Raw genomic sequence first — 70363 nt, forward strand, 5'->3', positions numbered from 1 at the left:
GTGGTGTGGGACTCGGTGGCTGTTGCTACCATGGAGATTTGGCCATGTTTGCCTCATAGAAAGGTGTGTTAGAAGTAATAGAGATTTTCAAATTTGGTGGAGGTAAAGCAAGATAGAAGAGAAAAAGGGGGGAGAGAGAGCTGAAGAGAAGAGAAAAGGGACAAAATGAAAAGAGAAATTTGTGGCATATTAAACATTTAAACCCTGTTTCTCAAAAAAAAAAAAAAAAAAAAAACATTTAAACCCAAATCTGACCCGCCATTCACATCCCCAAAATTTTGAATTTTTTTGAATTTGCTTTCACAATTTTATAGGTTAACAGATGTTAAGATTATCAATGGTTATTGTACTGATATATAGCAGTTAGGATGATGTAATCTATGTTTTCTACCGTGGCATCAATTTATTGGCTGGGACTACAAGATCAGCAAGCTGACCTTGTAATCCGGACTAGATAAGAATTTCCCATCCCTCTTTGGATATATAGACTTTAGCATCCGGGGATGCAAAAAAAAGTTCTCATTTTGTATCCTTAAAACATTGTTTATCTATTATACCATCTTATTCCAACGTCCTAATTTCTATTTTTAAGATATAACTGGTTAAAATTATTTAAATTTATTATTTCTCTCTCTCTCTTCCTTTTTATCTTCTTTTTTTTCTTTTTTCTTTTTTCAATCTGCTACTGCCCACCAACGTCTTCCTCTCCTCTCAGTGCTCCTAGCAAAGAATCCAGACCCAAAACGAACATACCACAATCCCAACAAACCCATTCCAAAATCACACAAAACCAACCAAAAGAAAATTACAACAAACCCAAATCAAATCATCCAAAACCACAGACCGTCGCCGCCGCACCACCACAACAAACCCAGCGCCGCTAATAACTACCTACAACTGAAACTCAACCACCACTGAAACACCAAAATCAACCAACAAAACCAATTGCCGATCCACACCATCAAAACACAAAACCAACCAAAAACCCAACCACACCATCAAAATCCAAGCCAAAATACCCAATCTCCACATCGATTCAACCCAAGCCACCACACCCACACCTGCAACAACCCACAACCACCGAGAAAGCCACTGATTTAAACCCACCGAAATCACTGCCAACCCACGCCGTCCGATTCCAACCCAAGCCACCACATCCATGCCACCCGCCACCGATGCAAGTCCCAGACCAGAAACCAAAGCCCAATGCCACTGATTCAAGCCCCCGCCCCGAAACCAAAGCCCAACGCCGCCAAAACCACCGAGAGGAAACCCAAGGCTTAGCCACTGATTCAAAACCCAGCCACCGATTCAAACCTCAGCCACCAAAATCTATGCCCAGTACCACCAAATCCACCGAGAGAGAGAAACAGAAACAGAGAAGAGAGATTGAGAAGAGACAAGAGAGAGAGAGGAATAAAATAACATTTTTTTTTACATCCTGTGCTACATAGAACCGACTGTTCACGGGATGCAAAAATTTATAAAAACCCATACCTCTATGGAGCATTATTTTTGAGGATTTGGTTGTAAAATGGCCCCACAATGCTTGTGCTCTACTTCTGATCTGTGAAAATAGTGATACTATAGACTTTATGAAGATCTCAAAAAACAAAAACAAAAAATGTTAAGAATATATTTGGGTTTATAATATTTATATATTGGTCCAAGAGGCCCAAATGTGGTGTGAAGCCTATTAACCCAAATTGCGTTAACTTCTGTATATTTATATATATATATTTGAGAAGAATTAATCTTCTGTGAATAGTATATACCCTATTAGGGTTTTTTTTTTTTTTTTTTTTTTATACACTTTATCATTTGTCAAAAATATAGTTGTGTAATGCTTTATACCATGGATGTAGACCAATAAACTTTTGGAAATTTCTTATTTTTTGTAACTTATTTGAATAATGTGAAACAAAATACTAAAAGCTGGCTTATTTTTAATTAAAAGTTGAAAGTTAGTTTATTTTTAATAAAGTTAAAACAAAAAGTAATATGACACCCACAAATAGTACATAAAATAAGCATAAAACCAACTTATAATCACTTCCCAATTGAAACAGACCTACATTTCTCTTGTATCTACTTTATTTTCTCTTTAGATTTTAACTTAGTATTAGAGTTTCTTTTCCTTATAAAAAAAATACCTTAAATTAGCAGAGAAAGAATACATTTTTTTTTTAAGATCAAGAATAATTTTCTTGATAAACAAGGGATACATTCCTCAGTTAACAGGAAATAGAGTTTTCTTTACCCCCATAAAAATCCAAACCAAAATAAATTAGGAATTTCAAATTTGGGGCAATATCTAACAAATCATACAAGCCTAATAAGAGAGAAAGAAAGAATTACAGAAGACTAGGCTTAGTGCTCTCTCATGCTGCAATGGCAAAGCTTATTTGATATGGGATAAAAATTCCAGGTTGCAGTCTTTGTTGTATTCAGGTTTGAAATGAAGAAAAAAAAAGGATAAAAAGCGAAAGAAACAATAATCTTAAAGCATTTCCAACCGTCTCTCCAAATTTTTGTATTGTTTGGAGAATGAATAGTTATTTTTATTTTTTACCTACTTACTTTTTCAAATATACTTTTCAATAGACTTTCTATCTTTTCTCTATCCCCTTAAAATATTGTTTTTTCATTATTTCTTTATTCTTTTTTAATCTTCCTTCATTCATTCATAATGGTTATATTTTTCAAATTCTCAACATCTATATTTTTTTAATCTTCTAACAGTAATATTTTTAAATCTTTCAACAGTAATATTTTTAAATTTTCCAATAATTTTTTTTTAACAAATATCATCTAATTTTAATGAAAAGTGTTACATTCATAACATTTTCACAATATTTTACAAAAAAATCATATGTGATAAATTGTTACTAGTTTTAATTTGAACTCACCACTGGAATTATTTTTTTATTCACCAATATTAGCTAATAACAATCTATCACTTAAAATTTATTTCGAAAGTATTATGAAAATAGTGGTAGTGTTTCTCAATTTTGATTTTTGATTTTATTTTTCCTTTTTCTCTTTATTTTTTTCGTCCATACTTTTCTTCTTCTTCTTTTTTCTCCTCCACATACGTATACCCACTCCTCTCTCTATCTTCACTTTTGTTTTTGTTTTTCTACTTCATTCCAGAAAATCCAGCTCTTTCTTTTTTTTTTTTCTTTCTCCTCTCTCTATCCTCACTTTTGTTCTTGTTTGTCTACTTCTTGTACTCCTAATAGTACATAGTTAATTTCTCATGACATACCTCTTGCATAATTTTACAACTCCACAGACCACCATTGACCAAAGTTCATAATATGAAAAATCTCATTTGAGAGAGAGAGAGAGAGTCGTCCTCCACCGCTGCTTGTCCTCTTCTCCACTACCAACATCATGTAGCCCAGATGAGTATCTCTCTTTTCAAATGGGTCTCTCTCTTTTCTCTTTTTTCTTTTTTGCTTTTATTGTTTTGATTTCATTTGGTTTATGATGAAAATAGTTTGTGTTTGGATTGTGTTCTGCGTTTTTGTAGCCGTTGGGATAAAGAAGAGAAAAAGAGAATGAGGAAGAAAGAGAAAGGAAGGAAAAAGGAAAAAATTATTTTTTTATTCACCCAGGTGATTTTTTTTTTATACAAAATAGAATTTCTACTCTAACTTAATCTAAGTGTATATGTATGTGAAGTTCCTTCCTAAAGACTTGAACTCCGGCCTTTGTCCCCTACACCCCACAAGTACTTATATTTGTGAAGTGACCATCGTACTAAGGGTGTGCGATGGTACCGGGGTGATTATTTGACCATCGTACTAAGGGTGTGCGATGGTACCGGGGTGATTATTTTAAGTGATAACAATGTTTAAAAAGTTGCTATAGTAATTGATACAGAGCTCTCTTCTTCAAGAGAGATACTATAGCAACTCTAAAATTAAAAAATGATAATGATAATAATGATATTGATAATAAATTGAGTTAGAAAAACTGTTGGCAGTGTTTTGTGGGTATGTGTGTGTTTCCTCTCTATTTGGAAAGCCTATTGAAGATGCCAAGAAAGCACATGTTGTGAGTGTCTATTAATAATTTTAAGATATATGCATTATTGGATTGGTCTCGTTATCTTATCTTTATAAATCTCGTACAATGCATTATTGACTATGTATTATTGGATTGGTTTCATTATCTTATCCTTATAAATCTCACACACGTGCTCTTTTGAAGTCCAAGCTCAGGGACTAAGGATGGCAATGGGCTGGAGTGGGGCGGGGTCGAAGGATGAGATCTTCGCCCCCGCCCCGCATGGAATTTTCTTGCCCCATTCCCGCCCCACATGACGGGGAAAATTTCTTGCCCCATCCCCGCCCCTTAAGGCCCCGCGAAGACCCTCAAAGCCCTGCCCTACACCATTAAACTTTATTTCTTATTAATTTTCCCAACAACTATTACCATTTTTTCAAATAAAATGACATGTTTCAATAATAAAAATATACTCGAAATTATAAATAAATTTATCCTATCAAATCAAACTAATTTTTAGCAAAAATTAAATAATATTATCTAAATGTTTATATTTCATTGGCCTAAAAAATACTAAAACAGATTTCCTTTATACTAAGTAGTGTGCATTATTTAATTCCTCCCATTTTGTGACTATTCATAGAGAATGGGACAAAGTCTCAAACCTGTACCTTATGTTTTTTAATAAAAATATAGAAAACTAAATTAAATTGCATATAACTTTTGTGTGGAGAACGAGAAAGATCAGCTAGAGCTAGTACATGATTGATGCCTTCATATCTACAATCAAACCAATAGGGAAACATATTCCTCATCATCTCGTTCTCCAAAAATTAAAAAACAAAAACCCAGCTTGTAAAATAGATATGGATTTTGACAAGCATAAAGAAGCAGTGTTATTAAGCAACCAAATGCCCACACAGAATTACAAAAACAATGACACAGACACAAAATATTTAGAGCCTCAGACCCGTACCTCATTAAAAAAAAAAAATTATATTACGTTCATGATAAAAAGTAAGTTGAGAAAGATGTATGAATCATGAATGAAACTAGTAATTCAATAGTAAATAAATTTGTTTCTAATAAAGACCAAAAAAAAGTTAAAATTTGTACCTTATTTCCAACTTTTCTAGAGAGAAAAAGGAGGTAGAGCCACATTAGATAGAATAAAATAAGCTAATGATATTTTTGTTTAAATAGTAAAGTTTTAGGATATGAAAAAATTACAATTTAACCCTTATTAATGTGAGGTGGGGTGAGGCGGGATGGGTCTAAAAAGTGTAAACCCATCCCTATCCCGCCCCGTGGTGCGGGTCTAAAATCTCGCCCCATCTCCACCCCACCATCTTTGTGGGGCAGGGAAAACTCGCACGAGGTGAAGCGGGGAGGGGCAAGGCAAAATTACCATCCCTAGGAGCCACTAAAACTCACAACCACTCCAATAACACAGCAACAACTACATCAACAGCATAGCCAAGGTATCTCCAAAATCCTTCTTCCACCTTCTATTTCTATTTCTTTCGTCACTCATACTCATACACACACTTAAGGCCACGTCCCAAAACTCCCACAAACGGACCATAATCACCGCAATACACCACCGTACACAGTGGCTCAATCACCATTCACCACCCAATTTTAGGCCTAAACCCTCGGACCATCATTCCAACACAAGCTCCTACTAAAAGATAATGCCGGAATTGAATCACCCCCAACAATCAACATTATTATGGCTCCCAAAACAGCACCCTCACTGAACCATGGTAAAACTAATTACTATACAGGCAAACAAATAAATAAAATAATAAAGCAAAAATAGAGAAGGAGAAAAAATGAAGAGGAAGATTAGATCTGGTTTGGGAGGACCTTAAGGCTTGAAACGTGTAGTTTCAAACCTGATTGATATAAAACTAAGCCTAAGAATTATATATAGATTCCTTTTAATTTCTACTTCAATTTCTTTGGGGAAAGGACTATTCCACATATGTTTGGAATTTTTAACAAACAATTTTAAGACGCTTTTTTATATATAATATTCTTCAATTGTTTAAAGAACAAAAGAATATCATCTATATAGACTACACATAAATCTTTAAGATCTTTAAAGATTTTGTCCATTCATATTTGAAAATCTTGAAGAATTATATATATTAAGTGCAAAGGCATTACATTACAAAATTCACCTTAAAATCATTATAGACCACTAAATATATGATCTGATCAAACCTAATCAAATTTGATGGACTCTTTATAGCCTGTTCAACTTGGATGAGTTCTTACAAAATAAACCATGATTTTCCATATAGTAATGATTTATATATTTATCTAATTTTAAAAACTTATTTTTAAATTGTTTTTATATTTGGTCTTTTGAAAAAAATTAGAATGCTATTAAAGAAAGAAATCAACAAATACAATATCATTCATGATTTATTAATGAAAAACTCCAAAGTGTATCTTCTTAAATTATATAAAGTTCAGAATAAAATTACAAATTTTCGAATAAATTAAATTATTTTCATTTCAAACTTTTAAACTAATTTCATAATATTTAAGAGAAAATTCTTACTTGTGTATGCGTTGCCATTTTTTTATTATATGTTTAATTTTTTTCATAATCGTAACTTTTAATTATATATTTCTCTAAATTGATAAACTCAATATTCTTTTATGACTTACTATTTTAAATTTTTTTTTTTGGTTGCAATATTGACTTTATTTAGTTATATATTGTAAATTAAGGATTTATCATTATAAACATTTGTTAAAAAATGTTGATCTCTTGGGAGTTCAGTACCTAAGAAAATACTTTTGAGCTCTTTATTGTTAAAAAAATTTTATCTTACGCAAAGAATTTTTAATAATTAATCAATATATATATATATATATATATATTTATATATATAATTGAAGCCTCTGACCCCTCCACAATTTTCCACATCAACATTATTTAAAAAAAAAATTTTTGATTTTTTTTTTCTTTCTAAAACCTGATAATACATAAAACCCAATAATACAAAAAACTAAACTCTGATTTTCTATTTCTCTCATTCCCCTAATCCTTCCCCATTCCACTTCTCCGTCATCCAAAACACACCCCAAGGTCAAACCTTCTCCGTCATCCAAAACACATCCCATGACCTAACCACATCTCCATCATCCAAAACCCAAACCCATATTAACTCCAACAAAACCTAATCCCGTTCCCCTTCTCAGTCGTCAAAAATGCCTCTAAAGTGATTCACTCCAATTACGGATACAGGTCAGCCAATCCCCTTCTTCGTATCAAACCATTCTCTCTCAGTATTTCTCAATTAATCTATGAATAATATCTTTTCCTATTGTATGTCTTTAATTAGGTTTTTTTTTTTTTTTTTTTGTCAATTTAGGGATTAGATTTTTCTGTCATTTTAGGGATTTCACTTCCTAACCCTCGGGTGTGTTGGGTTTTGGCCATCAATTGCAATTGAAGCCAGCCTCCTCTGTAGAGGAACTCCAAACCCGAAGTAAGAATTCTTATTTGCTCTTCAATTGAAAACCTGCTTGCACAATTATTACTTCCAATGTACTGTTCTTTCTCCACTTCAATTGTTCATGGAATTTTGTTTGTGGTTGTGGATGATCTACTTTGGTGTTTTGGGTTGCTATGGTTGAATGGTTGGCCTTTGGTTTGTCAGCATTAAAAAAGGTTTTTTTTTTTTTTTTTTTGTGCTTTAGGTTCTAGTGATTTAAGGTGGAAATATGTGTTATTTATTTTTCCATCTCGGCTTTGAAGCAAAATTGGGTTTTTTTTTTTTCTGTATTTTTTTTAGGTTCGGGTGATTTAAGGTGGAAATTTGTGACGAAGAAGATTGCGATGATCGTTAAGGAGGAGATTTTCTGGGCAGGGTAACAGACTAACAATGGTGTTCATGGGTTGCAATAAGGTTATCCTCATGTCCAATTCTTTTGTTTTATGTATTGAATATAAATTGGATTTTCTTGCTAAAGCTTGAAATTTGTGGTACATCAATTTTCTGTCAATAAGTTTTTAATTCCTAGATTACATTATTTTAATGTTTTTAAGTTCCTCTGTTTCAGCACCTATACATCAACTAAGTTCTATTTCTTGGCCATATCTATTAGGTGTTCAACAAAAGGCCTAAAAGAGTAACTATGTACATGGGTTGTCAATTGAAATAAGAAAATAGTTGAATGTATTTCTTTAAAATGTTGTACATTTTTAGATCCCTGTAAACTAGATTGCTTAACCTAATTAATTAACCAAGTGAATACTTAGGTTTATTATTCAGATCTAGGTTAAAACAATAACAATCATATCATGCAAAGCAACAGAAAAGTAAATAACACAATGATATGATGACTCAGGAAAACCAAACCAGTAAAAAACTTAGGGAGGATTTAACCTAACTATCCTTAAGGTAAAAAGTAAATCCACTATGAAAGAATTGAAATTTGTACAATAGAACTTAGACCACTAACATTCTATTGCTACCTCGAGTAGAAAACTTACTACCACAACCACATGACAGCTCTGAGTCCAAAGACTACTTCTTTCTTTGACTTGCAGCAACCACAAGTTCTCCTACTTGTGACTTTGAGACTCCACTCAAAGGTTTTGGATCTTCTTAGACGTTGATCTTGTAGGCAGCAACTTCTATAACACCGGATCTTGAGATTCTTCAAGGAATAACACCGGTAAAGACATGAGAGAGCTTTTGAGTACAAAACCCTAAATCTACAAAAGAGGCACAAGATGCACTCTAATCTCTCTAAAAAACTCTAAGAAACCCTCTCTAGGATTAGCTTATAATATCCTTTAAATGCTGGAAAAAACGGCTTGCGACTTGGGCCTCAAACGGTTAAGTTATGGCCTTTTTACGTTTGCTAATTTTTGCTGATATGGACTTTCGATTGATCAAGTACCAATCGAATGACTTTCGATCGATCAAGTACCAATCAATCGAGTACCAATCAAATGAAACAGCTTGTAACTCATTTTTTTCATCCCGAACTTGAGTTTTTTATCTTGGACTTCAATGCAAACCATTCTAAACCAATGAGACTTAGTTTTTGTCATGGTTTGCAACATTATAAACTCAAAACCTAAGAAATGGAAACTCAAAATTATATGTAGGTGGAAAGGTTAATTTTTACCAAATCATTTTTGCCAGTATGTATCTCACAAATTTCACTTTTGCATAACAGGTCAGTGTTTGGCAACATCTACGTGGCACCTCCTTCCATGTCTATTTGTGCAATTTTGTTTGCCTTATATAATGCTATACATAAGCACAACTGCAATACCCAATATACTTCCATTAGGGTGAGATATATTAAGATTCACTTCTTATTGTAGAAAAAGATGATAAAGTAAGATCTCAAAGGTAAATGCCTTTGGTAGGTTTTGAGTTACTAATGGTTGTATTTATTAAATAGTTGTAAGTCCTTTGTCTTTTAATTGTGTTACTGATTCTTGGGGAAAATGTTTTGAGGATCCATGTTTAGTTTATTAATTTATCCGTAAAAATGGTATTTGGTACTCCAAGAACCTAGTTTTGGTTTGTACAAAACACCCATACCTTGAATGTGTTTGGCTTTCAATTAGGAAGCTTCTATACCAAATAAAATTAGATCATTCTAATATGAAATGAGTCTGCCATCATGATATGTTAGATAGTTGATGCATAATCCGTTTTATAACTTAAATTAATGACAATGATTATTAATATCTTAGATATTGTTACCTGACCGAGATATGCAAAATGGGGTGCACTGACTTAACCTTTTTTGAAGGCTAGGTTATTTTTGTTAATATAGTAGATTATATTAGTTGGAAATGCATAATTATGCAGATATTTATGTGTGCTATTTCAAGTCCACCATTTAGAAACTACGTAGATGTTTATGTGTGTTGTTGTCTTTATTTGTTAGTGGAAGTGAAACTGTGGAGCACTTTGGTTTATTAATCTCTTCAAATTGTGTTATTTTAATTCAATACTTTTGAATAAGGTTTTAAATGTATTATAAATTTTTTGGTGTCAAAGTTAGTTACTATTTTGTTATATTAGATGTTACCCATAAGACAATTTTAGACAAGGTATGGGTTTTCAATGTTTGAAAAACTAAATCTTTATCCATATATATAGGCTTAAAAAGTAAAATTTCATTTTAAATTTGGGGGTTTAATAGGATTTAGTTTTTTTGGTATTTTGATCAGTTGGTTTTGAATTAGGTGATTGAGTTAGATTTTGTTTTAACTAAGGTTTTTATTTAGACTTCCTCATCTACTATAATTTCAAAAGGTTTTTTATTCATTTAAATGAAATTGATACCTCTTTTTGGTTGTTTAATTGTTCTAATAATGATTGATTTTGTTTATTTGTTTAGTGTTCTCAGTTTCCCAAAGCGGTTTATTTAGACTATTATTAGATCGGCCTCAACCTCGAACTCAAGGTTTGAGTTTTTCACAAAGATAGTGCTTGGTAAAGGTGTTACATGCTGAGCCAAAACGTAATGATTTGATGGCCCCTGGTGAGTGCAAAAGTTTGAGTTTGAATTTTTTTTACAAAGTTGTTATCTTTTTCAATCATTTGTTATTATTTTAATGATTTAATTTAAAATAGATTTCATTAAATAACTTCATTTTAAGAAGTATCATTCTTATTAGTTTATGTACTTTGATGACATGGTTCCTTATGCTCTGAAGAGTGAAGGAGGTTGTGTATGGGCTTGCAAAAAATATGGCGTAACATTTGTGTCTATATGAGAATAATTTGTGCTTGATATATTGTTCATTGTAAGTTTTGCTACTTTTGTTGTAAATGCATGGACCTAGGGTTGTATTTTAAAATTTTGTTATTTAAGATCCAAAAAAAGGTCTCCATATGTTTCTTTTTTTAAGGTTTTGATACCTTGGATTTGTATAAAAAATTTTGCCATCTCTGTAGGATTTGGTGTTGTTGGCACACAAAAAGCTCATTAGGGAGAAGTTTGCAGAAGAGGTTGAACAGAACGTCAAGTAGGGGAGGCCAAGAGGGAATATTACTCGGTAACAAGTATGTCATATTGAACTGCATTGTTCAAGAGCTACTGCTGCATTAAGGTTGCATCAATTAAGTGCTATTGCATATTGAGAGAAACAAATTTAATTCTATGCAACACTCCATCAAATTAAATCATTTTGAGTTCAAGCCTAAAGTAGACTTGGCAATGTATGAAAGTTGAGGAATAGATGTCTTGATTTGGTTGGATGAAAGTTTTTGAATTAGCAAAGTGAATGTATTTTTGTATTGCTGATTTTTTTTCCCATTTAAATAATAATATCACTACAATAATATGATAATTTGGTAATTTGGTAGATTGGAGTCTCATGCATTCCATTTTTTTTTATCAAAAAAGAAAAGAAAAAAAGAGATCTCAAATTTGACATGCCTTTCTTTCAACTCTTTTAGATAATAATATTATTACTTTGCTCTTTTTTCTTTGTTTAGTTGATGGGATGTTATTCAAAATTTAAGTCAATTATTTTTTAAAACTGCACTTAATTTGGTTAGACGGTCCATACTCCTAAATTTCAGATTTCTTTTTTTTCTTTGTTTCTTGGTTAATGTGGAAGTTCAAGAAGGTTAAGGAATTAAGAAATGGGATTTTGGCAATTTTCTTTTGCTTAGCTATTAGGATTTGCCAAATAGAAGCTAATGTTGAATTTGGCAAAATTAATTTTATTTTGGATTAGCACAAGACTCCATTATTTGATTGGAATGTATTTAGACTTAAAGTAACATCTTAAACTACAAATGAAAAATGCATTCAACAGAAGAAGAAAAATAAATCAAGTTGATTTTGCATATATTATATATGTTTCACATTTATGTAAAAACTTTCTGCACATAGCGCAAATTAGTGACTAGTATTGTATAAGTTCGTTGACTGTTGTTAATTATATCCTTATATCTTTTATTAAAAATATTATTTTAAAATTGATCAATCAATTTTCAACTTTTAGATATTTTTGTAAAATATTTTTAATTTTATTAAATTTTGATCGCACATTCGCACCGATTATTTGACTGGTAACCTGATTCAACTGACCTTTTTGTTTTACTTTCTTTTTTTTTCCTTTTTCTTTCTTTTTTTTGAGAAACAGTTTCAACTGACCTAAAAAACTATATCGGTTCAACTTTCCATTCAAGTATAATATCAATGGTAAAAATCCATATGTGAAATCCATAAGGACCCCCAACTTTTTCCAATCCAATGACCCAAGCCCAGCCCGACATCAAATGCCCAAAACCCATTATTGCCGAAAACCAATTAACCCAATCAGATTTTTGACCCAATTCGCCCAATAAAATTACACAAACACTTTTACATTTGATAAAATTACATTTTGACTCATTCAAAATGTGAGGGTTTTTGTTATGAGATAATTACTACAACCCAACATCTTTGAGGATGTGCATTATTGGGCTTTGCTCAGTTTTGGTAAGCTTGATTATAGCACTGTGTTGTGAGTCTGTGACTGTCTATAAGAATTTAAGATAGACTGATAGTGTTGACTATGTTTTAGTTGGATTGGTCTCGTTATCTTATCTAAGTTATCTTTAGAAGTTCATAAGCACGTGCATTCTTTGGAGTCGAAGCTCAGGGAACCACTCAAACTCACAAATCCAAGAATAATAGCAACGACTACATCAACAGCAGCACAGCCACGTGCATTCTTTCCACCTTACATATATTTCTATTTCTTTCATCACTCACACATATACACACACAAATCAACATTGAAGACCACCAGGTGCGAAAGCCCCCCCCCCCCCCCCCCCCCCCCCCCCCCCCAACACAGACCATAACCACCGCAATACACCATCATACACAGTGGCTTAATATGATTGGATGAGGGGATTTATTTTAGATAAGATCAAGTTAGTTCAAAGGCTCCTCCTGTCCACCAATAACCCAACTACCTAAGTCACCATCTTAAGACACCCATGTTCATTTTAACCCATTGACCTAAATCACCTTAAAACCATACTTATTAAACGTGGATTGACTCGGGCTAGATCGATAAATCAGTGACTAGTACTTTGACCAAGCCAAGTCTTTAATTAGATCGTTAAAGCATATGATTTGATCAAGCCATCCATACTCGGTGGGTTCTTTGTAACCTGTTCAAATGGGACGGTTCTTAAAAAACCATAGGGTCATATGCTTAAAACCCATGGGAAAAATAGGTAACTAACATTAATTTCCCAACTATCTAGTTAATAGGTTCAGTTTTGAAAGTAATTTAATTTCTAACATCTCGTGCCTCAAAGACTCGATTTAGGGCCTATAAATCGAGTTTTTGAGGCTCGATTTTCATGGATTGATCATGTCCGATGTGGATTTTTTTCCATGTGGAGCCTACCTGGAAATCGAGTCTTAGAGACTCGATTTCTAACTCAAAAAAATTTTAAAAAACTTGAAGTCTCGTAGATAACCCAAAATACCAAAAAATAAATTCAAGAATCAATCCCAAAGGCTCAGATCAGAGCTTAGAGGCAAATCAGAGGGAGAGAAAGAGCTGGGTCGCACGAGCCTAGGCAGCGCCATCCCAAAGGCTCAGATCAGAGCTTAGAGGTAGAGAAAGAGCTGGGTCTCGCGAGCCCAGGCTGCACGCTACCTGGGTCGAGCGAGACCTAGGCTGCGCGCTGCCTAGGTCGCACGAGCCCAGGTGAGACCCAAGCCGCGCGCGGCCTAGGTCGCGCGAGCCCAGGCGAGACCCAGGCAACGCGCGGCCTGAGTCTCGCGAGACCTAAGCACGCGAGACCCAAGCGCCACGCTGCCTGGGTCTCGCCTGGGCTCGCGAGACCCAGGCCGTGCGCTGCCTGGGTCTCCCCTGGGCTCACGCGACCCAAGCGCTGCTCTACTTGGGTTCACGCGACCTACTCCGATCTGAAGCCGATCTCTCTCTGTTTTTGGTTTTTTTTTTTTTTTTCTCTGCTTTCTTCCCTGATGTTCTGGTTCCTCACTGATTTGGTTATATATATAACCCTTAGAAATCGAGTCTTTAAGACTCGATTTCTGTCTACCCACGTGGAAAACTATGCCACGTCAGAAGAAATTAGAGCATAGAAATCGAGTATTTGATGCTCAAGTTATTGCCCAAAATCGAGTTTAAAAGACTCGAGATGCTATAAAAAAAAAATAGTTTTGAAACCTTAACTACTAACTACATAGTTAGGAAATTATGCCTAATTTCCCATTTCGTCCAAAACCCATCCGTCAAACTCACAAATGCCTACGTTAGGTTAACCCAAAATATGTCCAATCGAATGACAATAGCAAAATTAAAAAGCCCATTACCAATTAGAGAAATGGTATGCCTAAGACACTTTCTCAACAAATTTAAAATGGTAAATTGTTATTAGTTGTTATTGGTGAAAACAAAAAATTCAATAATAAGTTTAAATTAAAACAAATAACAACTTATTATCTATAATTTGTTGTAAAAAAATTATATATATAACACTTTTCAACCCATTAAGGTCAAAAACCAATTAATGCGATCCATAACAATTGGTTTTGACCGAATTGCCCAATAAATATATAACCCAAGCCGGCCCAATCCATGGGCCTACCAACCCCTAAGCTTGACCAAATGACACAAACAACTCCACATTTTATAAAATTTCATTTGGACCCACATAGATTTCTAAATTATGCTTAGCAAAAAAAATTGCTACTTTACCCCAAACTCTATTAAAATTGCACAAAGGCCTCAATACTTCAGCAAATTACAATTTTACCTCTAATCACCATGAATATTATATAATAAAAAAAACCTTGAAAGCTTTAAAAAATTATGAAAGCACCCCAAAACCCAGGAGAACTACCAAAATAATCTCTAAACCCCAAATATGACTATATTAACCCTAAAAATTCCAAAATTGACCAAAATACCCTTTGAATTTATGAAATTACCTAATTAACTCCAAATTACACTAAAATAACCAAAATATCCCTAAGACCACAAAAAATACTTAGTGAACCCTAAACTTTACCAAAATGGCATAAATACCTCTGGAATCAATAAAAACACATGACTAACCCTAAACCTCACTTAAATGGTCAAATTGATCTTCGATTTCCCCAAACTTACCAGAATACCCCTGGAAACAATAAAATGACCAAGTTGCCCATGAGTACCACATAAAATTTTATTACACTAAATTTAGGCCTCCTAGAGCATTCACATCAGTCTCAATAAACTAACCTGAGGTTAAAAATGTAGCAAAAAGCCCACAAAAAGTCCACACATCAATCTTAACAAACTATCAAAAAAATTTAACATCCAATTTGAACTCACTACATCCAACGAGGCACTGTTCTCACTGCTACTAAAATCTTTTTTTTTTCTTTTCTCTCTCCTATCCCTTGGCTCATTCTCTGTTCTCTCTCTCTCTCTCTCTCTCTCTCTCTCTCTCATGAATTGATCAACATCAATCTCAGTTCCTTTGTAAATTTTTTTAAAAAGAGAACGTTTTGATCTTTAAGGAAGGGAAGGCTAAGAAAGGGAAGAAGAAGAAAAAAAAGGTTTTTGTAAAAATCAAATCTAGTGACTAGTTTTTCACTAGTCACCAAAACATCACCAATTGCCACTATTGCAAATAGCTAAAGCTTTCCCTGTTGCTTCTTAGTACCCATTAGGGTACTGATGAATTTCCCAGCGTCCAGTGTTTTGTGTTTCCTTTTTTTTTTTTAGAAGTGTTTTGTGGTTGTGGTTTGTTTTCTAGTGGGTCCCATGCACTGTTTATGAGACTCACAAACCTTTTTTTTCAACAAAACTTTCATTAAAAATTGGTTCTACAGTACTATTCACACATTTAAAAATTATTTTGCTACAGTGTTTTCTGTTTTCAATTTTTAGTAAAATAAGCGGTATTCAAATGAACCCTTAGGGGGTATTTGGTACACCATTTCAAAAAAAAAACACATGTTTTTAAACAATATTACACATATTTCCACATATTTTTTCACACACGTATTTCTACATATATTTTCAAACAACAAAACACATATTTTTAAGTACATGTGCCAAACACTGTTTTTATTCTTTTATTTTTTTTTAGTTCACTTAGGTGCGGTTTGGATTCGCGTTTGCGTTTGTGCATTTTCATGTTTTGCGTTTTCTCTTCTTCTTTTTTTTTTTTTTTTTAACACTTATGAACAGTAACCAATACTGTTCATGCATGTAATTACACTATACGAGAGACAAAGTTACTGTTCACGCACTATTCATGAGACCCACAACCATTTTATTCAAAAAAAATATTAAAAATGGGTCCCACAACACTATTTATATATTTAAAATTTATTTTACTATAGTGTTTTCAATTTTCAGTTTTCAGTTTTTAATTTTTAATTTTTAATAAAATAAGTTGTATCTAAACAGGGGGATTCTAGCATTTTACCCTTAATTTTTAAAAAATTTGGCAATATGCCCTTGTTTCTAAATTATTTAGGTGCATGTCCCTGTTTCGAAACTTGATTACCTTAAAATCGAGTTATGCCCGATCAAACTTAAAAAAAAAAAAATGCATAGAACTCGATTTTACGGAGATTGAGTTCCAAAACGCCACTATAGAACTTTAAAACGCCACTATAAGGCTAAAAAACGCCACTATAGAGCTCCCTTAACCTACAATGGGACAATCACACTTAAAAAAAAAATTTGTAAAACAAGCCCTATATAGTTTGAAAACAAAGATATATTACCAAATTTTTTAAAAATTAAGAGTAAAATGCGAGAATGTCCATCTAAACGGACCCTTATTCTATTTCTTCCTATTCTTCTTCTCTTTGTTCCTTCTTTTCATTCTACTATTGCTTCTTACTGTTTGCTTTGCTTTATTTGGCCTTATGTGGTGCCTTAATTCAAAATGAGATGACAAGTGAAAAGACTTGTCTCTATCTTCACTTTTTTCCCTGTTTTATTTGGCCTCATGTGGTGCCTCAATTCAAATTGAGATGACAATTCACAAGTGAAAAGACTTGTCTTTATCTTCACTTTTCAAGCTTCAACAGATGATCACGTGAAGCAAAGTAATTATTATTTTTTATATTATTTAGCACTATAATAGTATACAAACAACACTTATATATCATCGCTCTAGAGCACCCACAGTAGATGTGGGATATGTGCCAAATACTAAATATTTGGCACATATCCCACACCAAACTCAATTTGAGCCCATTTAGGAGATGTGGGATATGGTATATTTTTTGCAACATTGAATAGTACCGTGACCAATTTGCCACGGTACGGAACGCGTGTGGCATATTATTTATTATTTGTTTATTCCTCTTTCTCTCTCATATCTCTTTGATCTTCTCCTTCAGCAATTCCTCACCGCCTCTGTCTCCACTCTCTCACATATCTCTTTGTTTGTCTCCTTCAGCTCAATCTACATATGTGCCTCCATCTCCACTCTCCCACACTCTTTCTTCTTCCCTTTCCCCTTTTCCTCTATTCTCTTCCCATTTGTGAATATGAGCCACCACCGATTTCCTCTCTACCATCACTGATCTAATTTGTCCCTTCATCGGCTTTTTTTCCCCTCTTTTGTTCGCTCTCTCCTCTCTGTTCTATCTCAGAGTCGCCTATCGGGTTGTGGGTTTGTGACTTCGGATTATGATTGGCGTGGGTCTCTAGGTTGTGGGTATCTCCTCTCTGTTCTATCTTAAGTCCCCGATTCACTGTTCATCGTTCTCAAAGCGTCGATTTGCTGTTCTATCTCTGAAGGTTTCATTGATTCACTGTGAGCCAAGTTGGTTTCATCAATTTGTTTTACATCTACTGCGTATAGGTAAGTTCTCCGTCAAGGTTTTATTTTTGTGCTTGCTTTTTTTCATTATTGAATTTGAAAGCTTGAACCTTTACCACTAATTGGCATAGTATTTTTAAATTAAATATTATATTTGATCTGGGTTTTTAATCTTATCAACTGGGTTTTAATTAATTTGTGGGTTTGGGTGCTGCAATTGCTTGCTAAAGCTTTATTTGCCTGTATCAGAAAATAACCAGAAAAGTTTTCGATGAAAAACATGGTTTAATCAAGCTGTTTAAGGAAGAATATAGTAATTGATGATTTAGAGAATCATTTTTGTTTGTAAGAAGTAATAAATAAAGGAAAGGAAAGTGCTTTTAGGATTTGCTCAATAAAAACCCAATCTTGAATTCTTTACTATTTTCCTTGTTATTTGGGAAATTAATCTTTATGTTTTTGGACAGGGAAGACAGAATTCAAAAGGGAGAGCTAAAATTTAGAGAAATTGGGTGTTTGCTACAAATTAAATGGAAGTTAGGCTTTTTGTTTAATTATTGATCTTTGCATATGGAACTACGGCTTTATGTACAGTGAAGAAAGTAGTATTGTTCACTCATTGTTTTAGTTGTAATTGTTCTTACTTTTTGCTTTGGTTAGGGAAAGTGAATAATTTCAAGTAAATTAAATGGAAGTTAGGCTTTTCTTTACTTGTTAATCCTTTTTGCTTTTGTATATATTGGAAGGAGCCTCAGCTTTACACTCAAATTCAAACTCTGTGTCTTTTGAAGTAAGGGTAGTGTACAATGAAGAGAGCATTGATTTTAATGGCCTTAACCATTTGTTTGTCTTTTTTGTAATCTCTATCTGTTCAACTATGTATTAAGGGTCATGCAAATGTGAGTCTTGTCAATTCAAGGTCTAAACTGGCCAAAATATGACAATTGAATTAAGAGGATTGTTTGAAAATGTTACTGTTAGAATTGATGAGATTTGAAAATATGACTGTTGTAGGAACAAATATTATCATTAGGAACAAATATAAAGAAAGAATAAAATAAGAATTAAAAAATAATATTTAAATGAAGTGGTAAAAATATAGAATATCTGATAAATGGGATATTGTAAAATAATGTAGTAAAATAATAAAGTAGGCTTTTGATGTGACAAAATAGCATAATTTTTGCAACGTCTGCTATAGATGCTCTTATATTTGGCTTTTAGTAGGAGAATATAATTTTTAAGAAAAAGAGTATTTGGTCCCTTAAAGTTGAAAATTACCAAAAAAGTTAAAAATTTCTAAAAAAGTTAAAATTTTCAAAAAGTTTTTAAGGATAGTTTGGTAGAATAATTTGAGTAATATTGTTTGTATTTTTTTTTAAATATGATGTGGGTAAAAAAGTGTATAAAAATATATATAATGTTATTTAAAAACTGAAAATATGTTGCTAAAAAACTCTACCAAACGGGCCCTAAAAATTTCAAAAAGTTAAAAGTATAGGGGTTGTTTGGCATTGTTGTTTAAACAACAGTTTTCAATGTTTAAATAATAATAACACTTCTAACACGAATTTTTATAATACTCACACACATATTTTCATAACACTAAAAACTAAACAACAATGCTTAAATACGGCCACCAAATAGGCCTTATATTACTAAAAAAATGTTAAAATGTTCAAAAAGGCTTGGGGCCATGCCCCCTAGCTTCCATGTGGCTCCGCTGCTAGATACAACTGAATACATATAACAAACATCAAGATGTTCATATATCAGTTTTTCCTACAAATGCATTTGTCGTTGAAATTTTTCTCTGATTTACTTACTACCAAGAAGGCAAGCACCCTTTAGGTGGTAGATCTTTGGTAATTTATTTATAGATGGATGAGCAATTTATTTCAAAAGAATTGAAAAATCATGTACAACAGATCACCTAAACGAAAGAGCTGAAACAATTTGCTCTAGCACAACCCACACCAAATCAAGAAGAAGACAAGAAACACAGAAACAAACATGGGTTCAACCTAAAAAAGTGTCCCTAAAAACAAAATGAGAAATAACCAAAAAAAAAAAAATACAAATATTTCTGTTAATAACAAAGTTAGTGAGTTATAAAATGAGATTCCAATTTGCACTTTACTTCCCATTTGATTTGATGATCTTCGGTATGGCTGTGTTGAAAACAACCATTGCAATTTGCAAATTTTCATTAGCCTATAGATTTAAATAATTTTTTGAAATGAAAATTTTATTTTGTTAAAAGAGTTGATACTTATTCTTGTACTCACTCTTCAACTATTCACCGAATTTTGTATTCAATATTTAGTATTTACATACATAATATGTTAGAGCATTCGCATTCGAAATGCTAAATGTCATATGTTGCTTTTATTTAGCATTTGTCCCTCAAAAACCTCACACATTGGAATGTTAAAAGTGAAGAATTGTAAATTTTTTTACAATCTTAAATTATATTTTATTCTCTCATATATATTACTTCTCTCTCTCTCTCTCTCTCATTTTTCTCTTCTCTTCTCTCTCTTGTTCTATTCTCTCCTCTCCTCAAACCTGAAACCCTCGTGTGGTGGTGGTAGCAGTAGAGGTAGGAGTGGTCTAGGTCGGTGATCGATGGTGGCAGCGCGGGTTTATCACGCTCCAAACCCGGTACCTGGATTTGTGACCATGACCGGCATGCTAATATCAAACCTAAACCTGATATTAACAAGAACCAACTTAACTTTTACAAAACTTTTACCAAAAGCTTTCTTCTTTCTTTTCAATCCTTTTTTCTTTACTTAAATTATATAATCTTTCACTTGACATTCAGAGCATCTAAATTGTACTCCAAAGAATAACATAATCCACCAATCATTTAATTTCCACACTTTTACATAATACATCACTTAATACTTTAAGGTACACAACTTTCATTGGATCCTAAAATACACAATACTATAAAGCTACACATCGAATTGCTAATTAAGATCTATACATATCAAACTAAAACCAGCTCCTTCCAAACTCTACTAAGGCTCCCTCTGCTCCAAAATAAAACCTGCTAACTGAAAAAGTAGAAGGGGTGAGCTACACAGCTCAGTAAAGGTAAGATATATGAGAATTCAATAAGGATGCATGTAGATCAAATCATTTTATGATTATTCAGATAGGAGAACATCTTTTCATGCATAGTATTTATACTATTTATGATAATAACTTGTATGCTCTTCGTAGGAAAATAATTGTTCTCCTTTTTCTTATCAGATTAATATTACCAAAACCTTTCTTCCTAAACTTCTTTCATTTCCTACAAAGTCGCCATATATATATATATATATATATATTCTCATTAAAAATAATTATTTTAACTTAAATCAGATAATCGGCAACTTTGTATTAAACTAGAAACATTCTGATTAATAAGAAAACTTCTCTTTATAAACTCCTTCTCATAAAATACTATATCTTTCATGATCATAAAACTTAACATTTCATAGAAACGGATATCTACTAACTTTTTAAACATAAACTTGTACTTTCATCAGAAGCTTTATCTTTATAGTACAACAGAACTTCATAAACTTTTATCTTTGATGAACAGCTTTTCTTTTCATCAGAAACTTCTTCTTGCCATGAGAGCTTTTACTTTTCACAATGCATTTTAACAAAATAATTCTCTCATGCTTAATAACATAACATTGCTGTTCATAAATAACTTATTGGTTAGCCCATATCTGATAAGTCTGTACTTATTTGGGAGGCTTCTAGCACCACAGTGCTAGGCATCCAACATTCCCCAAAATGCTAGGTATTCCCGGGATCACATCATAATATATATCTTCCAACCATGGGGGTAGGTTGGCTTCCCCCACAAGTTGGCCATAACCAACAATGGGCGGGTACAGCAGAGCCAGTCCCACTTAATGGCCAATCACATAACATTTTCCATAGAAAGTCAATAATTAACCCCTACTGACAGAGTTCAGATTACCAGAGGACATAACCCAAAAACACTTCGTACTTTACATTATATTGAAATTTCTTATTTTGCATAATATCTCATAATAATAACATTTCCATTCTTTTCATTAAACGTCATGTTCGTGGAAATTAGTAATGGCATCAATATGCTTAAATCATATAAATAGGGTTTCGAGAACTCACGAACATATCTTGTCAGAATAATAATTATGTGCCATATCTCTAATCAAAACATTTTAATGCATAGTATACTTTAAAATAACCTCATGACTTACCAAATACCTATATAACTTATCCCTTACCTGAAAGCAGAGGAACCGAGAGCCTAAAGTCGAAGGAGCTTAGACTTGGATACTGGTAACACCTAAACCATAAATCAAAGCTTATTACTATCCATAATTTCCTTGTCATAAACTTCACATTCATCTCAAAGCCTATCTCTTAGAATCAAGGAAGACCTAATCCCACCTCAACGAGGTTCCCACAAACAAAAATACATTCATCAACCCTCAACGAGGTTCCCACAAACAAAAATACATTCATCAACAACAAGTACAAAATCCTAGAGAAACCAACATTCTTATATTAATCCCATATCTCTAAAAGAGCTAACTTTATTTCAAAATGTGCTTTAAGGTTAGGGCAATAATGCATGCATAAACATAAAATCTTTTAAGCATGATCATGTAACTAAATACATTCATATGATAACCTACAACACGTTAGGCAAAACAGCTTCATACATACAACCGTCTCATGGTTTAGAACCCCTTCCTTTGAGTACTAAACCTCAAAAAAAGTTACACAAAATTAATCTATGATCAAGACATACCAAAAGATAAACATATTAAATTATAGCTCAAAACATTCACCCTAACTTTGGAATTAAATCCTCAAAGTTAGGCATGTCCCTTACTATTCACTGTTCTATTCCAGCAGCATAGGCTCCATTTGTAAAATACAAACGGGCTGCTCAAACACATCCAATTGTCATAAAATTTTACAGAATTACTCCCCTGTATGTCCAGTATATACCATAAAAATTTCGGAGTCAAAGAATAAACCCATGATTTACTAAAATCACGCACGACAGCATACTCAAATCTGTCCTGTCAGAAATTCATGCAACTTATAAATTAAACCATTATTTTTATGTTCATCCAAATGCTGTGAGACCAATTCAATAACAACCACAAGTGTCTTAGGTTTCATAGGAATTTTCCTAGCATCCAAATTCACTATATACAGTTTAATACATAATTTAACATACACAAACACAGAATCTGTCACAGTGAGCTTTGCAACGTTTTTCTCGTAAATTCACAAACAATTATCAAAGAATGGTATTTTCATATAGGGATTTTTATACACTCATAAGACATGTTATAAAACACTTACATACAGTCATTTAACCATTTAGGGCAAAATAAACACAACCAAAAATCCCAGCACCAGCATCAAAAATACTCATCCTAAATTTTTCTTACTTCCTTAATCATATAAAATCATTAATTAGTAAAAACCCTAATCTACCTTCCACAAACCATCAACACAGCTCCAGCTCAAAGCTTCTTAAAATAGCATATATATATATATATATATATATAGACTTACATGAAAGGGTTTCTCTTTCCTTGTGGCTGGACCAGAAAATATGAGAGGTAGAGAGCTTGGGAGAGTTGAAAGAAGCTTCCTTCTTGCTGCTGGACTTTCTGTCTGAGGCAGCCAGCAAAATAGGATAAGAGGAAGACTTTTGGGTGGGGTTTTGTCTTTCTTTTGGTGTGTGAACCGGTTGACTTGAGAGGAAGACTCAAGGGAGCTTCCTAGCACTTTCCTTGGGAGAAAAAGATAGCAAAGTGAGCTGAAATTTCTGATTTTATATGTGTACCCGTAGATAAAATGAGAGCAAGAGAGTTTATGAGATGTCCTAGAGCTTGAGAAAGTCAAAGAAGAGACTAGGTGGAGTTTGCTCATTGCATGTCCAAGTCTTGGTCTTTGGGTTTGTTCACATGCATGAAACTTTGGCTTTGTTGAATTTCAATTGATTGCATGTGAGTGAAATTTCCACTATAACATCTCATGCATCATACATAGTTAAAACACCAACAACTATATATGTGTGTATCTATATATATATATATATCTCAAAACTTAACCACTAAATATAGTTTTGCACATACTAAGTATATATTTATAATACAAATAGCCATTTCAATTATTTATAATCTTTACAATTCTTATTCAATGACATTATAAAATAATATGTTTATTAAATACTTTTATATTAATTTTTGTAAGTAAGTGGCTTAAAATATTAATAATATTTAACCATTTAAACACATAGTTTAATTATAAAAATTTGGTCGGGGTGTTACAGGGTTGGTCTCGATGGTGGCAGTATGGATTTGGGTTGGTCTCGATGTTGGCAGTGTGGATTTGGGTCGATGTTCAATGGCAACAGCGTGGGTTGGGTCGGTGGTCAATGGCAACATGGGTTTGGGTCGGTGGTTTTGGGGTGTCTGTGATGGTGGGTTAATTTGGGTTTGTGTAGGTTTGCTTGGTCTGGGTTGATATGGGTTGTGGGGTGATTTGTAATGGGGTTCGGTGGTGTGGGTGTGGGGTTTTAATTTGTGTGGGAGTGGGTTTTAGGTCGTGATGGTGCAGTGGCGGCGTGGGGTTCTAAATGGATTTTTTGTGGGGTTCCAATGGGTTTTGATGGGGTTCTGATGGATTTTGTGGGAGTGGGTTTTGATGGATTTTTTTGTGGGTTTTGATGGAGTTTTGATGGGGTTATTTTTCTTTGATTTTTTGTGGCTTTCTTTGCATGGTGGTGGTGGGTGTGTTGTTGCTGTGGTGGCAAAGGTGGGTTTCATGGTGGCAGATGTAGATTTCATTTGTGTGGATTTTTGATTTGATTTTTTTGTGGGTTTCTGTGCATGGTGGTGGTGGGGTGGGTTGTTGCGGTGGTGATGTATCTAATGGGTTTTTTCGTGGTGGTGGTGGTGGGATTCTTGCGGCGCAGAGGTGGTGGTGATGGGTGGTTGAGAGAGAAACAGTGAGGAAAACATAAACAAATAAGGGAGAAGGGTGAGAGTGAGATTTGATCATATTATTTTATTGGGTAGTATATATATTATTTTAATGAGTTGAATAGGAAAATAAAAATTGGGATGCTAGTTGTATTGTAAAATGATATTGTATAATTAATAAAGTAGATTTTTGAGATGGTAAAATAGAATAGGATAGAATTCGCGGATGCAAATGCTCTTACAATGAAAGGAGCAAGAAGTGCTTCTTTCAGATAGGATATAGATTGACAAGCATGTACAAATAAATGTTTGGTTTGATCAGTTTCTATACCACCATAGTCTCCAAGCTTCCCTTAGGGAGAAGCTCTTGAAAGGGCCAAAACTCATATTTCTAAAAATCATAAAAAAGTTATTGATAGAGATATTACTAATCATGCGGTTTTGGAAATTGCTAGTGTGAGAGTCAATATCGTACTAAAAGCTATTTTAGTTTGGTCAAAGAAACGAAATATTACAATATTGATGGTCAAAGAAACGAAATATTACAGTATCGATTAATATTTGTGTACCGTTTCAAGATTATTGCTATTTTTAATAATATATATAATATTTTTTAAGTATAATATTTTATTTGAGCAAAAAAAATTTTGGACTATAGAAAAATTAGATAATTTATTATTCTTTATTTATCAAAAGATGATAATCTAAATACAAAAAAGAATGTAATGGGCTAATAGGTACATTAGTAAAGGCGGGATGTATTAATGTTTTTTAAAAAAGTGAAAAACAAAAGGTCAGATTTGTCCGTTTGGGAACAGTTTATTTAATTGAAATTAATTTTTTTACTAAAAGTACTGTAGATAAAGCTAAAAGGTAACTGAAATAGTATAGTGGGATCTATGAATAGCACTAAAAGGTATAATAAGCATGTGTTTGGATTGGGCCAAAACACAGATTTCTAGATAAATTTAGGTTTCACAACACTATTCACACATTTAAAAATTATTTTACTACAGTATTTTCAATAATAAGTTTTCAGTTGTTAGCAAATAAGTGATGTTTAAACGCACCCTAATACTCATAATTAATAGCTAAAATAAATTGAGTAGAAAAATAACTAAATGGTAGAAAAATATAATTTTTTAAACCAGTATGAAATGCAAACTTTTTCGTCATGAATAATGATTGAGAAAACCTTCAGTCAGGTCCTGTATAAAGAAGGCATTTTATGCCACCAATGATGTATCACCACGTCATATTTTCATTCCTCTTACAATACACTCTTGCACACACAAGTATAAGTTAATTAAATACAAAATTCTCAAACACCTATCAGACCTGAGAAGCTCCAATGCCTCCCATCTCCTCGTACCACCGGACCTCCACCCAACTGCTGGAGTTGCTGCACGCATTGGTCGAGAGCTGGCACCGTTGCACCGATTCCTCCCTATCGGTTAAGGTTTGAGTTTTGAAACCCAATTCATTTTTCCACTCCTCATCAAATGTTTGAGCTCCTAAAAGAGTTCTTGCTGTAGATGGTTCTTTAGTGGCTGATAGTTCTGTAGGGATGTGTTTGATGAAGGACAGTGAAACATTGGGTGTTAAATTGAAAAGCAAGAACACTAAAACATTGGGTTTCGAATACGTATTAATGATAATGACTATCACATTTTAGGAAAAGAAGATTAAAAAAAAAAATGACATGGAGGTGGGTTTGCAGCAAAAGCTTCAAGAACTTTGTTTTTTTTTTTTTGCTTAAAATCACAAAATCCATGTCTTAAAAATTTGTGGAAACAATAAAGAAAGAGAAAAAAAAAAATTAAAGATTGAAACTTTGAGGTGGGAATCAGTTTAAGATTGATAAAAATCTAATGGGCTTGTTTCAAAAGCTTCGAAGACTTTTGCGGACACAACAAAGAATGACTTTCTCTTTCTTCCTTGTGCCAAAAATCAAATGGGTTTATCAGAAAAGCTTTAAAGACTCTCTTTTGAGCTTAAAATCAGGAACCCATGTCTCAATAAAAATGGGAGAGAATGAGAAGGAAGCCGGACCCAAAATTCCATTAAATTTGTGATACCTTGATGAGAATTCGATGTGGTGACGCTAGCTCTTGACCGATGTGTGCGGCGTCTCCAACAGCAGGGTGAAGGTCCGGTGGTACGAGGAGAGGAGGAGATGAGAGGCGTTGGAGCTTCTCAAGTCTGATAGGTGTTTGAGAATTTTGTATTTAATTGAGTTATACTTGTGTGTGTAAGAGCATCCACAGCAGATGTTGTAAAAAAAATGCTATTTTGCCACACCAAACACCTACTTTATTATTTTATCACATCATTTTACAATATCGCATTTATCAGATGTTTTATCATTCAATTCTATACATTAAAATAATATATACTACTCATTAAAATAATATATTATCTCAGCCACCAACAACAAACAAATACCAATCACCAAGCAACAACATCCACCAACCATCACTGTCTCAACAACACCGACCAGCCACCACCGGCACAACCACCACTTCACCACCACACATGCCCAGCAAGGTAGCAACCACCACCACCACCACCACCACCCCACCATCACACACCCAGCAAGGCAGAAACCACCAACAAAACAGGAAAAAAAAAAAAAAAATCACCAGCAAATACCAATCACCAAGCACAGCCACCACCCAAATGCCAAACCACCACCGATTCAACACCGATTCAGCACCGATTCAAACAAACAAATACCCATCGATTCAAACATCGATTCAAACAAACAAATACCCAAATTGCAGCCAAAAAAAAAAAAAACCCATAACCAGAGAGAGGCAGAGTGGCTGAGCGTGAGATCGATGGCGGCCTCGGGGTGTGATCGGTGAGATCGAGCGTAGCTGGAGCGTGGCTGAGCGTGAGATCGAGTGGCTGGAGCGTGAGATCGAGTGGCTGGAGCGAGATCGAGCTTGGCGGAGCGCGCAGTCATCGTCGGAGCTACGCCGTCGTCACTGACGGTAAACATTTCGGACTAGTCGAAGAGAGAGGGAATCGGAGAGTGAGAAAGGAGAAAAGAAAAAAATGAAGAAGAGAGAGGGAACCGGAGAATGAGAGAGGAGAAAAGAAAGAAAATGAAGAGAGAGAGGAGGGAGAAAACGTAATATAAAATAATAAAAATTTTACAACATTTGTCCGTACCGTTGCAAATTTGCAACGGTACTGTTCATATGTGGTATAATTTTTACCATTTGGAACATCTGATAAAGCTCTATTTTTGTGTTTGGTGTGCTAAATGTGCCAAAAATTTGGCATTTGGCACATTTAGCACATCTGCTATGGGTGCTCTAAGAGTATATTATAAGATCAATGAAAATATGACGTGGGCTGACGGAAGGTTTTCTCATAATGATTTACGAAGTTCAAAACTTGGAATTATTGGTTTTGCTTTAATGAGAGTAATTTTGTAAGGAATTATTTTATTGGTTTTGTTTTGCTTTTTCACATGACAGCAAAAGGCTTTTATGGGAACAAGAGCAAAGCATCTGACAAATACCCTTCACTCATTTCTTCTCCCCCTCCTCCTGGAAAGTTGAATCACAAGTTACACACCTGAAACAAGCTAATCGAAAACAACACTCTACCACCAAACAACTTCTTACAAAAATTCTCATTAAAAAAAAATCCTCTTACAAAAATTACACATACAAATTTCAGGTGTTCCTAGAACAAAACCAGAACATATAATCAATAAAAAAAATTATGACTTTAATATTTATAAAAAAGAAATCAATATGGGTTTTAAATACTTGTGAATCTCGGCGCCGGAACTTCAAAGCTGAACAACTATCTGTTGCCGACAACAGGAGGGGCCTTGAAATGGGTGCGTCAGCTAGGCGTGGTTCATGATCGGGTGTTCCTTGAAGCCATCTCCATTTCGTGCTTGAGTTCTCTTTGATTTCAGTGGTCTCTGTCTGTTGAGGGAATGAAAGAAAGAAAGAAAAAATACAGCGAAAGAGATGGGATCTGAGAGAAAATAAAGGAAAGAAAGAAAAAAAACTGTAGTGAAACTGAAATAGAAGAAACATTTACCTCTGAAGACCAAGTTCTACCTTGGCTGAAACAAGACTTTCTGAAACAAGTTCTCCCTTGCTGAAACAAGTTCCCTTACACAACAATTTCTGAAAAGTAATGTTGTCCTCACGTGGATACGTGGTAAAAAAAGAGCCACACAACTTTCTTTTTTTTTTTTTTTTTTTTTTTCGTAAAGGCTTACACAGTACAGTGATAACTTTTTTTTTTTTTTTTGACTCTTGGCTGCTTTTTTTTCTTGGCTAAACTGACTCTTTGGCTTCTTGCTACAAACAATTATCTAAATTTAATGATTAAATAATGGTAACAATACAACTTTTTATAAGTATTTGTGAAATTATTTAAGTATTTAATTGTTTTAATTATAATGAAATTTATTATAAGTATTTGTGAAAAACTAAATTTATTGTGAAATTTATTATAAGTATCAATTGTGTCTATTATTCACATCATTTTTAGCTGTCATGTGACATTATTTTATTGGACAAATTAAACACATGTAACATTATTTTGTAGCACTTAGGATATGTTTGATACATTGAATAAAGATTACGACAGGAATTATAATCTTTATTACTAGTAATAAGTGTGTTGTAATGTAATAACTAAACAAATTTATTAGTTTGGTTGTAAGTTATAACATTAGAACGAAACTTAACATTTATGCTTGTAACCTTATAACCTCTATGCTTGTAACCTTTCAAGATGATATGAGGTCAATAAGTATTAAGACAATAAAATCTTGTTTCTTGCACCAATGACCAATTCCTTTTGAGTCTACAATTTCTATTTGTATATGTGATGGCATGAGCTTGAGTCATTGCATTTTTTTTTCCTAGTCCTATACCACTAGCCTTATCATAGTAAGTATGTGAGAGGCCCCACCCTCAGTCCACCAACTTTTTGTTGGGACAAACCCGCGTGAATTAGTGGGGTTGTGTTAGTGCCCCATTATATTTCCCCATAGATTTAGGGTCTTACACTCTTACATGAAGTTGCCATTTATTTTATTTAAATAGTAAAAATAATAAAATCCAAAATGAAAGAAATAAAAATATTTTATTGATTAGTAGTGGGTTAGAGGTGTTAGAGATTTAGTGTCCTAAGACAATAAAACATAAATAGTCATTTTTAAAATGATTTTAAGTTTAAAAATAGTATCTTGCTATTTTGTGTTTTAAATGTGGTAAGAAGACTGGTTTGCTTTGGATTAAAAAAGCGTCATGATACATGATATGATATGGGACATTAGATTTCAATTTTAGTGAAACACTATTATTTCTATGGAAAAAATTTCTATTTTTTCAAGAATGCATGATATTCATTGGCATAATATCGTCAAAATGATAATATAACACTAACAAAAATAAAAAGTTGACAAACATCATATTGGTGATTTTTTAAGCAAAAGACCTAACATTTCAAATAAAATATTGGGTTCAATCCCATATCTATTGAAGTACAATTTTTCATTTTCTTTGCACCATTTGAGGAAGTTGAGTTTTCCTTCTCCTTCTCCTTCTCCTTCTCCGGACATGTAGAGATGTTATGGCCAACATGCTTACAAAACCCACAAGTTCTCTTTTGCTTTCCCAATTCTTTTCCACCTTTCATTCTTTTTTGCTTTGGGCGACCTTTTTTTTTTGAGAGCGGAGGACAATGAACAAAACAATCTCCATCAATAGCATCATTAGCATTAGCATCAACCATATTTTCCTTGTCCACTAAATTTTCATCACTCAACACTATCAATTCTTTTCCACCTAATGATGTTTCGCGACACCAACGTGGTGGAAGATACAAAGATGGAATTTGGTAACAATCTTTGTGAATGAATACACTAAGTGTGTGACGACAAAGTATACCCCAAAACTCAAAATTCTTGCAACTACAACTAGTCCTCTCACCATCCCATAAGAACAAATGCTTTTGACTAGTTTTTTCTTAATAATATTGCAACACAAACTCAATACCGTTTTCTTGAAGCACCGAGTATTGTGTGGCTCTTCCAAACTCCTCTTGAAAAATCTTGAAAGCATAGGGTGTCAACACACTATGTGCTTGTTGTTCTATTGGTGACAATGTTCTTAAAGAAGAACCTCTATATTTCTCCAACATTGTATCATGTGATTGTGTTTGCTCAATATCTTCAATGGCAAGGTCAACCTAAAATTACAAATTGTAAATAATTTAAAGACACATAAAGACTACAAATATTAACAAATAAAAAAATAAATCAAATTCTACAATAAAAGGAAGCAACGATAAATAATGACTTACTTGTTCAATAAATTGCGTCAAGTTTATGTGGGAACTAACAAATCGTTTGATAAATGCATTTATACTTTCGGATCTTCCGGTTGTTGTCATTTCCCAAAAAAAATAGTTACGAAGGTAACATGGTACCCAAAAATGCTTGATTTGATATAAACCACTTACATGCTTGTTAGTAAGCATGTCATATTTTGCCATTACTTGAGACCATTGATGTTCAAATTCTTCACATGAGTCTAACTTATATAGCTTGTAGAAATCCATGCACCAATTTGAATATTGACTACGAAGAATTGCTGTAAACCAACCACTAAATTTAGCAGTAATGTGCCATATACAAAAAGCATGTTTTGTGGATGACAATTCTTTTGATATTGCCTCTGTAATCCATGGATCTTGGTCTGTTAAAATTGCCTTAGGTGACTTCTTAATTAAATTTGCAAAAGTTTATTAATCAAATACAAAGTTATTAACACATGAAAAAATATAGTAGGATATATACTATTAAACTACTAATTAATAAAATAAAATCGAAAAATAATTGCATAAGCTTACAAGATAATTAAATAATTTACGTACCTTCATTAACCATTGAAATGCATTAGTTGTTTCATTTCGAAGAAGTACACAACCAAAAAGAATTGTCTTTCCATGATTATTGATACCAACAAAAATACCAAAAGGCATGTCATATGCATTTACTTTGTAAGTAGTATAAAAAACAACCACATCTCCATATTTTTGGTACCAATCAAAACAAGGAGTAGGCGCCCAAAAAATATGCTCCAACCTACTCTCTTCATCAGTTGTATATGCATATTGAAATTTAGAATTCTATTCCTTAGCAACTTTGCACAATTGTAAGAGACCTATAACATCATTCATTGCATGCATTCTTCTCATTTTCACATAAAGGTTATGGATATCTCTTTTAAAAAATGGAAGATCTCCATGCTTCACACATTTCTCAAGCTCCATAACACGTATTATTTGCCTAACCGAAAGTCCACCCTTTTTCAACAAGAGAATGCGATCTTTATCTTCTTTAGTGATAACTCGATTGGCCGGAAGAAATCTTACTTCCAAAGGGGACAACAATTCATGATTGTGATCTATAACAAACTTAGTGACATGCCATTATCGTGGAAAAATATCAAATGACTTTCATAATATGATTCTTAGATGAGCTTTGCATTCACATTTTGTAGATATCCTATTTCGTTACTCCTTAGATGAATCTACTCTTTTTAATTGTTGTCTACCTTCTCGGTGACAAAAGAAATCACATCTTACATTTTCTCCATTTTTTGTGACAAAACGACCTTTTCGAATTGTAAAACCATATCGATTTGCATAATTTTTATAGAAAATGAAAGTCTCTTCTTCACTAAGAAAACATTGATCAACAAAAGGTTCAAACTCATTTTCTATTGAATTAATATCTTCATTTTCTTCAATAACTCCTATTTCTTCCATTGGATATTCATTCCAAACCACTAATTACTCCCCACAAATGTCATTATTTTCTCCATCATTTGGAAGCTCATTTAAGTCAACACAATTCCTTGAAACACTTTGATGAATCTTACTTGCAATTACAATATCATTCATTTGTTCTATGTTGTAACAAGAATAAAAAATAAAAAAAAAATCAACATCATATTCAACTATAAATGAAATATAAACTATAAATAAAAAAATAGAATAAAATAGTATACCTTCTTGAGATAATTCATTTAAGTCAAAACAACTCATTAGAACTAATTGGTGAATCTCACTTGTAACAAAATTCTCATCCATTGATTCTACAATAATTTAACAAAAATGATAAATAAATATTAACATCATATTTCAATATATTTGAAAAATAAATTAGGAACAAAAGAAATATATGTACCTTATTTATAATTTCTTGAACACTATATTCTTATAGACATTCTTTGATCATTCATTGAATTATTCTCAACAAAAACTCTCATCCATTGATTCTACAATAATTTAACAAAAATGATAAATAAATATTAACATCATATTTCAATATATTTGAAATATAAATTAAGAACAAAAAAAATATATGTACCTTATTTATAATTTCTTGAACATTATATTTTTGTAAACATTCTTTGATCATTCATTGAACTCTTCTTTCTTTCTTGTCTTTTTGTTGAACATTGAACTTTTTTAGTTTTTTCTATAATCTTGGTAAAGTGAAGGAAATGAAAAAATAAATATTGGTAAAATAAGTATTGGTGAGAGATGAAATAGAAAATGGAAGGAAATGGTAAAAAGAACATTTTTGTCTTGTTAAAAAAATTGGACGACAATTGGTCATTTTGTTTGGTTTGATCCGGCTTGTTAAAAAAAATTGGAGGATAGATCCGGTTGACAGCAAAAAATTGGAGGACAGATCCGGCTTGTTCAAAAAAATTGGAGTTCATATTTGTCATTTTGTTTTATTAGACCAAAAAAGTACGCCTTGTACAGAATATTTCAATTTCCTAGGTAAAAGGCCACAACTATCATTGGCATTACTGTGTGCATTGGCATTACCGTGTGCCCTTAGGCACACGGTAGGGCACACGGTAGCAAATGCCATTTTGTAGGGCACACGGTAACAAATGCCATTTTGTAATTGTGACCGTGGACTAGTTGATGACAGCTAGCTATTGTTACAAAAAAAAAGAAAAGATAAAAAAGGGTTTGATCTTATCTCTTCTCTCTGCTAAAACAACCACGACTGACAACACCCAAAAGTTTTAGTTTACCTGCTCTCTTTATATTCTCGAGGTCGTTCCAGAAAATTCCAAGCACAAATCGAAGATCTTCAACTGTATTTATATGAAGAGCTTTTCTTCTTTTTCAGTCCGTAGACAAGGGAGCAAAGCCAAAAAATTACAAGATTTGGAGAACTTTTTTCGCCATTATTCTCAAACTGAAGCAAAGAACAAGAAAGAGTAGAAAAGGAAAGAGACTGGTAGATCAGGTGAATTCATGTCTTTTTTTTTTTTTTTTTTTTTTTTTTTTACTTATACCGGCCGGTAGGGTACGAATTTGACTCTCTTGAATCGGTTGATACGGTACGGAATTCACTTCCTTATTTGCTATGTTATCTTTAAAAATCTCATACATGTGCTTCTTTGAAGTCCAAGCTCAGGGAGCCATTGAAACTCACAAGTTCACAACCACTCCAAGAACAGCAACATCTGCATCAACAGCATAGCCAAGGTATCTCCAAAATCCTCCCACCTTCTACTTCTATTTCTATTTCTTTCGTCACTCATACTCACACACACACACTTAACACCACGTCCCACGACTCCCACAAACGGACCATAACCACCGCAATACACCACCGTACACAGTGGCTCAATCACCACCCAATTTTAAGCCTTAAACCTCGGACCATCATTCCAACACAATCTCCTACCAATAGATAATGGCCGAATTGAATCAACATTATGGCTCCCAAAACAGCACCCTCACTGAACTATGGTAAAACTAACTAAACACCCATAAATGAAAAATAAAAATAGAGAAGAAAAATGAAGAGGAAGATTAGATATGGTTGGGGAGGACCTTAAGGTTAAGGCTTGAAACGTGTAGTTTCAAACCTGATTGATGTAAAACTAAGCCTAAGAATTATATAGATTCCTTTTAATTTCTACTTCAATTTTCTTTGGGGAAAGGACTATTCCACATATTTTTGGAATTTTTAACAAACAATTTTAAGATGCTTTTTATATTCTTCCATTGTTTAAAGAACACAATAATATCATCTATATAGACTACACAAAATTCTTTAAACTCTTTACAGATTTTGTCCATCAATCTTTGAAAATCTCGAGGAACTATATTAAGTCGAAAAGGCATTACATTACACAAATCACCTTAAAATCATTAGACCATTAAATATATGATCTGATCAAAATTGATGGGATCTTTATAGCCTGTTCAACTTGGATTAGATCCCAAAAAAGGACTACGTTTTTTCCATATAATATAAATGATTTATTTATATAATTTTAAAAACATTTTTAAATTGTTTTATATTTGGTCTTTTAAAAAAAATAAGAATTCTGTTAAAGAAAGAAATCAACAAATACATTCAGTATCATTCATGATTTATTAATGATAAAATGATAATCTCCAAAATGTGTCTTTTTAATTTATATAAAGTTCGGAATAAAATTACAAACTTTCAAATAAATTAATTCATACTTATTTTCTTTTCAAACTTTTAAACTAATTTCATAATATTTTTCTCTAAATAATTAATTCATACTTATATATGTGTTTCCATTTTTAGTTTTTTTTCATAATCTTATCTTTTAATTATATATTTCTCTAAACAGATAAACTCAATATTCTTTTTTTTTTTTTTAACTCAATATTCTTTTATGACTTATTATTTTAATTTTTTTTAATATTGACTTTATTTAGTTATATAATGTAAATTAAGGATTTTATCAATATAAATATTTGTTAATAAAAATTTAAAATTATTTATCTCTTTGGAACCTTTAAAAAAAAAAATTGAGCTATTTATTGTAAAAAAAAAATGTTTATCTTACATGAAGAATTTTCAAAAATTAATATTGTATAAGCCTGTCCTTATATGCTTATATTTTTCATTAAAAATATTATTTTAAAATTGATCAATCAATTTTAACCTTTTCGATATTTAAAAAAAAATATTTTTAACTTTATTTAAATTTTGATCACACGTATTATTTGACTCGTAACCTGCAAGTTGAAAGAATGACCAACCCAAAGCTGTCCAGTCTAATGACCCAAGTCCAGCTCGGAATGAAAGGCCCAAAATCCATTATTGCGGAAACCAATTAACCCAATCAGATTTTTTGACCCAATGCTTCCAATAAAGAAACAAAGCTATGTCCAAGAAAATCAAGCCTAGTCAATGGGTCCACCAATGGACCATCTTTGAGGATTGCTCCATTTTATTGTGATTCTAAAATCCTTAAAATAATTAATGAGTTTCAATAAGGTTAACGGGTAAAATTTTTTGACACTAAAATAATAAATCAAGTTATGAATCTAGCTTATACCAAAAACCAATCAGTATCTAGACATAATGATAAAGAATAATTATCATGAAACAGGTATAATAAGTTAAAATTCTATTATCTTTTACAGTATATCTGTAATTAAATTTTTTTTGCTAAAATGTAAATCGAATCCTCTAAGTTTGGCTAATATTCATTTTAATCCTATGTAAATTGAGTCCTCTTAGTTCAACTGAATTCTTTAAGTTTCAAATTTATTCAATTCAAGCATTCTAATTTTATTAGAAAAGTTTCCCCTTAGAGTTCTAATAGTAAGTATTATCAAGCTCATGTAATAAAAATCAATAGCATAATAATTATTGCTGTCTTAGAAATTTTTTGTTTTCCTAAGTCCATAAATCATAAGCTCGGTATTTCTGTCATGGTAAGTTACACAATATCTTTATTTAAAATCATTCCTCACTCTCTCTCTTTTAAAATATTTGGTATTTGAAAACCACCACTGCAATTTGCAGATTATCATTAGCCCATAAAGTTAAATTATTTCAAATAGGAATATTTATTACGTTGAACGATAATTATTATTATTTTTAATTTTTGTACTCTTAAACTATTCACAGAGTTTTGTATTCCGTGTTTACGTACATGATATCTTACGTATTTCAAAAGAAGGGGGAAAAGAAAAACCATCAAAGAGGGTGCTTTCAACACGTCTCATAGAATGAGTCATCCTCATGGGGCTTCTTTTGAAAATATCGATCGACAAGGACCCTCTTCCGTTCAATCTGTTACTGCAGTTACTAGTCCTCACATGGCTTTAGCGATTACGTCCGAGACAAGCAGGCATGTCGCACAAGAAAATCCAAATCAGACTTCTAAGTGTGAAGCCTGTAAGAGTAAGTGTTCTCTCTTTATCTCTTCTACGCATGCAGTTACTCAAAGTGACACATGAGTTTTAGAATATCATTAGGAAAAGTTCTACAAAATATTCTAATTTGCAAAGTAGAGATGTTGAAGATATTACAAATTGGATGATTAAATATAATGATTTTACAAATTTTATCATATAAGATGATATGTCAACTTTTAAATACAACACAAAAAGTAATTAAGGATAATATTTATTTATTATATAATTGATGTGACATCATTCACATTCATTACACGTTAATTTGTAAACTTTTTGGTAGCAAAATAATGGCAGTACCTTTAATAGTTTCAATTACAAAAATGCAAATTTAACTATATAACTGTATAATCCTTACAAATTTGACTGTATAACTGTATAAACCTAATAGGTTAGACTTATCCATTGCACAAAACAAATGCATGGAAGTGGATGAAAGATAGCTTTGGATAGTGTGCTCATCACGAGCGAGGGAGGGGATGTTAGCATAAGACCATATGATTGGGCCTATTGGGTACCCATGCGGGCAGCTGATTAGAAAAATCCTAATTTTAAGATTTACTAGAAGAGTTTATTTTAGCATCTTATTCAAAATAGAAAAGTGTGCTCAATATGGTGGCGTCTGTCATAGTCTTCCATCCATGGAGAGACAATTCATGCATCCTATCTCTCTCATTTGTGTTCTCACTCTATTCTAGGGTTCCATCAAACAATAGCACTAGGATTTGGTCTGTGAATAATACTAGGCACTTGTATTTTAATGCCTACGCATTGACAAGCCAAAGGAACACCTTGAATTTATTGGTGAGTTTGTACTCTTCTGCTATCTGCATGTTTTATAATTTGTTTTTGGCAATGTAGTAAGGTAAGATTCAAAACCCAATTTTGTTTGATATATGATTGTTTAAATATCATTAGCTATTAACGCAATCATTGAATGGATTTGAAGCTTTTTCACAAAGAAAGAAAGCCTTATGTGAAGTTTTGTGAATGTGATACCTTACATTTTGTCAAAGTGAGGGTCATATTTAATATATTTTAAACACAAATAAATATCTAATGTAATAGATATCTAATTCTCATAAAAAAAAAAAAATGAATATTGCATGTTAGGATTCTGATCTCAAAAATCCCTATCCTCAATAGTCGATACTATACGTTCAATTATTAAATGGAAAATATCAACTAAACAAAAATTCAAATAAAAATTAGGATTTCAAACCCTTAATATCCTCAATTAGGATTAAGTTGTCACAAAGGGTTTTTTTTTTTTTTTTTTTAAATTCTTTTTCAATTCACGATCTCTTTCTCTCTCTCTCTTCAGCTCCTCTCATACTTTCACCTCAAAGCAACTGATCTCTCTCACTTCTCAGTTTCATTTTATCATGGCAAAAATTACATCACACCCACCACCACAAAAATTACATCACTGGCATGATTTTGTCACCGATCTAGGAGGGTTTTGTGGCTGAGCTAAAAATTTGGGAGGAGGAGAGAGTCTTGTATATATAGGGGGTGGAGCACCAAGAGAGAGAAGACAATAAGATCAGCTCTTCTCTCATACTTTCACCTCATCTCTCTCTCTCTCACCTCCATTCTCTCACTGCAAAGGAGGGTGTTGTAATGGTCAGTGGTGAAGCCAAAATTTTTTTCAAGGAGGACCATGCTAAATATAATAAAATTCTTAAGTGAAAAACGTTTTATTCATAATTAACTTTAAATTTTTTTTATTTTTTTTTTATGAATAACTTTAATTTAATAAAGTTGTGCCTTACATTTTTTTCAGGGTACCAAAATATTATATTTTGAAATGAATATTTAGAAAGATGTACACAATCACTCAAATTTTATAGCAATATTTTTTTCTATATACATAGTTACACAATCACTCAAATTCTCATTTATCGTATACACCATATAATCTCATATTGATCATTGAAATTTAGGGCCATGTTCTAAGGAAACAATTTCCACTTATATCTATTTGCTTTGGTTCAAATCTTTGAGCCTTTCTAGGGGTTTAATATCTAAAGTTTCAACCTTTAGGACAAAAGATTGAAATGTAACTTCCGAATCTTAAATTTTATTTCCCTTAAAATATGTATAAATGGTAGATGTTTTCCCATGAATTACTCACATTTTGAAACATTAATATTGAATTTTATAAACTAATTATTTGGTTAATTTAGAAAGAAAGAAAAAAAATGTATGAACAATAAGTGTAAACTACTAAGCAAATACAGTGAGATTAAAAATCAAACAATTGAGCAAATCTAAAAACCAAAGACAAATACATTAATTTATAATAAGCAACACTAACATATATATATATATATATATATATTTTGATGAACTGAAAAAATTTATTCCAACAGCAGCAAAGAAAATCAAACAATTACAACAGAGCCAGCCTCTTCCCTGATAACATTAACAAAATAGGGAGGGCAATTACAGAGATCAAAATAGCCAATAACTTTAGATCTTAAACACAATTTTGCTAAAGAGTGAGCTACCTTATTAGCATCTCTAGGGGACCAACAAAAGGATGAATTTGGGATAGATTCAGCCAATTTAATGGTCTCCTCTAAAACATTTTTGACCCTCCAATGAATATCCAATCTATTACAACAAATAGCTTGAATGCATCCCTGTGAGTCTCTTTCAAAAACAGCATCATTACATGATAGTGCCGCTGCCAATGCTACTGCCCATTTTAGAGCTTCTGCTTCTGCCTGAAGAGGAAGGCTGGTGTTTACCTTTTTTGAGCAGGCAAATAACAGCGTTCCTCTCCAGTCTCTAACAACCACTGCTACCACCGAATAGACCAACCCCATTGCTGCATCTACATTGAATTTTATATCTTCTTCCTCTTGCCTAACTCATGAAACTGACCTTCTAGGCTTTTGTTGTAGTCTTGGAAGGGAAATTGTTGATGACTGCTCTGACATTGTTCTAGCCAGCATAGATTTGATAGATTCAAAACATGGCTCCACTCCCTCAAAAACTTTCATGTTCCTAGCTTGCCAATTTTTTTCACAAAGTATGGCTCCAAACAGCACTAGCTCTTCTATATTAGATACATTCTGAGGAGGATTCAAAAGTAAGTTTATGAATTGTTCTGGACTTTGGACATTGCATTCATCAATTTTAATTCCCCATTGGCTTCCATACCACAAAGCTCTAGAGAGATGGCATGTGGTAAATGTGGTAATCAGATGAATAGTTGATTCCATTTCCTCATTGCATAAGGGGCATGAGTTGTCTAGCACCTGTATGCATCTACTAATTCTTCCCTTTGTGGGCAAGCAATCTGCAGCAATGCTCCATAACAACATTTAATATCTTTCACGAATTTTTGTTTTCCAAATCCAGCCTCTTTCTTTGCTTTGATTTGGAGGTGGGGAAGCACTTCGGCTTAGCCAGTATGTTGTTTTTACTGAAATGGAGCCCGAGTGAGATATAGTCCACACCCATTCATCACGTGTTGCAGTGGGTGCAAGCGGAATTTTCTGAATTGTTGATACAGATTGCTCATCAAACAGGGCATAAGTTTCTTAGTATCCCAGATGTACCCGTTGTTGCTGATAAGTTGAGAAACTAAAAGAGCTTGTTCTGTGTCTACACCTTCCTTAGAGATTGGCTTGAAAGATGGGATATCCGGCACCTAAGGATCCTCCCATGTTCTAATATTATTCCCATTGCCAACTCGCAGGCAGACCTTTTGATATGAGGTTTTTAATTACTTTTCCAAACAGGGGAAGAATTTCCCGCATAAGAGTAACATAGCCAGTTGCCTCTCACCTTGTATTTTGCTCTAAGAGCATCACCATCAGTCCTTTCATAAAAAATGCCATTTTAACGCACCAAAAACCTACTTTATTATTATAATAATACATAATTTTACAATATACCATTTAGACTGCGTTTGTTTTGCCTTCAAATGATTTCAGGAAATCATTTTACACCCTCCTTTGTGTTTGGTAGCTACAAAAAATTGGGTCAAATAGAATTCATTTTCCGCGTTGACTATAAAATACACTGCCTGGGGCATAAAACCATTTTAGGTTTTATTTTACCTTCAAATGATTTCCACCCCAGGAAAATAGAAGAGAGAGAGAGAGAGAGAAACAGCAAGGAGAGATCGCGCCGATTGCACTAGATCGCACTGGTCTCGTCGTACCTTAGCACTGGCGAGATTGCTTTGCCTGAAGCACCATCAAGATCGCACCTCAACACCGGCTTGTCACACCCCAGTACCGTCGAGATCACACCCACTCAACCTCATCGCCATGCTCCACCGCTGCATGTTTCCAATCCACCACCACCATTACCACCCCCGCCATCATCCAAGCTACCTTTCTCCATGAGCTTCGATCCACATCCAAGCTACCCATCTACCCACATAACCCAATCCCCATTTCGCCAAACCCACACCCACCTTGCTCAATCCACACCCACCCGATCTAGCTGCCGCCATCCTCCGTTTGTATTGATCTCTCTCTTTCTTGATCTGGCCGCCGTCGTCTTCCGTTGGTACTGATCTCTCTTTTTCCCGATCTATCTCTCTCTTTCTTCCTCCTCTCACCAGTATATTGTGTATAAATTGTGAATAAATGATTTTCTTTTCATTTTTGGTTAAGTGTATATTTTGAAATTTTCTGTTGTAAAATTTTTTTGGAAATTGAGAAAATGGTCGAGAAAATGTGAAACATTTGTAGGAAAATAGCATTTTCAAAATGTTACCAAACACTGAAAATCATTTTCTAGTCTATTTTAAATTGCATAACCAAACACCCGGATTTTATTTTCCATATAAGAATTTATTTTCCCTTGTATTCATTTTACACTCGGAATTCGATTTACATCGAACCAAACGCAACCTTAGTGGATGTTCTATTATTTGATTTTAAACATTAAAATAATATATACACCACGTTAAATAATATATTGACTCAAAACCAGCCAATATACAAACACACGCCCAGTGGCAGTAACCACCGACCAAGAACCAACAACCACCGCCACAACCAAGAGCTTCCTCTACCACCCAAAATACAACTCAAAACAAACACAACCAAATACCCACAACAAATTCCAAATCCAAAATCTTCAACCAACCACCACCACAACCATGACACCACCAGCGGCCTAAAACTCCAACCCAACAGATCCAACAATGACCAAACTCAACCAACCATCAGAACCCACACAACGCTGATCCAAAAGCCACAAATCGGAACCCATCCCAAATCTCACACCCACAACCCGATTAAGAGAGATCTGAAGGTGGGAGGTCGAAAAGAATGTCGGCGTGGCATGAGGGAAGAGATAAAGAGCAGCGAATAGAGGGAAGAGATAGATACTCAATAGGGAGTAGAGTGAGAGGAAATGAGAGATACGGAGTGAATAAAGAAATAATAAACACATGCCAGTTTCATTTGTATCGTGTCAAAGATGAGAGTGTACATGTCTCAAAATTTTGACATGTTTAACATATGCTCTGTTTTTGGTGTTTGGTGTGCCAAATGCCAAATATTTGGCATTTATTTGGCATTTGGCACACATGATGGTGATGCTCTAGCATCCACAATCGGAAATCTCATCCCATCTTATTTTACCATCCTAAAAAATTACTTTATCACTTATACCATATCATTTTTCAATACAGCCAACATCTCAAAACTGTATTTTTTTTTCTCATTTTATTTAAATATTCTTTTTTAATCTTTTTTTACTATTTCTCTTATTCTCTTTCTTTTTCTCTCTTTCTCCCTCAACCTCTAGCACCGGCCTCAACCTCTAGCAAACCCATACCCAACAAAATCACAACAAACAAATCACAACAAAAAATCACCTAAATCAAACAAGCACCAGAAATCCACCTGCCACCCCAGCAAAATCACAACAAATCTAAAAATCCAAACTCTCCACTTTGGTGGATCGCAACCCAGATCGCACACACACAAAACCCAGACTTTCCAGAAACACACACACACACACAGAACCCAGATCACAACCCAGAAGAACCGGATCGCAACCCACTTCAGCGGCGCTTTTTGACACTAGACTCTCCACTTCGGCAGCGCAACCTAGATCGCAACCCACTCTCAACCCGAATCGAAACCCACTTCAATGGCGCTTTTTGACTCGGATTGAGTCGGAGCTCTCCAACATTTGCGACGAAATCCTTAAGCTCCTTGACACCAGACTCATCCCCTCTGCTGCCACCAACGACTCCAAAGTCTTCTACCTCAAGCACTAGCACAAAGAGAGAGAGAGACGAGAGAAGTCAGAGAGAGAGAGGGAGACGGAATACTCAAAGATGTTGAGAAAAAAATTTTGACACAGAGGAGAGAGAAAAAATAAAAGGATTAAAATATATTACTATTTTGACAACCACAAGTTATTTACTATTTTTTTTTTTAATGACATGGGCAGACAACCACAAATGAAAATTAGCAAGATATATTTCTAAGAGCATCTCCAACTGCCGCTATATCTCTATTTTTAGCAGAAAAATGCTACTGTTCACACTCCAACAGCTTTTCTAAACACAGATTTTCCAAAATTTTTTTTGAAGTTGCTATAGTATCTCTTAATTTAGAGAACACTGTAGCAACTCCAAATCAATTTTTTAGCTTAAAAAATTATCGTAGCTACTATTATATTAATTCTTTCTCTCTCCTCCGGATTTTTTTTTTCTCATTCTCTCCGTTTCTCACATAATCCAAACACAAAACACAAAACAAAATCTAATTCTTAAAATAAAGTTGAATCAGAACAAGCAAATATGAAAAAAAAATAAATAAAAAAGAAAGAATAAGCCGATTTGACCCAGCCTGGTGGTGGGGAGAACGACGAGTGGCGGTGGGGCGGAAGACGAGCGGCGGCGGCAGAGCGGAGCCATCTAGCCCATTTGTTCTTTCTCGCTCAACCTATTTCTCCGTTTCTTATTACAGAGAAAGTTGGATAATGTGTTGGAATCAAGTAGAAAATGAAAAAAAAAAAAAAAAAAGTTGAGAAAGAGAACTGTAGAGAACTGGAGAAAGAAAGAGAGAGGGAGGTTCTGGAAAGTGGAGAGAACTTGGTTCTGGAAAGTGAAAGTGGAAAGTAGAGAAAACAAAAAGGGGGAGGATGGGATATATGGGTATACGTGTGTGGTGGAGAAAAATCAAGAGAAAAAGAAAAAAAAAGAAGAAGAAACGTATGGATGATAGAAAGAAAGAAAGGAAAAATAATATAAAAAAAAAATGATAATTTAGAAATTCTATCATAATATTTTCACAATAAATTTTAAGTAACATATTGTTATTATCTAATATTGGTGAGCAAAAATATAATTTCAGCAGTGGGTTTAAATTGGAATTAGTAACAATTTTCCACATAAGATTTTGATGTTATTCTTGTGAAAGTATTGCGAAAAATGTTGTAAATATAACATTTTTCATTGAAAAATATAATTGTTGGGAATGAATATAGAAAGAATAAAGGATGATAAAAAAAGAATAAAGAATAAATGAAGAAATAATATTTAAATGAGATAAAGAATGGAATAGAGAATCTATTGGAAAGTATATTTGAAAAAGTGGGTAGATAAAAGTTAAATGTCACTATTTATTCTCCAAATAGTACAAAAATTTAGAGAAACTGCTGGAGATGCCCTAATGTTCAACAATAGTACAGTTCAGCTGTATAACACATCACATAGTAAACAAAAGCTGTAAACTAAAAAGTCTAGCTTCACTCTTCACTCTTCACTCTTCACTCTTCAACAGTAGCAGTACACTGCCGATCACAGATTATACACACACAGTGAGAGAGATATACCAGTGATACAGTTAAGTATAGAAGCATGGAGTCGATGGACAACCATGGACTCTAGATGAGGCGACTGGCGGTGTGTTGAAGTGGGTGCACAGCACACCCAGTAACTTAGATTTAAAAAAAAAAAAATTTTAGATCATTGATCTATGGTGATTTGGGATCTGTTAAAAAGGACAATCTTTTTTTCCTTTCAAATCAAATTTTTGGAGGGCTGTGGGCTGAGAAATTGAGTATTTTTTGGGGATATATTTGTACCAATTTAATTTTTTGTTTTTGTTTTTTTGTACTAATTAAATTGTTTGGTTTTTGTTGGATAGCTTTGTCATGGTATTGTTAATGGTTTGTGCTGGTTGTGTACTGTGATTGAAGAAATATATGGGCTAAAGAGGAAGATGATGAAGAGAGAGATGAAATTATTTTGGTTTTGGTGATTTATGGGTTTGGTTTGTGCCTGGTGTGTAATGTGTTTGAAGAAATTTATGGGATGAGAAGGAAGATGACGAAGGGAGAGATGGGATTATTTTGGTTTGGGTTTGGGTTTGGGTTTGTGCTCGTGTACTGTCTTGGTTTGGTTTTGGTTTGTGTTGGGCTTGTGATATAAAGGGAGATGGGGATGAAAGAAGAGAAAGTGTTGATTGGGTTTTTTTGGGAAGGAGAAGGAGTTCGGTAGGAGAGAGTTTTTTATTATCGGGTTCTAGATTTAGTTTGGCTAAAATGAACTACCTTTAACTTCCATTTTAGCCAATTAACTTTAAATTCGTTTATTTCAGTACTTTTAAATTTCAAATTTATTCAATTCAGCATTTTTGTTAACTTTTATTAAAAAATTTTGAAGAAAAAATATAAAAAATATTTTTCAATCATTAATTAAATTTTTTTAATTTAAAAAATTAAATAAAAAATCTATAAAATTAAAAAATTAACTGTAACATATAACAAAAGTTGATAAAAAAAAATATACTAAAATAGTGTGAAACTGTTTTTTTTTTTTTAATTTTTTTTTTTTTAAATAGTACTAATGTGAAAAAACGTGAGAGTTAAGAAAAAGTTAAACAAAGGACAGATGTTTCGGTTTATAGTATAATATATAGATAAATTTCAGAGGTTAGCGATTTAATGACTCTTGTTGTTCAATAACATTTTGAATTTTTCTTCTAGCTATAATGGCTGTTGTAAGGAGAGGTTCCCCCTCTCTCTTTTAAATTATTGGCCATTGATAATTATTAGCTATAAACAGGGTCAAAGACCGACCCAGGTGGGTCCAAAAAATTTTTTAGTTATTATATATTTTATTTTTATAGTTGGTCACTTCCAAAACTTTAGGTCTCTATTTTCCTCAATAAATCTAACTAGTCTCACTCAAATAGCAATTAGCCAACCCAAAAACAAAAATAATAACAACATTCACAATAGTGATTGTATTAGCAAAAAAATATTATTTACAACCAAAGAACAAAAAAATCATATGTTATTGTAGAAGCTAAAGTTAAATTTTTTGCAATTACAAGAAATTGGTATAAATCTCGGTTGACTGAGCAACTTGTTAAAAATAAAATAAAATATTTTAGTAAGATTATATCTCTTCTTTCAATTAAAAAACTTAAATTCTCTCACTTCTTTTATTATTTTAATGAGTTGTGTATATTATTTTAAATGAAGTGATAAAAAAAATAGAACATTTGATATTAAGTATATTGTAAAATGGGATGGTAAAATAGATAAGTAGCTTTTTGAAGTGTTAAAAGTTAAAATTTTTAGCATCACCATGTGAATGCTCTAACTTCAATAGGAAAAAAAAAAAAAAAAAATCCTAACCACCTAGTATTAAAAAAAAAACATTATTTTGTTTTTGTTTTTGTTTTTGTCTTTATTGGTAAATGATCGCATCTTAATATATTTAGAAACAATGATTTTGAGTAATTATAATTTTTTTAATACTATTTGGATGCCTATTTGGAGGGTTTTTATTTTATTTTATTTTTATTTTTATTTCTTTATACTCTGGTCTCCACTAGTTTAAAATCATGAGTACGTCCTCGACTATAAAGCTATTTTTGGGGAGAAAAAAAATTGACTTTTAGTAAGACACTAAGATCTTACACACTTGTAAGCTCATTTATGGAGACTTGTAAACTCATTTCTGGAGACTTGAACCTTAGCTTTTACTCCCGCACTCCCATTAGCATTTATACTTATAGAGTGACTATCAGACTAACGGTGCCAGGTGATATACAATGAAACTTTAAAACTATGTATTGGTCACATATCCTTTCTTTTAAGGAACGTAACATATTACTAGCTTGTATAGTTGAGTCCAGGGCATGACATTACCAAAACATTATTACTTTTATTAATACATATGCTGCTTAAAATTCCAGGGCCAACAAGATTTGAGTACCTTGAACTCTATCGAGCTGCCCTAGAAGGTAATTGGGACAAAGCTAAAATAGTGGTGGAAGAATATCCAGAAGCCATTCGAGATTCCATTACAGAAACGTGTGACGTTCTTCACATTGCATTCGCATCAAAACACTCGTCTTTTGTAAAAGAAGTGGTGAGATTTTTGACCGACAAAGACTTAGAACGGATAAACGTAAATGGAGATACAGCCCTTTGCTTTGCTGCAAAATTAGGAACTGTGAAAATTGCTAAGGAGATGGTTGATAAGAACAATAGGCTCCCACTCGTCTGCAGTAGCGAAGAAAGGACACCACTTCACATAGCAGCAAAGCTCGGAAGAAGAGACATGACGTCGTATCTATGCGATGTGACTCCTTTAGAAAATTTGTCTCTCGACGAACGCATGGAGATCCTTATGGCTACTATTACCAATGATATGTATGGTATGTCCCACATCTTAGAAACTCTGAGTTTCAGGCAATTAAAAATTCCATGACATCGTTTTATGTCCATACGGAAATTTTGATTGGGCATGAAACCTTCGACAATGATCAAATGTATTGTTTTTATGGACAGATATAGCACTCAAAATTCTGAAAGAGGATGAAAAATTAGCAACTGCAAAAGATGAAAAGACTATTGCAGCATTGCGTGAGTTGGCCAAAAAACCCTTTGTAATTGGCAGCGAAAGTTGGCTATCACTCTGGGAAAGATGCTTCAACTTCGGTTAGTTTGGCTTGAACCCAAATTTCCTTCTTTGCATAGATATAACATTTCCCAAGTATGAGTTTATATTAAATTAACACATTCTTTTGACAAATTTACTCAAATTAAATCAACTTGGAATAAGAAGTAGCTTAATCTCAATTAATTTTAAATGATATTTCTACTTTCTAAACCATTGGAAATTCTCAAGAGGAAAACCATTTTCTATTTGAATTGTCTTGTCTATCGTAATACTTGTTACTGTTTCCTTTATAGACAACAGTTACTGGTAAGGTTTTCTTCCTTTTTATTTTTGAATAATTTTAGGACCACGGGCTTTCATATTGCCTTCTTACTATTTTCCTGTATGGCAGACAGTGATTGAATATCAATCACTTTTACACAAACCTACCAGTTTTTCTTAACTACTAATAGTTAGCCACAAAGGATAGTTTTGAAAAATGGCGTAAACTTGTATGGTCCTAAAATTATTCCCTTTTTTTTAGGGTTTTTTTTTTTTGGGTGTGTGTGTGTGAGAAAGGTTTGGATTTCTTCACGTGCATAAATCTTTTTAATTTCCTTTTTCTTATTCATTCTTTTTCTTATTCGAGAATAAGGTAATCACTAGCATAATTGTCAAATCATGAATAGTATCATGAATCGATTTTTTATTTTTTTATTTTCTATATCATAAAATACACAAATACTTAATAAAATTTTAAAAAAGTTACAGATACACACACATATATAGGGTATATATTCGTTATAAATTTTGAAAATATTTAAATAATGATTAATTTATTCATCACTTATGTAATAATATTTTACAAACAAACTAAATAAATCAAACTAGTATGTGTTTCTAACATGCACATTCAAATTGATTAAACTCAAGAGTAATAATACATTAAAAATGATCCAAAGTAATAATTTATTTTCATCATATTCATTATCTTGCCTTATCAACTATATCTAAGTCAATGTTATCATCATGTTCATCATTTTGCAAACTTATTTCTTCATTGTCATCAACATTTACTATTTCTTCTTCTTCTTTTATTTTAATAAATTTTTAAAAAAATATATTTCTTTTTGGCATTCTAGCTTTTTAAACTTATAACAAGAATGATAAAAATAAAAAATAATTATATTTTCAGATAATACCTTATTCACAGTATAGAAAATATATTTCTAAATATGAATAGTCCAAATTTTGTAAGAGAAATAAAAAAAAAAACCTTATGAACATGTTATTTTATTAATTAGGCTAACTTAAGTAACTTAATAATTTTGTATTAAAAACAAGTCTAACAACTTGTTAGATTCAAATAAAAATACAAATTTTAACCAAAAACTCATTTTAAAACATATGTTTATGCATCGTACAATACGTATAATTTTACAATATGATACGATTTATGTGATATACACGCTGTATTATATGATTCATGAGTATCTCTCATACGCCCTTACGATACAGAACTTTTTATACGATGGTCACTAGTCATCCAATTAATTAGCACAACTATACGTATCATACGATACTGATAACTATGGTCACTAGTCATCCAATTAATTAGCACAACCATATGTATCATACGATACTGATAACTATGGTCACTAGTTATCCAATTAATTAGCACAACCAACAAGAAACAAACTTCTAAACTTAGTTGTTAATCTCATTGTGCTTTGAAATTTTATTTTGAAAGATCAAAATAAAATTTATTTTAAGTTAGAATATATATATATATATATATATATATTTATTTATTTGAGATACAAAAATACACACAAGGGAGACAAAATAAGGTTCAAACATAAATGAATACCACAAATTCCACTGAAAAATCATTATAACTTTTATGGGAGAGTAAGACAACTACACACAGCACTATCTTTTATAAGCAATGTGGGATAATTGTTTCTGTCTTATATTTATTTATTTGAGATACAAAAACACACACAAGGGAGACAAAATAAGGTTCAAACATAAATGCATACCACAAATTCCACTAAAAAAATCATTATAACTTTTATGGGAGAGTAAGACAACTACGCACAGCACTATCTTTTATAAGCAATGTGGGATAATTGTTTCTGTCTTCCTTCATTTTTTTTTTTTTTTTTTTTTTTTTTTTTTTTTTGAGAACCAAACATACACACAAGGTAGAGGAAATGAGATTTTAATACAAAGGCACATTACAAATTACAATTAAAAAACCATGGTAACTTTTGAAAGATGATGAGGCAAGTTTTTTTTTTTTCTTTTTTTTGGAGAAACGATGAGGCAAGTTATATTACATATAACACACTTTCTTTAAGTTTTAAACAATGAGGGAATGAGGTTAAAATATTTCAATTTTAAATTTTTTGATAAAACAAATTTTTCAAAATTATTTTTTGAAATGGATTTTAAAATAATCTACCCAATGTTTCCGTCTTTCCATAGATTATATAATTAATATTTCTTTTAGACTAATGATCTTTAAATTGATTTTTTAACCAATATCTAGGGTTCAAAGGTATCCGTGACAAAATTAACAGACAAGAATTAGTCCATGAAATGGTTATTCGCGTCTGGATTGCGGTTCAACAATTCAAGGACAGCCGGTTCTCAAACATTTTTCTTCAAACTCCACTTTTTGATGCTGCAGAATTTGGGAATGCTGAATTTCTAATTATACTTATTCGCTATTATCCTGATATGATATGGACTACGAACTATTTCCATCGAAGTTTATTTCACATTGCTGTTATGAACCGGCAAGAGAGTGTCTACAAGTTGATACATGAGATGGGCGCTATCAAGGAAATAATTCTAACCTATGTTGACGCCTATAAACAAAACATCCTGCACTTAGCAGGAAAATTGGCTCCAAAAACCCGATTAAATCTTGTACCAGGAGCAGCCCTTCAAATGCAACGGGAGTTGTTATGGTTTAAGGTTGGTGTTTGTATTATTTAAATTTCTTTTTGTTTTGGTTACACTTGTCAATTTACATGTCCAAAATCGTAGGAGGTAGAAAAGATTGTGCCGCCTTCATACCCGAAGATGAGGGATAATAAGAACCGAACACCGTGGGAATTATTTACAGAGGAGCATAAAGAACTAAGGAGAGAAGGTGAAAAGTGGATGAAGGATACAGTAAACTTTTACATTATTGTGGCAACACTGATTACCGGTGTGGTTTTCGCTGCAGCTTTCACTGTACCGGGTGGCAGCAATCAAGACACAGGGATCCCTATTTTTTTGAAAAATATTTGGTTTAGGGTATTTTTCATATCAGATGCAATAGCACTAGTCTCCTCTTCGACGTCAATATTAATGTTTTTGTCAATTCTCACATCACGTTTCACGGAAATGGATTTCGTCGTGTCATTACCAACAAAGTTGGAGTTGGGAGTCAGCGCACTCTTTATCTCTATAGCAGGCATGCTGGTAGCCTTCAGCGCAACCTGCTGTTTGGTCTTTAAAAGTGAAATGGCGTCGCTTCCGATAGTTATAATTGCTTTGGCTAGTGTCCCAATTATTTTGTTCGTTAGAATACATTATCAATTCTGGGTTGATATCATACGCTCAACATACTCTTCTAGGTTTCTTTTTGGGCCGCTTAATGATCCATTTCAATTGAAGAGAGAAGAAGATTGAATTGAGGAGAGAAGTAAAGTTGATTGAAAATTAATGCAGACTCTTTTAATGGAAGATGACAACTGGGCAATTGTTTGTGTTTCTCAAAGTAACTTCAAGTATGTGCTTTTTAATGTTTCAACCTTCAAGTGTACCACGGTTTGATACCAAAACTAAATTCGTGTGTTGAGATTGTGTTCTGATTATCCTAATCAAATTTCATTATTGTCCTTTTCTTTTTTGTTGATTCATGTTTATCAAATTTCAGTTGTATTTTAGGAATTTTAGGGATGACAATACTAACATATCTATGGGTATGGATGGTCAAAGGTCCGATTTGCTGCATGGTCCAACAATAGCATAATTTTTTTAAAGGGGCTGCGGGGGCGCTCAGTCATGTTGAGAACTTTGAGATATAAAGATATAAGACGATAACTTTAAATGACGTCGCTCAAAAAATAAGACAAAAATACTTTTTTTTTTTTTTTTTTTAAAAATCAACAATATCATTTTGGCTCTACATTTTAGGAGTAATTAATTTGGTCTATATTATTTTCAACGTGCAACTAATTTGGTCTTTAATGTTAATTCATTAACTGAAATTGCCTAAATGACAAACAAAGTGCATTACTGACACACTTGAAGTTTATGTGACTACTAAATTAACAATTAAAAAATAAAGCAAATTACAACTTACCTACTTATGATTTGACCGAAATTTAAGTTGTCTACCTGTAATTTAAAAGTTGACACTTGACACTTTGCTTATATAAGGTTCACTCTGTTAAGCTTTCGTAACTTACCTATGTACTTTCATCATTAAAAACACACAAAAATAATAATAACAAACTTAAAATAAAAAATAAAAAATAAAGATCAAAAAATGTTATTTTATTTTATATGATATGATATGGTTTGATGCGTGTTTATTGTGGCTAACTTTACTTTTGCCTCGGTTGAACTGCAGAGAGACGGTTGTTGTTATGGGCAATGAGGCGGTGGTGTGACAGTGGAAGATTAAGACTTGTGGGAGGATTGTTGCTGTTGTTACTAAGTCTGACAAGGCTCCTGAACGGCTTGTTGAGAAGGTTACTGCTGATGATGTCAATATTGGGCTTAGCCATGTTTGCGTTAGGAATCGGATAGGAGAAGAATCTTATAAAGAGGCGCGAGTGGAAGAGGTTAGACTTTTTGAATCACATCCTCTGCTTTCCAAGATTGATAAATCTATTGTGGGGATTTCTATTTTGGCACAAAACCTAATGCGAATTCAAGCAGCTAGTACAGCGAGAAATTTGCCTGCTACTGTGAAGACTGAAAGATTTGAGCTTGGATTGTGTATAACAATGGTGGAAAGCGAGAGAGAGCAAAAACTGAGTAATTCTGAAATTGTATTTCCAATCTCTCAACTATACAAGATACATTAGATTCTATATATATATACATTATACATTAGGAAAGGTTCTAGAAAATCCTACTCTAACTGAATTGCAATAGACTCATAACAAACTGTCCAGCCTGGCATAACCGTATCTTGATCATCGTGAAACTACCAGAGAGTAGAGATCAGAGTGAATCCAGGCCAAGTCCCCTTGAGAAGATATTTTAAACACTATGCTCAAAACGTCACCGTTTCTAGGCTAGTGTTTTTATGAATTTAACTTGAGTAAAATGACGCCGTTGCCACTAAACCAAACGTCATCGTTTTGATCTAGATGACCGTTGGTTACTAGCCGTTGCTGCTACAGCTGTCTCTTTTTTCCCCATTTGAATTTGGGTCTTCTTCTTTCTTCAAATCATTCAACTGAAACCCAATCTTCTTCTCTCCATTTCCAAACTCAGAATCTCCTTTAACAAAGACAAGTTTTTTTTTTTTTTTTTTTTTTTGAGAATGATTAACAAAGACAAGTTGAACTTGAACTCTGCTGAAGCGAAAAGAATGCCCTAGAAGATGTCATCTCTTAGTGATAGTTCACCCATGCAGCTGAAATGGATAGTCATGTGTTGCCCTGTGGCTTTATTCTTGGGACTCATGACTTGTATGAGTGGGGGCGGGGGGGTGGCTGTTGAAGTAGACAAATTTTACATTTCGGCAAGCGTTGAAATTTTAAAAAAAAATAAATAAATAAAAAATAAAAAGAATCCTATGGCTGAGAATAAGGAGTATTGGTATGTTGTATTTTAAGAGTTCTCTGCCACCATTCCTACAAAAGCTTTCTTTTTTGCTGAGCTCATTTCCCAAAAATTTGTCACAAAATAATTTGGAGAGAAATCCTTTAAACTGTCATTTTATCTTTTTATTAGATGTAAATTTTATAAATCTACTCTTAGATTGCATTTTCTTCTTATATCCTCAATACTTGCAAAATTTCAAAAATATCAAAGATCAACAATAGCTATATTATTAATCAAATATTTAAATTTCAAGTTTGTATTATCTTAAATTGTGCAAAAAAAAAAAAAAAAAAATACATTTATGGATCGAATGCTATGTAACATTCGATTTAAATGATATTTGACATATATGTTAAGAGCATATATAACATTCAATTTAATGGGTAGATTTTCAAAATATATAGCTATGTTAATTTTTTAATGGAAGTTTGTAAAGTTGCTCTCGAAATTAGTTTGAAGAGAAATTTTGTTTATTTAAAAATAGTAGACTTAAGTGACTAACATGCCGATTGACCATCTAAACCTCGGGCAAAAAGTGCAAGAGAACAGGAGAGACATAGAAGACAAATTTATATATCTATATTCTATATATTACTAAAAGTTGAAGCGTAGTATTTAATGTTGCTACGCTCTAGTTGAGCCACATCAGCAACCATGTCATTTCCCTTATTTTTTCTAAAATTTTCCCATAATTTAAAAATACTTTTTCTAAATATTTCTCATAATTTTAAAATACTACTAAAAAGAAATGATTTCCAACTCTGCACCATAAAGCCCAATCTTATGTTAATGTTGTTAATGTTGTCTTTAATGCTAATACCTGTGTCTCCCCTCCTCCTTTTGCTCTTCTTGTCTTTCACACTTTCTAAACTTCAGAATTTCACCTTTCTAATGCCAAACTCTCTCTCTTCCCTCCTTGGTCTCTTCATCTCCTCTGAATCACTTCTTCGTACCTGTTCAATTGCCACTTTGCTAAAAAAATCACTTCTTCATACCTGTTCATCTCCTAGGTACGCATTATCTCTTCCTTTTATAATTAACATTTTGCTATTCTTTCAACTAATTGAGCATTAATTCAGACCTCCTTCAAATCTGTCTCTTGATTAATGGCGATTCTTCCTATTCCTGATCAAGAGGTTTTTCAAAACGTTCAATTGTTGCTTATTGGAAATAAAACACCCACTGCTTTATTTTTCTATATATATATCTGCAATCTCTTTGCCTCCATAGATAAAGAGCCTATCAGCCTAACCTATACCAATGCAGAATCCAACCCTTCCCACTAATAAGCGCCCACGAAATTATCATATTTAAAGCCATGGATATTTGTTGTGGGGTTCTCAGCAAACAAACAGACCAAAACAAAAACAAAACAAACAAACAAACAAAAAAAACAAAAGCTTTTAGAATCAAAGCCCTTCAACCTCCAAACCAAAACATTGTCAACGTTAAAGAAGTGCTTGAACAATCTGTGATTCGGTTCTCACAGGTTCAAATCAGATATATATATATATATATATTATTTTGTGTACTTACAGCCATTGTTGAAGCTTCAACCGCCATGAGATTCTATCAAACCATGAGATTGTCTCTGTCTCTCTCGCTCTCGCTGCATTTTCTCCATTTCTACAGGTCTTCTTTGCTTTACTGTCATGGTGAAGGTTTTGGCTGTTGCAGAAGACGGAATGGTTGTGCGACCCATTCAACCACTTATTTCTTTTGTAAATTGCATTGGACTGTTTTTACTTAATTGGTTTTTTAATGGGCAGACAAACCAATGTCCGCCCCTCTTCAGTTTTTGTATTTTTTTTTTTTTAAATTTGATAAGTGATTAATGGGGTTGGGCATAATAAAATAATATTGGGTAATTAAATGGGCTAGACATGATGTAAGATAATTTAAATAAATTCTTGCATAAAAAGTATTAGAATATTAAACCCTAACAAAAAGTTTAAGTTATTAATTTCATATATATATATATATATATATATATATCCATTGATTGAGATACTCAATATTTATTTATGTTTGCTTTTGATTTAATATTACTTATTTGTCTTATGAAAGTTATGATATATAAAAAAAAACATTTGAAATATAGATACTTATATTTATTTGAATTATTTTAGTCAATTTTTTATATTTTTACTAATTTAATATATTTATTTATTTTTAAATAATTATTAAATTAATTATGATATCATTATGGTTCGACCTCAGCTCGACTTTAAAAACCTTAAATCTCTCCCTTTTATGGTTCTTTGAATGGTCCGAGTTTCACAACTATGTCTGTAAATGACAATGTCATAAACAATCTCTACCCACTTGGTGTCACAAATACTATTTGATCCCTCAAGACATTGTCTTTGCTTGAATATATGTCATTGGTATAACAAATCGAAGAGCAAATTATGGAGAGAGATCACAACTTTTCTTTTCTTTGTTTCTCATGAAAAAAGTATATGGGAAAATGGTTTCTTTTTTCCAAATTTGGTAGGCTGTGGTTGGTCATGATTATTGAGAGTTGGAGCTGTTTGGTTGTTGACGATAAATGCATGAATGTTTTTAGAAAATGGGTCATAAATGTTTTTAGGGTTTGACAAGTTAGTTGTCAGTTGGAGCTTGTGTGTGTATGTTTCTTTTAAAAAATTATTTCACACTTTGTTATTGAAATAGTTGTTACATTGTAGGTATTGCATATATTCACCAATGAAAAATTATGCATTTCTTTTAATAATTAAAGTACCATACAAAGAACAAACAGAGGGCTTATGATATTGTATGTATTTAAATTATAGGTGGGCAATTTTATCCAAACAAAAAAGCATGTCTCAATTATGGCTTTGTGCAAAAAAAAAAAAAAAGTGTGTAGCAAATATGCTATTGCAATCTTGCTTTGTTTTTGAGTAGCTGTTTGTTTATTTTATTTTGGCCATACAAGAAATGCACATTGCATTGAAGTGTACATTGTCATTTGTTGTTAGACTAATATGTTTTTCTTATAAGGTTTTGTAATTCTATTTTAAAGATCAATGAACACTAGCCTTTTTAGATATTGAATATAGACTTCCAAAGATACGCTTGCTACTTTTCTACTTGAAATTTCCAATGTTGTATGAAATTAGAACTTCTCTTTAAGGAGGTGAATGAAGAGCCAGTTAAGGAAAGACAAAATGTGGCCTTAAGCAAGAAAAGATTGTTGAACCATTTAAAAGGAATTGATAAGGATAAATATTTAATACTCACAAATGAGGATAAATACAATAATAATACTCTTTTTTTCCTGATGACAACTTATTCTTATCCCACATATACCAAAATAACTTTATTTGCTTACCAACCCAAAATATCTTTAAACTTTACTTTGCTCAAAAACATAAGCTAAAATATTAAGTAGGCCCAACAATTGCAGCTCATGTTTCCCTCATCTCAAAACTAGACATGGCACTGGCCTTTTTTCAAAGCCATCTATTATGTAGGTTTGGGCATTATATTTAGAGATAGTCATGGTTCTCCTGTTATAGTCCATAATTAATTCATTGCCAAGGAAATCCATTGTGGATGGCTGCCATGCTCTATTGAGTGTTACACTCCTGTCATGAATTGTGGATCGGGGATTTGATTGTGGAGTTTGCCAACTCAGTTGCTGGCATCAATTGGGTTGTAGGAACCATGCTTGAAGAGATTCCGGATGTGTTAGAACAAATTCATGCTCTTTGTAAAATAGGTGGGACATATATCCTGTAGGACAATTTCTAGATTGTGTATCAAGTAAACGTAAGTTTTGGAGTTCTCTCTTTTGGAATTTTCCGGTGCATCGCATGGGTTAGCGACTAGTATATATATATAAAAGTTGAAGCGTAGCATTTATTGTTGCTACGCTCTTGTTGAGCCACCTCTTCGTCACGTCATTGGCCACATAATTAATCTTTTTCATTTTTATTTTTTACCTTTAATTTTTTTACAATATTAAATATATAAATATATTGGCTTTACAAATTCATCTTAGGTGGTTTTAACTTTACATATTCATTTACTTTAATTTTGATGTTATAATCTATATAATATATCAATGAAAAATCAAACAAAAGTATTGTTTATATATATTCATCTTTGGCGATTTTAATTTTACATATTATTTTGCCCCTTCATCTTCCTTTATTTTGGCTCTTCTTATTCTCATCATCTTACTATAAATTTGCCACTCTCCCATTCTATACATATTTTTCCCTTACAAAAAAAAGGTTATTTCTCTCTCTCTCTCTCTCTCTCTCTCTCTCTCTCTCTCTCTCTCTCTCAATTTTTTTTTTTCATTTTTTGTTGATTTCATTTTTTATTTTCCCTATATCTTTACCTTAGATTGATGAATATTTTTTTTTAGAATTCTACTTTTTAAAAATTTTATATAAAAAAATATTCACTGCCTATAGGAGGATCTCCTACTAGAGGTTCGTTTCCTTGTTGTCCTATTATTAACTAATTCATATGTGTTCCTTGATGCAAGTTTTTTTTTTAATCATTTTGTTTACAACACTAAATACTTTTAATGAATGGTGTTTAATGTTGATCTGAATTAGGGAAAAATCATATCAGTGACATTAAGAGAATACCTCCAAAACATCCCTTTTGGAATGGCCTTTTTGTGCCCATTTGAATATACTTCAGCATAATAAAAATCATATAGAGACAATGAATGAATGAAATAGTACATCATATCACCATAAACAACTGTCCAATTCACAAGTAACTTTGAAAATTATTTTCTTCTTTCATGGGCTATTTTGATGACCACAACTTTCCCCCTCATTTAAGATGATTTTTTTTTTGTACTTAGAATGCAGTAAAGTTGATATTTTTTGTATTTAGGTATTATTTAAGTAAAATAGTAGACTCTAGAAGAAAAGTCCAACTTCACATTTTAATTAACAATTACTTCAAAGAAATTTCATATATCTTAAGAGAATTTGTAATTTAGATATACCTAATAACTATGGCTGTAGCAAATAATATGCAAATTCACCCAAAAAAGAAAAAAGAAAAAAACATTGAATTTTTAAAATTTGGAGCCTTACCTGCTTGTTATCATGTAATCAATGCAACTTGAGTCTTGAGGTTACTAAGATCTTTTGTTAAATAGGTCCGAAATGGTCACATCGTCAACAATCGACCAATGTCCCAACCCCCAACCAACTCAAATTACACACAAATTAGCCACAAACCAATAAACAGCCCAATAAGCTTCATCAAAAAAAAAAAAGTTCCCCAAAACTATGCCAATAGACAACCATAATAATACAATAGATTCAAAAATAAAGAATTAAAGGCTCAACCTAAATGAAAAATATACATAAAAATTAAAACAACAGTGGTCTTTCTATAAACAATTATTGTGAATGTTGAAATTATACTGGGCACATTGATAGATCACTTTTTACATTATCATTGGTCTTTATTTTGTCAGTGAAAGTAAATTGTGTGTGGGTGAAAGTCAAATTATTGTGTAGCACCTCCCAACTGGTGGTCATTATATGTGTTGCTTGACATTTGGATTTTCCCCAGAATACAGTCATGATGAGCAGGAAAGCTACACTCTGCACAATAGTAAAACCATTGCTTGGGATCTCGTTCTTCTTCACAGATATCACAATAATATTCACCGAAGTCATCTTCAGGAGTATAATAGAGAGTGAATGGATGTTCATGTTGGTTGTACCATGTGGTTAGTGGTAGTGTAGCACATTTGAAGTCAAGAACAAAATCACAAGTGGCACAACGAAATACTTTATACATTTCAGAACTACAACTACTACACTTTTGTCTAATGCTTGTGCTAGAGAGGTAAAGACGATGCATATGACAAGCATGAGTAAGGGTGTCTGATAATAAAATACATTGAACATTGTAATTATACTCGCATATTTGACAGTTGTATTTTAAGCCATTGCAGCACTGGGCACAGGTAACACAGAAAAAAGAATCTTGCTGATAATTGAGGGTGAGAGGGTGAGTATGAATAGGGTGTCGTTTTATTTTGGGTAATTTAGAACAAGATTTATGAAGAAAGAAGCTACATGGGGCACAACTATAAAATGGAGAAAGAATGGATTGTACGCACCCGTTGCATTTTGTGTTATTTGGTATCTCATCAGTAAGCTTCAAATTATGTTCGTGACTGAAGTGTTTGATTTTTGTGGCTATTTCAGTTCCGTCCTCCCCCACAGTGGTTTTTTTGACTTTGCAAATTTCTGAGTCAAAGGATTGATGGAGCTCTGAATCTTCAGATTTTGACTCAGTGGTCTGCTCCTCTTCAAGTTCTTGCAAATTTATGTGCTCCCAGTTCCAGGAGAGCATAGAACAATAGAGGTGGGCAACAAAATCGCATCTTGAGCAATAGTAAAGCCAGAGTGTATCCACTTTTTGAACACAAAGTAGGCAAATTGGAGAGTCGAATTGATGGACTTGAAGCGAAGGGGTGAGGTGGAGAAGGTGGTTGTGACGATAAACTTTCAGTATGCGTGGGCAAGCAGCACAACGTGAATGTATACCGAAATCACATTGGACACAACAATAAGGCAGATTGCCTTCTTTGCCACAGAAGTCGCAAGTGAACTTCATTAGCTTCCAAATGCTACGGGTCAATTGGTGGTCATGGACTTCAGTTTGGATGGTGAGTGATAAAGACGAACATTTGATGTGAATGTTGAAGTTGCAACGGTAACAGCAATAACTATATTCACTACTCTTTTCTCCGCAGACGTCGCATTTGCTGAATTTGTCAAATTCTTCTTTGTTTTGAAGATATGTATTTATGCCAAAGAGAATAAGAGGATGATTTGGGTGTGAGGGATGGTGCAACCCAAGGGGTAGTTCTGCACATGATTTATGATGAATGTACCGCCCTCTACATTCTTTACAACTGTAGCTAGGACCAAATACTGGTTCGAAGCACCCATTACAAGGTCGTCCACTTCTTTCGTCTTCATTAAAGACCAACAGATGCTTCCAATGCCACCAATGTTGAAGCTCCATCGTCTGGACAACATCAAATTTGGTTAGAAAATAATGACAGTGCAAAACAAACTAAGAAAGAGAGAGAAACACATGAGATGCTTGATTGAAGTCTAGTAGCATTTGTTTTCGGTCTAACTATCATCAAGTCACATGGAATGATTAGTAAAGTTTTATAAAAAAAGTAAAGACCAATACCAAATAGACAATCTCGCACTTCTCCACTAAGCTTAGACGCTAATGCTCTCGCTGGCTGGGCTTGCTCAAATTTGATTTGGAAATCCAATTTTTAATGTCAGCTTATGAGATTAAAGGTGTGAGGATTCTGGGATTTAAAGAAAGATAGGAGACATTTTGGTTCATTCGGAAGTGGATGCTCTCAGCATTAGGGTTCAAGTGAGTGTTGCACTTGCACGCACATTAGGTGTTTGATTTAGGTCATGTAAAAGAAAAGTTGTTGGATTTGAAAGAAGTGATTAATTAAAAATAAAGTTTATAAAAAAAATTAATTACAAATAAAAGGCCGTTAAGAAATAATTAAATATTAAATAAAGCTAGTGACTTGCAATGCATATAACTTAATTAATCCAAACAATCAAGTAAGTCATGCGCAATACATATGACAAAAGGTAAAGTATAACATGAATACTTCCATTAAAAAAAAGTATAACATGAATATTTGATAAACATAACAGGTTTAAGTAACCCTTTACAAAAGAATTTGGATTTGAATTGGTCTCCATCTAAAAGTTTTGAACCAAATATTCCCTAATTTTGGTCGTCTCACACTCCAATATAAAATTATGGAATTAAAGAAAAAGTGCCTAAAGGGTAGGGATAAATAATAAGACATTAATTCTAAGGAAAAAAAATAGAGACATTATTCTTGCACAATACATGTTCCAATCATGTCATTAATTGATATCACAATTATTATTATTATTATTATTATTATTATTATGTTAGAGAAGTGGAATTTGTTTCATTTTCTTTTGTTTATGTCAATAAATATTCCCCCTCAAAAAAAAATGTCAATAAATATTCATTATAATTAAAAAAGTTAGACTTGGTTAATTTTACAAAAGTTGTTCTACTAAATAACTTTATTTTATAATAATAGCTTTTTAAGCCTAAGTAAATATTCTACATGTTGAGAGTAATGTTCTTTCCACTTATATAATAGAGGGTACTACTATTTAAATTCATGGTAGGAACCCACCATTCTTGAGGGAAATGATTATTGCTCCATAAGTATTCAATATTTTTCATCAAATCTAATGTTAAAATAAATTTCTTTGCATAAGTAAGATGGAAGGCATTTGGATTCATTTGGAGGTGGATGCTCAGTCTTTGGGCTTGGTTGGAGTTCTGTAAAAATAAAGTTGTTGGATTTGGAAGAAGTGATTAATTAAAAATAAAACTCATGGTTTGTCAAATTTGGGGGTGGACCGGGTGGAGGTGTATTTTCACTATCTTGTCACCTGTTAATAAATATTAAATAGAGCTAGTGATTTAGTTCCCTAAAGTAAATGTTTATTGCTTTTTCTTTTCTTTTTTTCCAATGTAAAATGTGGAACACAATATTGAAAAGTTTTAAATATTGAGATAGAAAAAAGTTCTTTAAAATGAGTAAAAAAAAAATTATAAATTTTCAACTAAGATTATTAATAATAGATAAAATGAATATTTAATAGGCACTATGTATAAGTTTTTTCTTTTTTTTTGGAATAAAATGTATAAGTTATTCCTTACATTACAAAAGGAATGAGTTTTTATTAGGGTCCTCATGTCAAATTCTTTACACTAAGGTTAATGTTCCTTCCTCCCACATAATAGTAGGTCACGCTAATTAAATTCTTTGTGAGGATCTACATTTATATGAGAGGAGGGATTGTTACTTTTGGAATATTAAAAATTTTCTACTTAACTCATGGTTGGAATGAATTTCTTTCCAAACTATCAGGTTTACCAAATAGTATTATGATCTATCATTCTTTCTGAAAATCGTAGCAATTAGGCATTAGAAACCCATTAATTTATAAAGAGATCTTATGGTTTTTTGAATTATTAAATATATTAAACAAATAACCATATAGATTTAACAGTAGATCGCAACTGATTGTTGTGAATTCTTGCATGTGATTAACCTATAATAGATATTTAATAAGAATGTGAATTCAAAAAAATAGTAATTTAAAAAAAGTAACTAATTGATGTAATTTTTATGAAAGCAAAGTCAAATGTAGCATGAACCAAACCCATTTAGCAATGATATATGTCTCACAAAATATAATGTTAATCCAGGTACTAAATAAGCCAAAAATTATACTTTATTTAACATCTATACAAAAAAATTTAAGCAATCAAATCAACATATTATTTATGAAAAGTAATAGAAAAACACACATGCATATAAATAAATTTGCAAAAACAACCATCATTACCTATTGTAAGAATAATCCAATATTAACTTCAAAACACACCTAGGAAAGCTTCCAAATTAGTATCAATATCAATTTTGACAAATATATGTTCATGTGAAGGTCATTCATAACCTCTTCTATTTATAGGCTTATTATGCTTTGGGCACATAAAACACCCTCCAAAACAAAAGAAAGAACATGAGAAGAAATTGGGCAAGGAATTTAATGCTTACTTGTTTAGATGTTTATACTTATCTTTCTCATATTCTCTAATCATTTATTATTATTATTATTATTATTATCTTTTCTTTATCATATCTAGACTTCATACTAACGTTTCCTCTTTCTTTTTTTTGTAAACATGTCCATACAATCAATTTATTTCTCATTCATTTATTATATTTCTTTATGCATCTCTATTTAGGTTATACACGCACACATGAAACTCTATCTTTTTGTTCCTTAGATATATTCTTTGAAAACATCAAGATGTGCTAGTTGAGATGCACACCTTTTGGCGATAAGATAGTAATTTGATGATGATAGATCAATCCTAATTATGTCATATATTCAACACCCAAAAGAAGCATCATATATTGTATTATATTTTATTAATTATATGTGTAACTAGATTAAAACATAGATGACAATCTGTTAGTGGTTCTAATCTGGACCATCAAAGACATCATTTATTTACCAACTATTAACAGTGTACCACCTATTGTGAATATATTGTGTGCCTAGCTTTAATCATACGACTTAACTAATTGAATTTATTTTGTTATCTTTTATATGAATTAATGTATAATTGATTTCTTTTAGATAAGTAGATTAGTAACTGTAATGAATATGTAACTTGGGTTCTAGTACAACACTTTTGCTTCAAAAGTGTAATAGATTGTTTTCCTTTTTGTGTGTGTTTCCTCTTTCCATTTCCTTTATCTTTGAAAAACATAAACATTGAGGCCAAAAAAAGAAAAACACAAACATTAGATTGGCATAAAAGAGAAAAAGAAAGAAGATTGAAAAAATAAAAAAAATAAAGACAAAAATACTTTAAAGAAATGAACTTCTTTATCTTTACTGTACGTTTTTAGACCCCTTAAACACAAACAAGATTAACCTAGTTATTTAGCCAAGTGATTAACTTAGGTAAATTATGTAGATCTCGGTTAACACAGATAAATCATATCATTGAAACAGTGCGGAAAAATAAAAAACACAACAATATGATAACCTAGGAAAACCAAACCCATAAAAAATCTGAGGAGGATTTAACCTAGCTATCCTCAAGGTAAAACAGATCCAATATGAAAGAATTGAAGTTTTACAATAGCAACTTAGACCACTAACATCCTATTGCTACCTCGAGTAGAAAACTTACTACCACGACCACGTGACAGCTCCAAGTCTATGGACTACTTCTTTCTTGGATTCACAGCAACTACAAGTACACCCACTTGTGTTTCTCTTTAAGCTATTTGTGCAACAACTAAAACGATCACCAAGCTCTCGACATTAATCTTGATCTTGATAACCCTAAGTATGTATGAAGGCAAACACCTCCAGATCTCACAAGAGATTCATACACACAGCATAAACAACAACAATAAAACGTGGCTATGATTTTTCCTTTTATACTTAAGGCAAAACATAAAACCCTACACGTTATATGAGGTTGGGCTTGAGTTGGAAAATTCTGCAGAAAAACAATCTACACGAGCTTCGATCGATCGAGCCTTGCTTGCAGTACACTCGATTCCAACTTTACACAAAAACACACTTTGAGCAGCCTAAATCTAGACTAAATGTCTTGATCATGGTTTGCCAACATTACACATTGAAGTTCTAATACATTAGTTCCTAATTCTTTAGAACCTAATAAACTCCCCCTTTGGCAATCCGTGACAAAACACATAATAAAACAAAATGCTCAAAGTTACAAAAACAGCCCAACCAATCAACAATTCAACCTAACTACTATCTATCAGTTGCAACTGATAGATAGATGAAATGTGAGAATCTTGTTTGTTTTGTTTAGGGGGAGTTGATATTGTTTTTGAAAGGAGGAGAAAATAAATTTTTTTTTTATGTATCTAACTTAGGAGGAGAGTTAGTTTGCATATTTGTTTTATTATTTTTGTTTTACTTGTATTTTCCACACATGTGTTTATATGTTTGTTAAGTTTTACAGGAATATACAAGTTGATTCAGTCATGCTGCTGTCTACACTTGCAATTGATAGATAGTAGTTAGGTTGAACTGTTGATTGGTTGGGCTGTTTTTGTAACTTTGAGCATTTTGTTTTATTATGTGTTTTGTCATGAATTGCCAAAGGGGTCTAAAAACATACAAGTGGTATCAAAACGGATAGCTCTTTCGTTTTAGATCTTTTGACCTAAGAGTTGATCCTTGATCCTTGTTATCATAGATAATTTTAAGTGTCTTATTGTTTTTTATTGTGATGGTTTGAATAAAAAGGACATTGTTGTTTCTGTTGATCTTATTGATGCTTGTGAAACTCTTTACAAGGAATTATTGAAATCTATGAAAATTGCTAAGAAATTTAAGGAAGAGTTAAAATTGGCTAATCTTGAAAAAGAGGAATTGATTGTGAGATTAGATGAGTCTAATAAAAAGAATGAATTTTTGAGAAATCAAATTTCCTCTCAAGATGAGAAGATGAAAAGCTTGGAACAAGAGTTAGTTGAGTCTAAAGCTAAACTTGAAAATTTGACTAATACCAAGCTTGCTGATGTAGACGCTGAAATTTCTAAACCTATGTCTAAACTTACTGTTAGAGAGCATAATAAATCTGTTTTTGTGCCTACTTGTCACCTTTGTGGTGTTATTGGTTATATTAGACCAAATTGTTCTTTGTTGAGGCAAAAACCAAAATCTAAGACTAGATTTGTTGTTAGGAATGCTAATGTTCCTAAATTTGTTCCTATTTGTCACTTTTGTGGTGTCTCCGGTCACATTCGTCCTAATTGTCATAAATTGAAATTTAAAAATTCTGTATTTCAATCTAGGATACGTGATGATATTTCTTCTGCCATAAGTCCATACAAATTGTTTCATATTCTTTTGAAAAATTTAAGCTTGTTGGCTTGTGAAAGTAATTTACAAGATTTTAGTCTTTCTCAGAAGATTAGCGTAATCCCTCAAATACACTCTGCTTCACATGGATTTTCACCTACAAAGCCGAAGATGCATGCTATATGGATGAGAAAAGATTCGCTAAGGTGAGTGTTGTTTACTTGTCCCTGATTTAATTCTTTCAATTATTTGTGGACATGTTTTGTTTCTGTTTTTGGTTGTTTTTTTTTTTTTAGGTTGTTTTTTTTTAATTAAAAAAAAATCCAAAAACATTGAAAATTTTTCAAAAAGACAAAAATATTTTATTTTGAGTCTTGTTTTATTTTTCTTGAGAATTACATGAATCATGATCTCTCTCTCTTGATTTAGAACATGCTTGACATTGTGGAGAAACTTGAAAAGTATATGTTGTATGAGTGCTAAGCTATTTCTAATTTTGTGTGAGTATGTACTAGTTTGTACATGTTCTCATGGGTTAATTAAGAAATTGATATTTCTTGTTTGTGTACCCTCTATAGCTTAGTTTTGCATTGTCATGCATTGGTTTTGCATTTTATTAATTAAACATAATATGTGCTTTTAGTTTTGGTCATAAAAAAAATTAAAACCAAAAAGATTTTTATGTGTTTTGTATTACACATCATGAATATGTAATTGAGGTTGGCCATTTTGTCTTTACATAACATGTTTATGTATTTTGTTTAGCTTGGATGAGCTTATTTTACTGCACCTTGCTAGTTTTAGCTTTGTAGTACATGTTGTGTGGGAATTATTTATAGTTTTTGATCATATGATCTTGATCTTGAAGTCACATGCTTTTGATTGTAAGGACTAAAAAATCCTAAGAAAAATGCATAAATAATCATCTCACTACTGTTTATTAGTTAATCATGAACACCTTAGTGTATATCATATGATTTTGTGCTCGAGAAAGTGTAGCAAGTGCACAAAAAGAACATAAGGTGTAGCTTCAGCTTATAATAAAATTCAAATTAAAATAAAATTGGTGTGTACATTATCTTGGCTATCTGAATAAGTTTCAAATCAAATAAAATTGGTGTGTACATAATGAGGCAAATCAAGAAACTTACATGATTGCAAGCTTGTTTTTTAGGAGATGTGAGAGTTATATGATGTAACTCTTTAGGTGATAGTCACTTTCAAACTTATGTGATGAATTTTGTAAAAATTGTGATTGATCACAATTTACTTATCATCTCACATGTATCTCAAGCTTTTCCTAGTTGCACACACTACATAAATTATTCTTTGCTAAGCTTAGTACATGATATGGTGTGTGAATCTAGTTTGGCCATCCAAGATTATGTTTTCTACGGTATTTGATGCAAAATATGTTTAAGGGTTGGCAAAAATTGTGTTTTTGTTCATTAAAAACCTTGTTTTGAAGTTCTGGGTTGAAAACTCATGTTTTTGAAAAATTTTGGAATCATTCTCATGCATTACATGTCATGAAAAATCTTTTGAAAATTGGTCCTGTAGAAAAATTTCTGGTTTTTCAAAAAATTAAGTTTTCCAAAATTTCGATTGATCGAATCTAATTTTTGATCAATTGAAAATTTCCAGATTTTTCAAGTCTAGTTTCTGCCTAACTCGATCGGTATTCGATCGATTGAAATTGAAAAAATCTTCAATTTTTAAGTTTTTGATCAATTTTTTTTCATGCATCATTTATGTTTAGGATTCACATACATTGCATTGTTTTCTGTATCCATCTTGCAGTTTTGCAGTCATATCTCTCATTGTTTTCACACATAACATGCATACACTTTGCTAAATTGGGTACTCAACTTGATTTAAAAATTGATTGATTAATTTTTGAGTCTTTTGTACATTTCAGTATATGCTATTTTTATGTGTGAACTACAGAAAATATTTTTCTTAAGAGATATGATGGATAATCAATGTGCAAATATTTTCTCTACTCATGCAACTGTTTATGGGTCACATAGTGTCAATGTGCATTTATTAAAAGAGAATTATTTTTTCATGTGTATCCTCAACTTAGTTTTTAAGGTTGGTTTGAGTCTTTTTATTTATCCGCACCTCCTAAATTTTCCTCAAAACTATTTTTCCCAGAACTTGTTTGTTTTTCCTATTTTTATAGGGGGGAAGCTTTTTTTTAACCTTTGTTGTCCATAGGGGGAGTTGTTGCTCTTCATAGGGGAAGTTGTCTCTATTTTTTATAGAGTTGAATTGTTTTGTGTTCCCTTAATTCTCTATTTTCTCTTATTTTCTGTTGCGTATGTTTTTCGTTTACCTTCTAATTGGGTTGTCTTTGTCAATACGTGACAAAAAAGGGGGAGAAATAGATGAAATGTGGGAATCCTATTTGTTTTGTTTAGGGGGAGTTGATATTGTTTTTGAAAGGGGGAGAAAATAAATGTTTTTTTTTTTTATGTATCTAACTTAGGGGAAGAGTTAGTTTGCATATTTGTTGTTTTATTATTTTTGTTTTACTTGTATTTTCCACACATGCATTTACGTATTTGTTAAGTGTTACAGGAATATACAGATTGATTCAGTCGTGCTACTATCTACACTTGCAACTAATAGATAATAGTTAGGTTGAATTGTTGATTAGTTGGGCTGTTTTTGTTACTTTGAGCATTTTGTTTTATTATGTGTTTTGTCATGGATTGCCAAAGGGGTCTAAAATTGTACATTTACTTTGATTCTACTCAATCATTTTAAAAAATTGATTATTCAAAACTTGAATGCTATATCTTGTGAAACTTTCACTTCTTTATCTTTGCATAAATTCTACTCAATCATTTTAAAAAATTGATGATTCCAATCTTGAATGTCATCTTTAGTGTGACTTAATCATGTCAAACGTATTGATGATTCCAAACTTGAATGTTATCTTTACTATGACTTAATCTTATCAAACATTGCCATTAATATCTGGTACCTCTAATAAGCATAATATATCAGTTAGTCCATTATATTCTAGTTTATTTACACCTATTGTAATTCTAAGTAATGTTATACCACTTAATAAAATTAAAATTTTGAAAATATGAGTATTAGCTTACATGTTTTTTTATGTTTTTAATATGCATTGAACTCTGAACATTTTTGTTGGAAACACCAGCTAGTGTCAATTGAACTATAAAATTCTTGACGCAAAATTATGATTTAACAAGAAACATAAATGTTATATTCTCATGAATTTGATAGGAATGCATCTAACAAACCAAACTTGATAATTCTATATTTCTATGGATATGATTTCAAGAATGAAAGATTCCACAAGCCAAATGGTCTCTAAATGTTTAAAATTCAAGATTTGCCTTTCACATTCCCTAAATTAGGAGGTGAATAGGTAGTTTCTCTTCAAGTGCAAAGCCAAGTTTCAAAATATGGTTATCAATCCCGCATCAATTTTAGAAAATACTTCTTGGATGATCTAAGCTGCAAAGATATCTTGACTTTTGGAAAAAACCTTGCTTATTGTAACAATCAGTCACCAATTAGTCTAGCACTCAGTGCCACAATTTGATGGAGTTGATGTTTTAGAAATTATTTTGCTTATTCGAACATGGATTGGTGTTGTCATACAAGCATGTAAAATTCATTTTTTTTGTTGAAAATGGATTCAATGATGCTTGAATTTCTTCAAGTGTTCACCCCTTGGTCTCTGGTACCAACTTTGCTACGAACAAAATAGTTAAGCCACATATGCTTGAGAATGTGAAGAATGTTCTTGACAAAAGGTAAACATAAATTAAAAGCTAAAGTGATCATATTGCAGTTTGCATCCAATATAACAACAATATTGAGAGATAAGACTAGCTTGGCATTACCTACTGAGCTCCAATCCATTAGAAAGTTAAAAGCAAATGATACAATCCAAGAACCTAACCAGCTAACCAATGTAACAAGGCTTCCAGCTGAACCCTTCATGTTTATGGGAAATATCTGAGACAGAATCAACTCTATTTCAACCAACCAAAGGCCTTCATGGCA

At 32.4% G+C, this 70363-nt stretch overlaps 2 protein-coding genes, 2 long non-coding RNA genes and 1 pseudogene across 6 annotated transcripts; 1 reads left to right on the top strand and 4 right to left on the bottom strand.

The window, feature by feature from the left end:
- Positions 1-4752: 4752 nt before the first annotated feature.
- Positions 4753-4839, bottom strand: LOC115969651 (annotated as a pseudogene).
- A 15829-nt stretch (positions 4840-20668) lies between these two features.
- LOC115967698 lies at positions 20669-23773 on the bottom strand. Of its 2 annotated transcripts, none has more exons than XR_004086517.1 (3): positions 23421-23773; positions 22109-22170; positions 20669-20890 (listed from the first exon to the last, which is right to left on the bottom strand). It is a non-coding gene; the product is annotated as an uncharacterized LOC115967698 (long non-coding RNA). The 2 variants fall into 2 exon arrangements; XR_004086518.1 differs by lacking the exon at positions 23421-23773 and adding an exon at positions 22723-22902.
- A 4679-nt stretch (positions 23774-28452) lies between these two features.
- Positions 28453-28984, bottom strand: LOC115969582. The gene is made up of 2 exons (XR_004087006.1): positions 28904-28984; positions 28453-28785 (listed from the first exon to the last, which is right to left on the bottom strand). It is a non-coding gene; the product is annotated as an uncharacterized LOC115969582 (long non-coding RNA).
- Positions 28985-33886: 4902 nt separating this feature from the next.
- On the top strand, positions 33887-52005 carry LOC115967638 (ankyrin repeat-containing protein NPR4-like). Of its 2 annotated transcripts, none has more exons than XM_031086777.1 (7): positions 33887-34160; positions 34321-34402; positions 36822-37097; positions 47311-47775; positions 47909-48058; positions 50554-50984; positions 51057-52005. In XM_031086777.1, the coding sequence occupies exons 3-7, from the start codon at positions 36923-36925 to the stop codon at positions 51687-51689; spliced, it is 1854 nt and encodes a 617-aa protein (XP_030942637.1). In that variant the 5' UTR covers positions 33887-34160; positions 34321-34402; positions 36822-36922; the 3' UTR covers positions 51690-52005. The 2 variants fall into 2 exon arrangements, with proteins under 2 accessions (XP_030942637.1, XP_030942638.1); XM_031086778.1 differs by having other exon boundaries at positions 36871-37097.
- A 7331-nt stretch (positions 52006-59336) lies between these two features.
- LOC115966426 lies at positions 59337-60521 on the bottom strand (the record flags this gene model as incomplete). Its single annotated transcript, XM_031085662.1, has 1 exon — positions 59337-60521. A coding segment is annotated over one exon (1185 nt), but the record flags the coding sequence as incomplete, so codon positions are not given.
- Positions 60522-70363: the final 9842 nt, after the last annotated feature.

Source organism: Quercus lobata, chromosome 11 (assembly GCF_001633185.2).
Source record: "Quercus lobata isolate SW786 chromosome 11, ValleyOak3.0 Primary Assembly, whole genome shotgun sequence".
NCBI classification, from domain to species: Eukaryota; Viridiplantae; Streptophyta; class Magnoliopsida; order Fagales; family Fagaceae; genus Quercus; species Quercus lobata.

Coding starts and splice junctions, on each gene's coding strand:
- LOC115967638 (XM_031086777.1), top strand. CDS start 36,923: ATGAGTCATCCTCATGGGGCTTCTTTTGAAAATATCGATCGACAAGGA. Junction 47,776..47,908: donor TATTACCAATGATATGTATG/GTATGTCCCACA, acceptor TTTTATGGACAG/ATATAGCACTCAAAATTCTG. Junction 50,985..51,056: donor GGGAGTTGTTATGGTTTAAG/GTTGGTGTTTGT, acceptor CCAAAATCGTAG/GAGGTAGAAAAGATTGTGCC.